Below are 72,089 nucleotides of genomic sequence, written 5' to 3'. Positions count from 1 at the left end.
AAAAGCCTAAAAATGACTGCAGTTGAGATGCACGCCGAAGATTATGGCTGAATTTCATTTGTTGGAGACAAATAGAGATGGCAATATGAGCTGGGCTCCTGCTGGGAGGAAGGGCGGGACATAAATCAAACAATAAAATAAATAAATAATGAACTATGCACAAGGTTAAGAGCGAGTGCTGAGACTGCCTCTGTGAGCGTGCCCCGTTTGTGTGCACGTGTGCGTCCACCCGGGGGAAATAAGCCTGCCTGCTGCAGAAGCAGAACCCAAGCCCTGCCTGGAGAGGCCGCTGGGGGTGGACCTGGGACTTTCTGTCTGCAAAGCAGATGCTTCACCCACTGAGCTGCATCCCATCCCCATTGTGCTTCAGAGTTTCATAAGCAAATAGGCAGGTCCCTGCCCCGCTGGTCAAAGTTCTGCCAGTTGCCATTTCAACCCTCCTCCATCAATTGATGAGAAAAGAAAAGGCGTTTGAAGATGATCAAAGGGGAGAGAACGTTCCTCGCTTCGGATTCTCCACCCTTCAAAGTTAGCTGTCAGACTTTTGTCCTCATACATTTTTCTTCCGTTACACACGGTGTGCATTAACCTTTTTATTCTTTGGTTTTGTTTTTCCCTAGCACGCCCCCTAAAACTAATTTGCACCTTGGCTAATATCAAAACCGCCTCGTTCCTCTTGATCCCTGTTTTCCACTGATGAAGGATGCTTCAGTGGGTGTTGCCCAAGGAGGGAGACAGACCTGGGTAGCACAGCCGGCTTTTGCGTTTCCAGAGACGGAGAATCGGCCGCTGCTGTTTCTTCCTCCAGGGAGCCCTTGGTGCATCCTGATGCCTGTATGCTGTTGAGGATGGCCCATTAAGGGAAGTGGGGCACTGCCCCCACTAACCTGGTCCCAGGCTATGGGCTGAAAGCCCATGAGGCCAGCATTCCTGCTGAAGCCAAGCAGGGTCAGGTCTGGTCAGTGCCTGGATGGGAGACCGCCTGGGAACCACATGTAAGCTGCCTTGGGTTTCTCTCATGAAATGAAAGGCGGGCTATACCTGAAATAATAATAATAATAACAACAACAACAACCTCACTCTGCCCTCTGCCACCCCTCCACCTGCCTGGCTTTGAGTGCCTAGAAGAGCTTCATTTGCATGTCTGCTATCTCCTCTCATGTTTCCTCTTACAAGATGCTTTGCCCCCAGCCAACTTTCTCTCCCCCGCCAACCACTCTGTCCACCATTTAGCCTAGCTTCTGCCAACCTGGCATCCTCCAGATGCTGAGAACTGCTATCAGCACCGCTGTGCTGGCTGGGGCTGATTGGGCCTCGGAGTCCAACAGCTCCGGGAGACCTTCAGCGTAACAAAGGCGGAATGAGGCTGAGGAAGAGTCCTGGAGAACTGAAAAGCTTAGGAACAGAGGAAGGCGTCTTATAGTGAGGCAGACGATTGGTCCATCTAGCTCAGTATTGTCTACACAGACTGGCAGCAGCTCTCCAGGATTTCAGATAGGGTCTCTCCCAGCCCCAGCTGGAGATGCCGGGGGTTGAACCTGGGGCCTTCTGCATGCAAAGCAGATGTTCTAACCACTGAGCAACAGCACATTCTTGTGTGGCCTCTTGATTGGCATATGGATTTTTTTCCCCTTATGGGCCCACCAGACTACCTTTAGTATTATTTTTGATAAGTGTTTTATAATCCACCTTGATGGCCTGCTTGGGACTATAAACCCTCACCCTCTTTCAAATTTCCAGCCAAGGGAGTGCTTTGTGGGGAATGTCATCCACTCCCATCTCTTTGATAAATTTATGAGCCAGGTGTTTATCAGCATGTGATGCCCTTGTTCATGCTTTACGTTTTTAGATGCACACCTGAAGAATGCAACGTGTCTCTGTCTACATTTGTGGGTTGGGGGAATAGATACCAGCCCATCCCAGCAATACTGATCCTTTCCATTCGACAACTGGGGCAAGTGAGATCAATTTCAGTCTGCAGGTCATTTCCTTGCCGTATTTGTTCATTTGAGAGTAAGCACCGGCCACACCAGAAGCAAACCTTTCGGGCAGGTGCAACGCCAGTCCACGTTATCAGTGCTGAGCCCTTGATCTGTCTTGGTTTGTCCCTGGGCTTGTTGAGTAATTGCATCGTGAAATGATTTCTGCCAAGCATTTACAGGACAGCATCGGACACTACCTTTCTCTTTCTGGAGATTGTGAGGGAGTTGCAGAAGCAACAAGCTCTGGCATTGCAAAATATGCCTTGTTATTTGCAAGAAGTGAAGTGTAAACACAGAACGCCTAAAATAAAGAAGAGTTTGACAGTATTTGGCGAGAGCCTGGAGACTCATGCATAACGAAGAATTGTTTTGTTAGATCATACCTAAAGTCTGTCTGGTCAGGCATTCTAGCCAACCAGATTCCCTGGAAGTTTGCAAGCAGGGCACCAAAGTGATGGCCCGTTCCTGCTGCTTGACCCCAACTTTTAGTTCCCCTGGCATACACCATCAGGAACATAGCTGTTTCATTTAGCTAGCATGAATGATTAATAGCTGTTGATTAGGTATGGGGGTCACTGCTTAGTTCTGATCCGCTTGACTTTCTAGAGACCAGCTTTCATTTCCGACTCACCCTTATTTCTCTTCCCGTATGCTTTTGCAAATGCCAATAGTCTGGCTTTCTTACGTAAAGAAATATACGTAATTTTTAACAAAAATGGTTATGAAATTACTTAAGCTGTTCCAACTTCTTTTTTCTATTTATCTATCAATTAGGCAGATAATCGCCTAAAATTGGAGGGAGGTTAATGGAGGTAAGTGGCAATCGTTATCACCTAGACAGCAGTTAAGAATGCATCGGCTTAGAGGAAAGCCAGTTACGACAACAATAACACAAAATTCAGAGCAGATTTTTAAAAAAAGAAACAAACATGCCGATGTCAGCCGTGACCAGTTGCAAGAAATCAATGCTGGTCCAAAAAGACAGCAGATTGTCGGGTTATGTCGGAATCTGGTACAAAGTCTGATTTAGCGGATATTCTCACCTGTTCCTACCGTTGATAGACATGCCCGTGGAATTGTCTAATTTTTCAAAGCCATCTACACTAGTTCTGTGCCAAAAATTCTCCTGCTCCGCCCATTCTCTGCCAATTAATGTGGAAAGAAATTGGGTCTGAAAATTATCGAAGGGCAGAAATCCTCATTTCTTGCTGCATTTGCCTTGCTTTCATCTTGCAAACAGGGGAGGCTGGCCCATTAGGGTAAGCGGGGCACTGCCCCGCCAACCTTGGTCTGCCCACAGTCTGCCTGCCTTCCTACTTGCAACCAGCCCAAGGGATGACCCTTCTTGTCAGCTTCCTCCTCGTCCATCTTGTCATTTCCCTTTGAAACAGAAACAAAGATGAAGCCAAAACTAGAATTATAGGGTTCCGCCTGTCATTGGCTCTGCCTGTCATTGGTTTGGGCTCCACTTACTGCTGGGCTGCCTACCTTTCTGCCCTACCAGTCCAAAAGAGGAACCAGACACCACTGTCTACAAATCATCTTACCAGCGGCCTGCGCTCTGCAGCCTCCCTGGCTATCCACGCTTCACTTCATGCCCAGGAGAAAACATTGTTTGTTAACTCTTCCCATATGGGCCTTTTCCAGATTAAGAAACATGGGCAACTGGGGAGGCTGCAGAGCTGTTTCAGGAAAGTTTGTTGTTGCTGTTGTTATGTGCCTTCAAGTCGACTACAACTTACAGCGACCTCCAAGAGCCTCTGTCATGAACCACCCTGTTTAGATCTTGTAAGTTCAGGTCTGTGGCTTCCTTTATGGAATCAATCCATCTCTTGTTTGACCTTCCGCTTTTTCTACTTCCTTCTGTTTTCCCCAGCATTATTGTCTTTTCTAGTGAATCATGTCTTCTCATGGTGCATCCAAAGTATGATAACCTCGGTTTCGTCATTTACTGGAAAGAAAAAAAAATGCATGTGTCATTTTTGGTTACCTTACATTAATGAGGTCAGCTCAAAACCCCACAATAAATTCTTAAGTGCCTTGAGAATGAGGCTGGAAAATAGAAGCCTCTTTCATAGAGGAAGGAAACGTTCAAGAAACTTTCAGGAGTGTCAGTCCAGGCAGGATGAGTATGGAGATGAAGCAGAGGAAAAAACAAAAGACTCTAGTATGGTTGTTCTTGTTATTTAAATTTATATCCCCACCTTCCTCCCAAAGCAGTCCAGGGAGGCAAACATAACAAAACAAATTAACAGCAACAAAAAGAAAAGCATCCCAAGAACAGTTTGAAAACATGCTAAAACACAGTTACAGTTTAAAAACAGCCTTTCATCAGAGATCTTCGGGTTTCCAGGAACAGTACCCTTCAGCCATCAAACGCTTTTCAACTTCCTCCTGAATGTCAATAGTGATGGAAACAGACACACCTCACTGGGAGGGCATTCCACAAATGGGGAGCCACCACTGGTCAGCACCAACCAGGCAGCCCAAGTTCTGGAACACCCTCTTTCAAGGCATGGAGGGCCACGTGTTCGTTGGAAGTTCCTTGTTCAATGGGAATTTGCTTGATTCAGCACCTTGGACAGCTCCTTGAAAGTTCAGACTAAAACCTGGATTCATTGCCCCACTGATATTGGAGCCACCAGCCTCCACTGATACAGGGGGTAAAAAAGCTGTGGGGGAATGCCTGTGTGGCAGTGTGGCTGGATTGGTCCTCTATCTGTTTTTTTAATTTTCATCCCCTTAGTTCATGTGGAGGAAATCCCTGTCCTGCTGACTCAGGCATTCTTTCATTTGTGTGTGTGTGTATGTGTGTTATTATCATTATTATTTTAAAATTCTAACTTTTGCAGAGGTATTCCATTACACTGCAAAGGAAAATAAAATAAAATATGTCAATGTGAAAAATTAGCATTTTCTTGGTGCTCTGGTGAGCAGTAGGTGATGGGCTAAGAAGCTGCATTATTAATAGAGGTTAGCAACATGCTCTCCTCTCCACTGGTCTAGGAATGAATCTGGTCTCCTCTCCATGGCAGGCATTTGCTGACCCGTAGCTTCCATATCTTTCTTCTTGAATTGTCCAAGGCCGCAATGTCATTTGAAGGCATGGCCTGTCAGCTGGGAACAGGGGGAATCTGAAACAGAAATTGTTTGAGCTCAGGCTGGTAAATGATCTGGAAGTCCAGATCCTGCACAATCATCAGCCAAGGAGTAAAGACTCCTGTGCAGCTGAGGGCAAAGGATTATCCTGGGGTATGCATAGGACACAAGGTTGGCATATTTGTACTTTAAAAACAAACAAAAAACATCCACACATTCTTTTCTGAGTCACTCTGTCCAGCCTGTGATCCGCATTCTGATCTCCTCTATGTAAAACCTTTGTGTTCCCCATTCACTCTTATAGGGAATCTAAAGATGGCTATAACTTTATTTCCTTTCTAGCAGGATTGGATGAAATTTGCAAGCAAAGGAGCCCCTCCAGGATGGATTAAGCCTGCCAAATTGCAAACAGCTATCTCCAGAGGGCTTTTGTTGTGGTGGTGGGGAAGTAAAATGGCTTCACGTCCCTCCACTATAATCCAGGTTAGAACAATGCCTTTCTCAGGCCCAAAATTCACATTAGATCCATATTTCTAAGGAGATGGGGGGTTGTCTTTTGCTTTTCCTTACCTTAAAGATGGCCAAGTGGTGCATGTTCCTGCTTGTGCATTAAAAATAATAGCAGCTCCACACCAGCTGGCTTAGCTTTCCGCTGCTTGTTTGTGTTGGAAGCGGATATCCTCCATCAGGCATTACAAGGTCAGACTGTCTGGAGTTCTGCCTGTGGGGTGCTGCAGAGGATTTCCTCTCCACAAGCAGGACAGTGGTTATTTAAAGAAAAAGAAGTGAAGCTTTTAACCTTTTAAAAAAATCCTAAACTGCTCTGTAATAGCTGTAGTAGCAGCAGCAGCAGCAGCCAGAGAGTTTAGCTGCTCTGTAGGCAGCATTTAGGATAGCCTCACTTCTTGCAAAGCCCATGGACCAAGTGAAACATAGGGATATAAACATAGCAATACAGTGGGCAGAAAAGTAGAGAGTAAAACCAAAACCACAGCAGTATGACATTTTGTGGGGGCCCTGATCTGACTCAGGGCAGCTTATTGACATTGCCCCAGTCTGCATGGGTACTGGAATCGTTTTAAAGTTGTTTTGAAGATGCTTTGTTTTAAAGATGTTTTAAAGATATTTTTATTGTTTCATCACTTGTTTGCCACCCTTCGCTCTGTTTGGAAGGAATAGTGTAAGACACAGACAGACAGACAGACAGACAGACAGACAGACAGACAGATAGATAGATAGATAGATAGATAGATAGATAGATAGATAGATAGATAGATAGATAGATAGATAGATAGATAGATAGATAGATAGATAGATAGGTAGATAGATAGGTAGATAGATAGGTAGATAGATAGATAGATAGATAGATAGATAGATAGATGCTGTTTGACCTGAGGAGGGGTAAAACCACTCCATGTTGCCTCATTATATACCCCCAACATAGAGCAGTTGCACCCCCCTAGTTTCTACACTCCCTCCCTCTCCCCATCTCTCCATCTGTTATGCAGACAAGTAATAAGCATTGCCCCAATTCAAGGGCATATTTGAGCCAGGGACAAGCACTTAAGGAGGGGGTGTAGCAGATTTGGTAGTCTGAAAAAGTGACTCCAGCTCTGTCAGGTGACGCCAACACATCTTGATACCTGCCCGTTCTGGTTGGAAGGGTTTCTGGAAACCTGAGAAAATTTGCTCGTTTTATAAAACTGATGGAGGTGGGGATCAACAAATTGTTCCATTTTGGTTTCTTTCCGTTTCTCATTTCTTGATTCTTAAATTCAGTTCTCATTTCCTCACCTCATTCATGATTTTTTCTTTTAATCTGCAGGAAAGGTTGCATGCATTTTTGTGCCTATACACATGTTGGTATGCAATTTTGCCCAGCTTATGCATTTCTGCAAGCAGTTTCTCCCTTAACAGAATGTATTCTTGTACATTATTTTGACTAATATATCCATATTTGCAAGCAGTTTTCACTTATATACACATTTTATAGGCATTCTTTGGCTGGATATCTACATCACAAAATTTTGATGTACACGTTTGGAAGACGGCAGGTGTTTGGATTTGCGTATTGGTTCTGGAAGTGTGAATTTGGTAGGCCTGTATGAACCCACCTGCAGTTTCGTCTTTTTCCTAGTATTTATGTATTTGCATTTATTTATACTAGTTACTTTTCTGCCTAGAAGCCTTCAAAGTGGCACAGAAAGAAAGAACAACTCAGTATGTCAACAAAATACTGTTTAGTATTAGACAAATTCATGGAGGATAATTCTGTCCGTGGCTACCAGCCATGATGGCTACATTCCACCTCCAGAAAGCATGTCTCTGAATGCCAGTTGCTGGGAATCACAGATAGGGAGAGTGCTCAGGGTGGAAGCCAGATTGCAGCTGGCCAAGGATAGAGTCCCACAAAGAAAAAGCAAGGCCGCCCAGGGGACCTTTGGTTTTTGGAACTAGAGTGCTCTGTGGTTGCACCATCTCGTAATACCAGAACTTAGGGACATCCAGTGAAGAAGCAGGTTGGACAATTCAGGACAGGCAAAAGAAAGGACTCCTTCACACAGCACATAGTTAAACTATGGAATTCTCTCCCACAGGAGGCCACCAACTTGGACGGCTTGAAAAGAGGATTAGGCAAATTCATGGAAGATGATGCTATCAGTGGCTACTAGCCATGATGGCTGTATTCTGCCTCCACTTTTAGGTAGAAGCATGCCTCTCAGTGCCGGTTTCTGGGAACCACAAGTGGGGAGAGCGCTCTTGATTTTGAGGTTGCCATTGGGGCATCTTGTCCACTGTGGGAACAGGATGCTAGCCTAGATGGTCCTTTGGTCTAACTCAGCAGTAGTGTTTTAAGAAGTGCATTCAGTGGAGTGTATCAAGAACTCCAAAGGCTGTGTCCAAAGGTGGTGTCTGTCCTTTTTCAGTAACTGATGGCTGCAGATGTAAAATGTTGTCTTATTTTTAAAAAAAAAATGCTTCGTACCTGTCACGAAAGAGTCCCACCTGGCTCCACAAAGCATCCTTGGACGTGCAGGCTGTTAGTCTCCCTCCCCTCACCCTCCTGGGAGATAAGGACAAAGAGGCAAGGAATATTGAAAACAAAGGAGGGGTTGGAAGCTTTGTTTACTCAGCTTTCGTTAATAAATTTGTTCCCTTCCATGATCCCAAAATGAAATTAAAAAGGCTTTGTTTGCATTGGAGAATCAGGCAGCACTCCTGCAGATAAAACACATCGGGCACAGAACTAACCGAATCAGGGGGAGGGGGTGAAAGGAGATAAATTGGTGAAAATATGTAGCTATATGCGCATCTATATATTTCATTCATTCATTTGATTTATTAGTCGCTCGTCTGGTTGGTACCCAGCCACTCTGAGCGACGTACAAAGCAAAAACATATAAAACATCAAGAACATCAAAAACTCAGCAATAAAACTAAACAATAACATGCATTTCTCTCTCTCTCTCTCTTTCTTCCTCTCTATAAATATATATAAGGTATATTTTTCACTGAAAATGTTTTTCTGAAATGAGCTGGAATTTGGGGCCTTTGTGTTTAAATAAAACATCATCCTTCCAAAGTTTAAAGCAGCTGCCCACGCACACTACTGGAACACTGTGGACTTGGAAGGCCTTTGCATTTCTCATCCAGAGAGCTCACTGGCAGGTTCTGACAGGCTGAATGGAGAGCTGTCACTCCCCTATGAAATACAAACATACACCATCGGGGTCAGGCTGGTTTATACCTCAACCAGCAAGCAGTTCAGAGTGCTTTTGTTGGAAGCTGTTGCCCACATCACATTTCCATTAGGAGTGTTATGAAGAGCCACGCATGTCCAATCTGGAAATGAAAAGCATTCTTTTTGTCTAAAAACAAGTTTGCAATAGTTAATGTTGGAGTGTGCATGGAACGGATAGCTTGTGCATGAAGTGTCATGCAGTAAGCTCAGCTGCACAACAATAGCCCTGTCTATGGAAAACTGTGAGGGGCTTAGGACCCAAATACTTAAAGGAGTGTTTTTCCCAGGATTAACCAACCTAGTACTGTACTTTTTTTAAAAAATCAGATCATTTTCTGAGTCGCTCTGTCCTCTTTGATCTGTGAATTGAGTTGTGATCTGCTATGAGGTTCTGTGTTCCTAATTCTTATTAGGAATCTAAAAACCGCTATAACCTTTTCTCCCTTTTGGCAGGAGTGGGTAAAATTTGCAGGCACAGAAACCCTTCCAGAATGGATTAAGACTGCCAAATTACAGACCAATAGATCCAGGGACTTTTGTGGGGAAAGTAAATTGGTGTCACTTTCTTCCATAACCCAGAATTGGGCAATACATTTCTTAGACCCACTAAAACTCCAAAATTCACACTAGATTAATATTTTTGAGTGGAAGGATGGAATGGAAGGATCTGCCAATTTTGGGTCTTTCGGTTACTATTTTTTCCTATCTTGAATTCAGTTCACCATGTTTCTGCAGTGAGTTGCATTTAAAAAAAAAATCCTCAAGAAAATGCTTCAGTATTTTCGTGCAAATTTTTCCTAATAAACACATTTTTGCAAACAGTTTCTCCCAAAATAATGCATTTTTGTGTGTTATTTTTACTACTATATTTATTTTTATGCACATTTCCGCCTAATATATGCAATGTATAATATAGATACATTGTTTGGTTGGAGAACTGTGTTGCAAAATTGGGAGAAGTGTAAATTTCAAAGGATGGCTGTGCTTTGGTTTGCATAGTGTTTCAGGAAGTGCAAATTTAATTGGTTTAAATGTGAACTGAACTGAATTTCTAGGTACCCTCATTGATTATTATGCTCAAGGAGGCACAACACCTCACAGGATCTTCTCAGTGGTAGCTCCGCATATATGGAACCCCCTTGCAGTGCAGATCTGGCTGTCCCCCATTTTATATCCACTCATGTGACAGATGAAGAACCACCTCTTTCTTCAAACACAGCAGGAGTGGCCCTGTTTGTTTAACTGGGTTTGATACCCTGCTGGTATTGTAACAGCATAGTGCCTACATAGACGGGCAGAACTGGCTACATGATGACATTACAGAGGGCAGATGAAGGCAAGGTAAAGTAAGACTGCCTCAGTTTGTCACATGATTGAACCCAACCTGTCAGGGTTCATGTAATGAACAAAATGACACCACACTGCTATATAACCAATCTGATTCAACCATGGGATGGTTTCATAAGGAGTCCAGGGGTATAGTCATCTAGGGTCCTGGGGGGGTGTCTTAGACCCCTTACTTTTTTGGGACCAAGGTCCCAGCAGGGTAGCTGTGTCTCCAGTATCCTGTGAGCCAATCAGCATGAAAGTAGAGTGTGTTAGCCACTAAGAGTCTTCTAACTTGCTTCCTTGTTATTTCCTGCTGATTGGAGCCAATCAGAGTAAAAGGAGTTCCTGTTAGTTCCTCCTTCAAAAAGCCAAGTTGCAGAGAGTGAGAATTCTGTAACTGCTGAAGAAGAGACAGTGAATCCTGAGGATAGCATCCCCTCTACATCATCAAGCAGTTTGGTGGCAGCAGGATATAAATGAGTAGATGCTGAATTCAGTAATTCAAGCAATATCTCTGACAGTGAGAGAGGACAGTCAAATGGGGACAGTGACAGAGAAGCAGGAAGCCGTATTCAAGCCTGGCCAGATTATTCTATAATTTTAGAAGGGGTGTGGCTGCAACTATTATGAAGGGATGCTGCACTTCTGGATTTGCCACTGCACCACTGGTAGGGTCAAGTGAACTGAGACTGTGAGGCAGTACATTTTATAGGTGAACATTTTCACATAAAATCCAAATAGAAGACACTTTTTTTTAAAGAAAAGGTGAAAATGTTTGCCATCCCCACTCCCATATCCTGTGTATGGTTTCATCTCAGTCCATCTGAAAAGTCTGTTGCCTTTGATTTGGCCATGCAAAAGTTTTACAACTCACTTCTGGGATCAAAAGCTCGAACATTAGCGTGGCAAAAAAGAAGAAAAGCTGTGGTGTGGAGAAAGCAGACAGAGAAACGTTTTTCTCCCTCCCACATAACACTCAAACGAATGGACATCAGCGGAAGCTAAATGCTGGAGGATTCAGCAAACAGACAAAAGAAAGAACTCCTTCCAACAGCCCATAGTTGAACTGTGGAATTTGATCTCACAGGAGGCAGCGATGGCCACCAGGCTTTAAGAGAGGATGCAACAAACTCATGGAGAATAAGGCTATCAGTGGCTACTAGCCATGATGGCTATGCTCTGCGTCCATCGTCAGAGACAGGATGCTTCTGACTGCCAGTTGCTAGAAACTGCAAGAGGGGAGAGTGCTCTTGCGCTCAGGTCCCGCTTGTGGGCTTCTTCCCATTGGGGCATGTGATTGGCCACTGTGAGAACAGGATGCTGGACTAGATCCCCCCCATCTGATCCAGCAGGCTTTTCGTAAGTTCCTTGACAATGCAAAATTGATGCTTTTGTGGAGCCCAATTGATGCTCAACCCCCCTTTGCTTTATATGTACCTATTTACCAAGAAGAGTTCAAATGCAGTAGACTTAGGGGAAGTGTGGTACAAGCTCTAAGCAAGGCTGCCTACAACGAATCAATGATTGATGAGGGATTTCGTCTTTTTAAAGGTGAATGCTAATGTCTGTCTCCAGCAATGAGACAGAAAATAATGGGGGCTTCCTTCACTCTGGCACTCATAATCCAAGAGTGAACATTTCCCCCCCCTTTGAGCTTCCTGAAGGTCACTCTGGGTAAATGCATACCAATGAGGACACAGACAAATGAGCAAACCTAATTATACTCAGAATGCATTGAGCAAACATCTTTTGAAGCTCGCTTGCTAATCTTTTATCTTCATCTTCTGCCAAACAATGGGAACAAGCTGCTGCAACATACCAAAAGGAGAATTGATCTGGTTAGATCCCAAAAACCACGCACACACACATACGCAGAACAAAAAACTGCTCCAGGATCATCAAACAAGGTTTGGAAGCCAAAAAAAAGGCCCATGACACAGACCTTTGATGATACAGAAGCCAAAAGTAAGGCAGATAATGACAAGTAGATCCAGTGGCGGCTGGTGCCCATTTGGACTGTAGGGCAACAGTAGGTTGCACCAGGGCCAACGGCAGACAGAGCCGACCAATTCTGCTTTTATCTTCATCCTGCTCCCCAGTGAGTTCTTAGAGCAGGGATGTGCTAGAATTCAGCCCAATTCATATTTGGTACTGAATTTTCTGTTAATATGCTTATTCTTTTATCATTAAGGACCAGATTTTTACGTAGCAATTTTCTGTAGCTACCTGGCCATCAATGCTATGCAGCCCTCCTTGCTGAAGTGGCCCAGCTGCCCTCACCTCAGACCCACAGGCAGTGGTGCCGGCAGGCTCAAAATGTTCCCACTGTCCCACTGAGGAGTGCACGCTCCTGACCGTGACACTTTTCTCACACAAGTAGGGAGCCAGCCTGTCCTTACTTAAGGCTGGTAAGGGGGCATGTCCAATTGCTGTGACAACATCTTAGTGCAGTGTAGTCATGCCTAGTTATATCTGGTAAAGATGCAAAATCCTGTATCACCTGTAAGCTGATTCATGAAGCTCTCGGAACTGAAATTTTCCATTAAACCTATTAAAGAAAAGCACCTTCGTGTCTGCATCTGACTTCAACTGGTTTGGACAGGACAGATATTTACTTTTATTTATTGACATTTCCTTAAAAAATATCAATATTAATATATTAATTTTTTGCAAGGGAAAAAACTGGATTGGGAAAAGCCACAGCTAGCAGACAAAGGATGAACTTGAATCACTACTGGCCTGTTGGGTTACAGAATGCATTCGAACTGGCACCAGCCAATGGGTCCCATCTCTAGCTTGGAGGAATCAAGACTGAGGTTGATGGGGCAGTGCCCCATTTTTTCTGTAATGGACTAACCTGCAGTGGACAGATCATAGCTATTGTGGGAGTCCTGAGTTTTCAGACAGCAGATCAGTACCAAACTGTACCAACTGTTTCTTAAAGGTAGGGAGTTCAGATAGGACAGGGGTGGTGAACCTCAGGTCCAGGGGCTGAATGTGGCCCTCGAGGCCTCCCTATCTGGCCCTCAGGTCTCTCCAGGTCACACACACCTCACCAGGCAACAATGCCCATCACTGGCCCAACTCCTTGCTGGAATGTGGCAATGCCTCTTGCTTGCATGAATGGAGAAATGGGTGTGGATTTGAGAAACCTTTGACTTTTGTATGTGTGGAATATAGCCTACTGTATAAAGGTAAGGTGTGCATGTGTTGCTCCACCCACTTTGGCCTCTGACTCCACCCATCACTGGCATATGGCCCTGGGAAGGTTGGCCACAAGGAAATGTGGCCCTGGGGCCGGAAATGGGTTCTGCACCCTGGAGATAAAACTCTCAGGAACTGAAAAGCTAGCTTGTGAACTGTTAGGGTTAGGGATAGGGGAAGAATTTGTTCAGCCCACTTTTTGCAATAGACCAACCCAATCTGGCACTCCCAAAGTTGCTAATGGATCAGACCCCACTTCTCTGGATTTCGTGAAGCTGTTTCAGTGCATGAAAACTGCACTCAAAAATATGTATTATATGTAAAAGATGCATGCAGAATGCTTATTTTAAGGATGAATGCATCAAAAAGCATTCAAAAATGCCCATTTTAGAGGGAAAAAGGATGCATTTTGTGTACAAAATGCATACAAACTGTGTACAACTTAAATGCAGACTTTTTGTACCTTGTTTCAAAAAATCAGCACAAAATGGGATGCAATGCACCAACGACTATGTGGCGAGGCTGAACTGGGGTGCTCAGTCCTGAGCTTACAACTGTTGTTGGATGAAGCAAAAAGTTGAGCTGAGATTTAGACAAACTAGACAGCTGGGGAGGGCGGTGGAAAGTCAATATTGCTTATGTTTGAAACTGCTGCTCCTTTAACAATTTACAGCTGGTTTTATTAGTAGTTCTGTTGTTTTGTTCTAAAATTGCGAGAGTACCATTTCTACAGGAGCAGGAGACATAAAACATTGCAACAAAATAATATTTATTTGTTTGTTTGTTTGTTTGTTTGATTTATATCCCGCCCTTCCTCCCAACAGGAGCTCAAGGCGGCAAACAAAAGCACTAAAAACACTTTAAAACATCATAAAAACAGACTTTAAAATACATTAAAACAAAACAACTTTAAAAAGCTTTGAAGACAACTTTTTTAAAAAAGGTTAAAACCCGTATTGCTTTTTTAAAAAAAGGTTTAAAAACATATTAAAAAGCACTTCCAATACAGAAGCAGAATAATAATCATAATCATAATCATAACAATAATCATAATCATAATAATAATTCAGATACATCAGGACACTCATCCCTAGAGAGTAGCATCTATTGGGAGGTGGATACTGAGTTTCCTATCCAATAAACCTGCTTGAGGGCACTGTGTTTGCATGCAAGGCTTCATTTATTTGGGGGGAAAAGAGACCATGGCACTCATCCCCCTGGGCGCCGGGCTCTCTCACATCCACCACACTCATCAAAAGGTGCGATCTCACCTGCCGAGGCAAAGCTTTCCTCTCCAATTTCCATCCTACTAACACGGCAATTTAATCAGATGATGTGAGAAATGGTTTAGTGCTGTTGGGGAGGGCCGTTGGAGGAAAGCCTCTGCGAGGGCCCTTTGCAATGTGAGGGAAACCAGAAGACTCATCTGCTTTGAAGCACTGGCTACTGCTGTTGCTGCTGTATTATTTATAGGGCAGGAAATTAGACTCAGAGGAGCTGAGAATGCTTCAAAAACCAGCTTCCTAATTCTGCCATAAAGAATGTTCAGGCTATTGTGTGTGTGTGTGGGGGGGGAGGCTGGCAGAGGTGAAGCTCTGGGCTCCTCCAGTGGGTGGCAACGATGGGCATTGCCTGAGGCAGGTGGCTGACTGTTTATCCCATAGATCGGGGCAGCCAATTAGCAACTGCATGTCATAGCCTGCCCTCAGAGCAATCTTATTTGGCCCTTGGAGGACCTATCAGTGCTTCATCCGGGGGTTACCCACAGTCTCACTCCAGAAGAAAAGGTGCGGTGGAAGTCTTAAGAAATAGAGTTCTTCCTCGCTTTTAACAGCTGTCCCTCTCTTTGTGTGCTATGTGCATTAAATGTGCAAATATGCATGCCCGTTTGTGATGCTATGCTTGAAAAAACTGCTCTTGAACAAATCGCTCCATTATTGCTAGATACCTGGTGTCAACTTTTTTTTTTATGGAGCCTCATCACTCACCATGGTCAGCAGCAGAGGTTGGCATGGCCAAGAATCTGATGGGCCACACGCTCTGGCAGGTGGACCACTGCCTCCTGCAGTGAGGAAGTAGATGCACTGGGTGAAGAGGGGGATGGAGGGTTCCTTGCCTAAGACCCCCCCCCCCAGAATCTGGAGATGATGCCGCCGCTCACAATGAGATTTTTTTATGGCCTCTCCCACTGCCAATCGCTGGATTGACCATAAGTTTTCGTGATGGCTACTAGCTTAGCTCACTTTAGAAAGAACTTTTAGGAAATTCATGGATAGGTCTATTAATTGGAGATATAGAGAAGTTGAAGAAGTTCTGCCAAGCCAGTCTCAGAAAAGAAATTCCAGTTGCTTGGAATTCTGAAATCTGCTCCCACAAGAGGCAGTGGTGGCCACCAACTGGGATGGCTTTAAAAGAAGATGAGACAAATTCGTGAGGGATCAGACTGTCAGTGGCTAGTAGCCCTGATGGCTGTGCTCTGCCTCCATGGTCAGAGACTGCATGCTTCTGAATACGAGTTGTTGGAAACTGCATGAGGGGAAAGTGCCATTGCACTCAAGTTGGCCACTATTAGAACAGGATGGTGGACTAGATGGACCACTGGACTGATCCAGCCAGGCTCTTCTGATGTTCTTATGCTCATAAAAACCTGCTAAATGAATCTTTCTTTGGTCTGGTCTGGCCAGGTAATTCTTCTTTACATTACCCTGCTTTTGTTAAATATAGAAGTTGGTCGTCCCCTAGTGTGGTGGAGGATGGACCTCATTAAAAAGAAAGTTTCGGGGACATTGAAACTGGTTGGCTCAAATTGGTTCACTGATTATGCAAGCCTCAGCTTTTTATAGATGTGGTTGAGATTTCCAGTGGGCCCAGTATTTTATCATCTCACGACAATGTTGTGAAAGTGTGTGCCTGGTCACATGGTCACATGCGGAGGAGCTTCCTGACTGTGCAGCACAGACCCATCTCCAGAGTAGCACTAGGATGAAATCTGGCCGCCACTCGCTCACATGTTGTCTTCCTCTGTGCAGAAGAGGCTTCCCATGTTCTGCCTCAGACTCGCAGGGCATGAGCATGTCTTTAGGAATTTGGTTGGTGCAGGATTTTAAGCTTCCTCTTAGTGTTAGTGAGGTGGCTGGGGGCTGGAAGTCAGGTGATGACAAACAGCCAATCGGGCAGGAGGGTTGGGCAATTCTCTCAATTTTGGGTTCTTTCTGATTCTCAGTTTGCTATTATTATTAGTATTAGTATTAGTAGTATTAGTATTAGTAGTATTAGTATTGTTATTATTGTTATTAGGTTCTCATGAAAATTCATCAGCATTTTTGTGTGGACTTCTGCTACCATGCATATTTTTATACCCAATTTTGCCCAATGTCTACATTTTCTTTCCTATCAAGTATGTCCTTCCATAATAAAGTAGTTTTCTCATTACGAGCCATAAAGTCTCAGCATGACTAATTCCAAGGAAGGCGTGCTATCTAGCGAGGATTCAAACACACAACGCTCACTCAGATGCCTTTTGCTACTGTGCAATAAATGACAGGCGAGTCCTAAGGCTTGCCTTCCAGGTTGTGGGACCCGATGTGGGGTAAGGATCATTTTGGGAGCTAACCTGGACCACTCAGTCAGGATTCTGGGCCCCAGGCAAATTGGAAAGGCCTCCCTGCTCTTCCCAAAGGGCAGGGGGTTGGATTAAAACTGACCAGTTCCCCATGGCAGAGACTGGCTCATCTGAGTAGCAGCAGTTTAGCTTCCTGCACAGATTGTCACCCTGCAGATCTTTGTAGGTGACGTGTTTAATGCAACTCACCAATGCCATGACCAGGGATGCAGTCACCCAGGGTCTCGGGGGGTCTTAGACCCCTTACTTTTGGGGGGCAGGGTCTCAGCAGGGTCCCTATGTCCCCAGCATCCTATGAACCAATCAGCATGAAAGGGGAGTGTGATAGTCACCGGGAAGAGTCTTTTAGCATGCTTCCTTGTCCTTTCCTGCTGATTGGAGCCAATCAGAGTGAAAGGAGCTGAGTCAGCCACTGAGAAGACTCTTTTCAGTAGCTAACACTCTCCCCTTTCATGCTTGTTGGCTCCTATTGTTGTGAGAGAAGGCCTCAAGGAGGATCTCATTCTCAACTCATCAGCAGAAAAATGGGGGAGAAGGCATGGCTGTGGCTATCATGAAGGGATCCTGCACTTCTGAATTTATTACTGTGGTACTGGCCATGACTGCTTGTTATGTTCACAAGTCTCGGGGAAGAGCCATAGCTCAATGGCAGAGCATCTGCTTTGCATGCAGAAGGTCCCAGGTTTGATACCTGGCATCTCCAGGTAGGGCTGTGAAAGACTCCTTGCCGGAAACCCGGGAGAGCCGCTGCCAGTCAGTGTAGACAGTACTGAACTAGATGGTCAGACTCAGCATAAGGCAGCTTCCTGTGTCTTAAGGGACAGGCTGTAGCTCAGTGGTTAGAGCATCCACTTTGCTTGCAGAAGCATCTCCCGGTGGAGATGGGAGAGATTCCCTGCCTGAAACCTTGAAGAGCCTCTGCCAGTCAGTGTAGACAATACAATACTAGATGGACCAAAGGCAGCTTTGGATGTTCCAAAACTTGAGTGGATTATTATTCCCTGCCACAGTTTCTTCTGATGTTGTTTCCATGGCGGACATCCAGAGATTAGGTGGGAATGTCCATGAATCGGGCCTAAAGGTGAGAACTCTCTCCCCCTCCCCATGCAGTCTGCCACTGCCTGCCATTGTTGGGTTTTGCAATAAAGCGGGATGCATTTCATTGTTGTTAGCAAACGGCTCCCCAAGCCAGGAGACCATTGTTATGAGTTAGGGGTCGTTTACTCCCTAATTAAGGTTGTAATTCTTCACGTGTTCCCAGTGTAGCTCTTGAGCAAATGAGTTGGAAAGTAATTAATTTCAGAAGCACCCTCCTCTGCATTTTTGAATTTCCTGAATAATTGTGATGTGTGTACAAGCACAGAGGGAAAATTATATACTAACAGACCATGAAATTGGGCACTCTCCCCAAGTTAGAAAGAAAGAGTACCCTTGGACCATTAAAGGTGGTGCTCTGCTGGCCCCAACAGCACAATGTTACCCCCAGTGTTTGGGAATCATGGAATCATAGAGTTGGAAGGGGCCCCTAAGGCCATCAGGTCCAACCCCCTGCTCAATGCAGGAATCACAGTGCTATTAAATTAAACATACACGTAACTGGCCAATTGCCAAGAAAATCCAACACGGTCACATTTGACTTCAAAAGAGGAAACTTCACAAAAATGAGGGGATTGGTAAAAAGAAAGCTGAAAAACAAAGTCCAGAGGGTCACATCACTCGAAAATCCTTGGAAGTTGTTTAAAAACACTATATTAGAAGCTCAACTGGAGTGCATACCGCAGATCAGAAAAGGTACCGCCAGGGCCAAGAAGATGCCAGCATGGTTAACGAGCAAAGTCAAGGAAGCTCTTAGAGGCAAAAAGTCTTCCTTCAAAAAATGGAAGTCTTGTCCAAATGAAGAAAATAAAAAAGAACACAAACTCTGGCAAAAGAAATGCAAGAAGACAATAAGGGATGCTAAAAAAGAATTTGAGGAGCACATTGCTAAGAACATAAAAACCAACAACAAAAAATTCTATAAATACATTCAAAGCAGGAGACCATCTAGGGAGACAATTGGACCATTGGATGATAAGGGAGTCAAAGGGGTACTAAAGAACGATAAGGAGATTGCAGAGAAGCTAAATGAATTCTTTGCATCTGTCTTCACAGTGGAAGATATAGGGCAGATCCCTGAACCTGAACTAACATTTGCAGGAAGGGATTCTGAGGAACTGAGACAAATAGTGGTAACGAGAGAGGAAGTTCTAAGCTTAATGGACAATATAAAAACTGACAAATCACCGGGCCCGGATGGCATCCACCCGAGAGTTCTCAAAGAACTCAAAGGTGAAATTGCTGATCTGCTAACTAAAATATGTAACTTGTCCCTCGGGTCCTCCTCCGTGCCTGAGGACTGGAAAGTGGCAAATGTAACGCCAATCTTCAAAAAGGGATCCAGAGGGGATCCCGGAAATTACAGGCCAGTTAGCTTAACTTCTGTCCCTGGAAAACTGGTAGAAAGTATTATTAAAGCTAGATTAACTAAGCACATAGAAGAACAAGCCTTGCTGAAGCAGAGCCAGCATGGCTTCTGCAAGGGAAAGTCCTGTCTCAGTAACCTATTAGAATTCTTTGAGAGTGTCAACAAGCATATAGATAGAGGTGATCCAGTGGACATAGTGTACTTAGACTTTCAAAAAGCGTTTGACAAGGTACCTCATCAAAGACTTCTGAGGAAGCTTAGCAGTCATGGAATAAGAGAAGAGGTCCTCTTGTGGATAAGGAATTGGTTAAGAAGCAGAAAGCAGAGAGTAGGAATAAACGGACAGTTCTCCCAATGGAGGGCTGTAGAAAATGGAGTCCCTCAAGGATCGGTATTGGGACCTGTACTTTTCAACTTGTTCATTAATGACCTAGAATTAGGAGTGAGCAGTGAAGTGGCCAAGTTTGCTGATGACACTAAATTGTTCAGGGTTGTTAAAACAAAAAGGGATTGCGAAGAGCTCCAAAAAGACTTCTCCAAACTGAGTGAATGGGCGGAAAAATGGCAAATGCAATTCAATATAAACAAGTGTAAAATTATGCATATTGGAGCAAAAAATCTTAATTTCACACATACGCTCATGGGGTCTGAACTGGCGGTGACAGACCAGGAGAGAGACCTTGGGGTTGTAGTGGACAGCACGATGAAAATGTCGACCCAGTGTGCGGCAGCTGTGAAAAAGGCAAATTCCATGCTAGCGATAATTAGGAAAGGTATTGAAAATAAAACAGCCGATATCATAATGCCGTTGTATAAATCTATGGTGCGGCCGCATTTGGAATACTGTGTACAGTTCTGGTCGCCTCATCTCAAAAAGGATATTATAGAGTTGGAAAAGGTTCAGAAGAGGGCAACCAGAATGATCAAGGGGATGGAGCGACTCCCTTACGAGGAAAGGTTGCAGCATTTGGGGCTTTTTAGTTTAGAGAAAAGGTGGGTCAGAGGAGACATGATAGAAGTGTATAAAATTATGCATGGCATTGAGAAAGTGGATAGAGAAAAGTTCTTCTCCCTCTCTCATAATACTAGAACTCGTGGACATTCAAAGAAGCTGAATGTTGGAAGATTCAGGACAGACAAAAGGAAGTACTTCTTTACTCAGCGCATAGTTAAACTATGGAATTTGCTCCCACAAGATGCAGTAATGGCCACCAGCTTGGACAGCTTTAAAAGAAGATTAGACAAATTCATGGAGGACAGGGCTATCAATGGCTACTAGCCGTGATGGCTGTGCTCTGCCACCCTAGTCAGAGGCAGCATGCTTCTGAAAACCAGTTGCCGGAAGCCTCAGGAGGGGAGAGTGTTCTTGCACTCGGGTCCTGCTTGCGGGCTTCCCCCAGGCACCTGGTTGGCCACTGTGAGAACAGGATGCTGGACTAGATGGGCCACTGGCCTGATCCAGCAGGCTCTTCTTATGTTCTTATGTTCTTAATCCAACTTAAAGCATCCCGGACAGGTAGCTGCCCAGCTGCTTCATGAATGCCCACCACCTCCCTAGGTCATTGGTTCCATTGTCATACCACTCTTAACATTTAGGAAGTTTTTCCTGATGTTCAGCCAAAATCTGGCTTCCTGTAACTTGAGTCCATTATTCCATGTCCTGCACTCTGGGATGATTGAGAAGAGATCCTGGCCCGAAAGACAGTGGGTACTGAAACATAGATCCCCTTCCTGACAAGAATCACCAATATTTTTTAAAAAAAATCTCATTAGTTCTTCAATATTTGTTTTTTGAACAAAAACTCGCCTCCCCATAGTGCACTTTCTGTCTTTCAAGATTAGTATTAAATTAGTAAATACAGCTGAAATCAGCCTTCCCCAACCTGGTGCTCTCCAGATATTGTTGGACTACAACTCCCGCCATGCCAGGCTGACCGGTGCTTTTGGGAATTGGAGTCCAACAGGATGTAGAGGTCACCCGGTTGGGAAAGTCAGCTTACATTCCCTGTGCATGCACAGATATGTCCCTGGGTGCTTGAATGTGTGGAGGAGAACTCCCAGGTGGTTGCAGGTGTGCCTTCTCCCATCGTCAATCTTACACTCCTACCTACCCCTGCAAAATTTCTCATCCCCAAATCCATGGAACTGGGAAGGGAGAAACTCTTACACATCTGAATCCCATCGCTGGTCTCTGTATGTTTTGTGACCCAAATTCTGACAACTGGAATGGCCAGGAAGGAGAGGGGAGCATTTTTAACCAATGTTTTAAATCCTTGGACCACATGTGCACCTGTTTCAAATGCCAGCTTTCCAGCTGTTGTTGGAAGGACTGTGTGCCTTAATAACCCGGCAAGTGAATCCGTGAGCTCCTAGTGTATTCCCCCTCCCATGCATTAGAGACCAAGCGTTCCCCTGCATGGCTGCATTACTTTGGGGAAGGGCTGTAGTCATAGAGTGCATCCTTCTGCAAGCAAAAGGAAAGACTGCACACAACACATAGTCAACCTGTGGGACTTGCTCTCACGGGATGTTCTCAGGGCCACCAACTTGGATAGCTGTAACAGGCGATTAGACGAAAGCTATCAATAACTACTAGTCAGGATGGTTGTGTCCTACCTCCTTTATCAGAGGCAGTATGCTGTTGGATACCCTTGGCAGGGAATCATGAATATGTGTGTGTGTGTGTGTGCTATTATCCTCATGCCCTGCTTATGGGCTCCTTGTGGGGAACAGAGGGTGTTGCCTTATCCTGAGTCAAACAATTGGAGTCCATCTAGCACAGTATAGATCTACCGCCTGTCAGTGGCTCTCCAGGGTTTCAGGCAGAAGTCTTTGGAGTCCTTGTTTATTGGATGAGTTTCAGTCTGTACAGCTTGAGGATGTTGACAAGATCCTTGGACTGGTGCGGGCGACCACATCTGTGCTGGACCCTTGCCCCTCTTGGCTGGTGAAAGCTGGCAGGACCGCAACCGCTGGGCCAAGGAGATAATAAACGCCTCTCTGAGAGAGGGAGTGGTCCCTGACTGCCTAAAAGAGGCTGTTGTGAGACCGCTCCTGAAGAAACCCCCTTTGGACCCAGATAACCTGAACAACTATAGACCTGTGGCGAATGTTCCGTTCCTGGGCAAGGTGCTGGAGTGGGTGGTTGCCGGCCAGCTCCAGGGGCTCTTGGATGACACTGATTATCTTGATCCATTTCAATCCAGTTTCAGGCCCAGTTTTGGCACCGAAACAGCCTTGGTCGCCCTGTATGATGACCTTTGTCGGGAGAGGGACAGGGGGAGTGTGACTCTGTTGATTCTCCTTGATCTCTCAGCTGCTTTTGATACCATCGACCATGGTATCCTTCTGGGAAGACTCACGGAGTTGGGAGTTGGGGGTACTGCCTGGCAGTGGCTCCGCTCCTACTTGGTGGGTCGCCACCAGAAGGTAGTGCTTGGGGAACATTGCTCGATGCCCTGGACTCTCCATTGTGGAGTCCCGCGGGGATCGATACTGTCCCCCATGCTTTTCAACATCTACATGAAGCCGCTGGGTGTGGTCATCAGGAGTTTTGGGGTGCGTTGCCATCAGTACGCTGATGACACACAGCTCTATTTCTCCTTTTCATCCTCTTCAGGTGAGGCTGTTAACGTGCTAAACCGCTGCCTGGCCGCGATAATGGACTGGATGGGAGCTAACAGACTGAAGCTCAATCCAGACAAGACCGAGACGCTGTTGGTGAGTGCCTTCTCTGCCCAGATGGAGGATGTTCATCCTGTTCTTGATGGGGTTACACTCCCCTTGAAGGAACAGGTGCGTAGCTTGGGGGTTCTTTTTGATCCTTCCTTGTCACTTGAGGCCCAGGTGGCCTCGGTGGCACGGAATGCTTTTTACCATCTTCGCCTGGTAGCCCAGCTACGTCCCTATCTGGACAGTGACGACCTCGCCTCAGTTGTTCATGCTCTGGTAACTTCTAGACTGGACTACTGCAATGCGCTCCACGTTGGGCTGCCCTTGAAGACTGTTCGGAAACTACAACTAGTCCAGAATGCAGCGGCCAGATTGCTGACGCGGACCAGAAGGTCCGCTCATATAACACCTGTTCTGGCCCGTCTGCACTGGCTTCCTGTTTGTTTCCGGGCTAGATTCAAAGTGCTGGTTTTGACCTATAAAGCCCTACACGGCATGGGACCGCAATACCTGGTGGACCGCCTCTCCCAATATGAACCTACCTGGACACTACACTCAACATCTAAGGCCCTCCTCCGAGTGCCATCCCATCGAGAAGCTCGGAGGGTGGTGACTAGAACCAGGGCCTTTTCCGTGGTGGCCCCCGAACTGTGGAACAGCCTCCCCGATGAGGTGCGCCTAGCGCCGACGCTACTATCTTTTCGGCGCCAGGTGAAAACCTTTTTATACTCCCAGGCATTTTAAAGTGTGTTTTAATAGCATTTTCATCATTATTTGTATTTTGGATGTTGTTTGGTTCTTTTATTGTTTGTTTGTTTTGTTTTCTTGATTTATTGTATTTATTGCATTTATACATTGCTTGTTTTTTATCTTTTTGTACACCGCCCAGAGAGCCTTCGGGCTTAGGGCGGTATATAAATTAAATTAAATTAAATAAATAAAATAAAATAAAATCTACACGGTGGTTTAGTGTGTGCTTGGTGCTACTCACATCCCCTTTTAATTTGCATGGTTCCCATGACGTTATTGGCAAACAGAAGCTATCATGCAGTTTCCCCCTGTAAATCTGTACTAACCCAATCCTCTGATAATATGAAAAGGGAAGGAAAAACATCTTCACTCCATATCTCGAGTGCTTGCAGATGCTTTGCTCCAATGCTTTTAGGTGGGTGTGTCAATTGTTCCCTTCTCCACACCCGCTTTCTCCTTCTCCCTTCTGTCATTTTGTTTCCTCTAGGCTGACAAGCAACTTCCAGCTGCTCTCCCCCATTCTGCAAGCCTTTTTTTTATCTTGCTGCAAAGGGTGCCTTATTTTTCTTTCCCCCCTAACTTGTGTGCAAAAGCAAAACACTGCTCAAGCAGAGATTTGTATTTCAGCTGTATTGAACCAGTGAAAATACAAATAACTGCACTTCTAGGTTTTTTTAATGGAACCGACTGCAGCTGGCAGAACAAACTGAGCATGCTCAGTTGCCAAGCAACCAGAGGGAATGGAAATGCTAAATTAGAGGATGTGGTCATTAGGAAACTGCATGATTTATCCTTCCCCTTAGTGTGAATAGAAAACAGCATGTTTGCAGCTGGCATTGAGCTCTTATTGTGGATGGTGCAAATAGAAAACAGATGTAAACACATAGTCTTTAATATGAAGTAATTCTCCCATGTGGATAAGCCCTTTCTCCCAGCCCTATCTGGAGAGGCTGGGGATTGATCACACAAGGCAGATGCTCTACCACTGAATGGCAGCCCTTCCTCCTTAATAAAGCAGGACTAGGTGGGCCATTTGTGTGATCCAACAGAGCTCTACTTAGTGTGTCTACAATCTTGTGTAATTCCTGGTATCTCAAGAAACATCAGGGAAAGACTCCTGCCTGAGATCCTGGAGAAAGAGATACTGCCAGTCAGTGTAGACATTACTGAGATAGATGGTCTAGTGGTTTGACTCAGAACAAGACAGTTTCCTATGTTCTTATGTGCTTAGTCTTTTTTTAAAGAAGTAGTCTGGTCAATGGAGATTTGATAGTCAAAACGACTGGAACAACAGCTGCTTTAAGTAAGTCCCATGGGAGAAAAATGCCGTGCTTTTCTGCACATCTCAACTCCCACTCTTGAGTTCTTCAGCAGAAAACATACATGAACCTACCCATACACTTCGTTCGACATCTAAGGCCCTCCTCCGAGTACCGTCTCACCGAGAGGCTCGGAGGGTAATGACAAGATCTAGGGCCTTTTCGGTGGTGGCCCCCGAATTGTGGAACAGTCTCCCCGAGGAGGTACGCCTGGCACCTACGCTGCTATCCTTTCGGCGCCAGGCTAAAACCTTCCTATTCTCCCAGGCATTTTAATATATTTCTATGTATTTTACTGTTTTAATGTTTTAGCTATGCTAATATCATTTAGTGTTATTATGAATTTGTATTTTTATCTGTGATTTTGTTCATTTATTGTATTATTGTATGTTGTACACCGCCCAGGGAACCATTGGCTATGGGCGGTTTATAAATGAAATTAAATAAAAATAAATTAATTAATTAAATAAAAAATAATAAATGACCCCTGTTCTTCTCTGCAGTCCCTTCATCATTTTGTCCCCTTTCCTGTTCTACCTTTATACTCCATTCCAACTGAAGCAAGGGGGAAACAGGAGTCCAAAACTTTCAGGGACTGGCGTAAAGTTCTGTAACAGGCAGCAGAGTAGTCTTTACCCTGTTCATTGTAATAGGCCTGATGTTCTGGTTTCTGCAAGGACCCTCTTCACATTTATCATCAGCACCAGGGCATGGAGCCAGAGGGATGGGGAGAAACCTGTTCAGAGGGCATTTTGCTGCGAACCTGACTAATTCACACTTCTCGAACCAAACCATGAACCAAAATGCAACTATCCTTTGAAATTCACTCGCCTCTGAATTTTTGCAGTGTGGTCTTACAACAACAACAGTGGATACAAAACATAAAGAAGAAGAAGAAAAGATATTCTCCATGCCCTTTGTGAATGCCTGAAGACATGCCAGATACCCACCAAGCACTTTGAGATTTGATTTCAATGTTTGACAGTGTTTTGTATTTGACATATAATGGTGTTTTATTATTTGACAGTCTTTGAGAGCCGATTATGCAATGGCATTTAGTCTTTGGCAGTCGACGAGAGTTCATAATTGATGCCTGCCAAAAGGAAGAACATGCCCAGTCTAAAAGCATTCAGATGTTGAGGTCTAACCTCACATCTGAATTGAAATCAAGGATTCTGGATTGGTAGTTATGCATTCTGATTTGAGAGGCAGATTTGAAGGAAAAAAATAGGGAAGGCCATGGCTCATTTGTAGAGCATCTGCTTGGTGTGCAGAAGGTCCCCCAGCTTCAGTCTCTGGTTATCTCCAGATAGGGCTGGGAATGTCCCCTGTCTGAATTCCCAGGGAGACATTGCCAGTCAGTGCAGACCAGGGGTTGAGAATCCTTTCCAGCCCAAGGACCACATTCCCTCTTGGGCCACCTTCCAGGGGCCACTTGCTGGGTGGGTGTGACTGGAGGGGAAAGTGGGCAAGGCAATGGATGTGACTCTCATCTTCGTACAGTGCACCTTCCATCCCATGCAAGCGTTCCTTATATTCTTATGAACGGGACAGGTAGGGATGAGGTTAGGTGTGCAGCCTTAGGTACCTTTGATAGTGAGGGCCATTTCCAGAGACAAGTCACTCGGGGCTGTTGGACCTCTGAGCTGTAGACAGGGTGCTTTTGGAGCTAATCTGCCTCACTCAGCTGGAGTGGTTGGGCCTTTGGAGGGGCTGGCTTAGTGAGGCAATGAAGAGGTTGCCTCTGCCACCCCCAATCCCTGGACAGAGGTTGGCTTGCCCAAGACTGCTCAGCTGGCTTGATTAATTTCCTCCACTGCTTTTCCCTCTCTGCAGACATCCTGGTATTAATACAGTGTGGTCCCAGTTCAATCCACACTTTTTGTCTGATCTCTTTTGCTGTATGGATGCGATGGAAGGGGGACACACTTGCCCCCTGAAAACCCTATTGTCTGCAGGACACTGTATGGGTGGGTGTCTTCCACCCTCTGGATTTGGGGACGGACACACACACACACACACACACACACACACACACACACACACACACACACACACACACACACACACACACACACACACACACACACACACACACACACTTCTCATTGCTATACAAGCCAGCATGCTCCATTCATTTAATGGAGAACAATTCAGATGTGCCTAGAGGTGAGAGCTGCTGGTTCCTTGGAGAACTGCAGATATTTGTGAGCCAAATTCAGGAAGCAGATGTCTGCAGAACTAATGGGGCACGTTCCTCACATCCTGATACACCACACACACACACACACATGGGCTGATTCCATCCTCTTGATGACGCTGTGCTGTTAATGATTTTATTAGCAGCCAGAAAGGCCGGTTTGCTTTTGATGGGCTCTGCAATGAGAAGCCTCTGATTAGGTCTCGTTAAAAACAGATCTCCCACAATGCAGCAGGAGAACATCCTGTCGGGGGAGTGAGCAGGGAAGGTATTCATCCCGACACTCCCCAGTCTGGCCATGCTTGGAATTTCAAGTTGAGTAATTAGCTCCTCAGTGGGGTCTTCGAGTCTCATCAGCAATGACTTGCCTAAGTAAGATTGCTTGGTGATCCAGCGCCTGTTGGTAGGACAGCACATTAAAAAAAAAAAGGAATTAACATTCCTTGGTGACACATCAGGCACCTCAATCACTGCGCATCATTATATAAGAGGTGCAACCAAGGAGCCATTTGGGGCACTTTTTTCTTCTTCAGCTGATTGACCCAGTTTGTTAATCCTGCACTTGGCATGCAGCTGTCAGTCAGATTCACACTTTTCTGAATTTGGCAGTGCAGTTTGGGTCCCAAAATTGTGCACCAAAAATCCATATTTTATGTTCAAATGCATTCAAAATTGTGTATTGAATAGTTGGAATAGGGGTGGTGGTGAAAGCACCCATAATTCTTCTAGCTGGGCTTGCCTTTTTTCTTACTTTCTTTTTAAAAGAATTTATCATTGTTCAAGTTTCTAGGCCCTAAGTGGGAAGCTTTTCTCTCACCCTTCTATGCCTGTGATTTCTCTGTCTTGCTAATTGATTTGTGGCATTTTATTGTACTCTATGATACATATTGTTCTTTTGACATGTTGTTTACTGTTTTGGGCTGAAAAGTGGTATATAAATAGATACTGCTACTACTGCTGTTAATAATATAATTGTAAAGCATACAAAATGCACATTTTAGGGGATGGACATGTAGAAAATGGGTTGTATCCATTGTAGTCCTAAGGGTTAGAGCTGTGCTCTGTATTTGGCTGAAGACTGAGCCACGTTGGACCTCTTCAGAGGCATTTAGGCCTTGGACAAGTTGGGGTTGAGATAGCCCCGGATCTCTACGGGTTGGGTACGGCGGCCCAGAGTGATCCAGGGCTATCAGGGGTGGGGTATAGGGCAGAAAGAAGAGGCAGGTGTGTGTGGGAAGGAAAAGAGCTAATGGGAAAAGGAGGCACCTCTTTGTGGGACAAGATAAGTGGCGCCTTGCCTCCTCGACCTCGCCTCCTTCCCGCCAGGCCACCCCAAGCCCTGCACGCCAAATCCCCTTTGTGAGTGGCTTCCTTGCATTTAGGGGAGCTCCTCACAAAACAGCAGCATGGAATCCTCTTGCTTATCAGGCAATAAGGGGGGGAAGGTTCATCCTCTGAGGTGCTGGTATCTAATGGTCATCCATCTGTAACTAGATGGACACGCTAATTCCAGGGTTTGTGTTGTGCCACTCCATGACAGACACTGTGCAACTGTTCCACAATCTTGGCCATGGGAGGCTTTGCAGAGGTCACCTTTCATCAAGGGAAACACATGCATTGTTCTGAACTCGTCTGATTCCAAGCTGGAATAGTTTAAAAGCATTTCCAAGTTCTCTCGTCACTCAGCTGGTAATGTTGACATTGGAGCGCTGAGAGGGGGAAGGTATGAGAAAATAGGTTTTTTTCTACCTTGGGGGAAAAAAGTCTTCCCCCCCCCCTATGAAAACAGAGGGCTGCAGAAAGGTATAAATGTTAGGAGGTTATTCCTGGGGCACTTCAGTCGGTGACACTGTGATGTCACCAAACTGTGGCTCGGAACATGAAATATGGTGACTTGCCATGGTCACCTTCAACAGAAAGCAAACATCTTCTCGCTTCTGATGGCTGTGGCCAGCGCAGGGAACGACAGACGTCTCCCCTCTGGGGTCTGAATCACTGCTGTAACATGTTGTGGGTACTGGCAGCCAAGGATAGCTGTCTCACACTGACTCAGGCCTTTGGCCCACCTAACTCAGTGTTGCCTACACTGGCTGGCAGCAGCTGTCTAGGATTTCAGGCAGGCTGTCTTTCCCCAGCCCTACATGGAGATGCCAGGCGTTGAATCTGAGCCTTCTGCATGCAGAGCAGATGCTCTGCTCCTGAGCTACGGCCCTGCCCCATTCAATTCAAGTTCGAAGGGAAAGAAAAACACTTATTTTTTTTAGTTGACATTTCCCCCTTTTGCTCATAATTTTTAGTCCCCATCTGACAGCAGCAGAGGCTTCAGTAGAGCCTTTTGACAGATTATGTGCCACATCTCTATGCAGGGAATTACTCAGAGGCACAAGGATCTCTGACTGAGCCTCTATTGTTGGTTGAATGGTGTGTGTGCGAGCGAGCGTGCCTGTCTCTCTGTCAGTGAGTTTGTGTTTTAAATAACTCCCTTTCTAGGTTTAAGGGCGAGTGGCTGATAAGGTGAGCTGCAGTTGTCCGCACTGGTGCAGATCAAGAAGGAGTTAAAAGAGCCCTTTGCTCATGTCAGGGAGCAGATACAATGTGGCTTTAAATTATTGCTTCATTCCAAATGAGGTCCCTGTTAGCAAGCGGAGAGTTACAGGCTGGAGGTGGCTGTGCATAATTTAATCTTTGAATATGCACAAACAGACATACACTCATTTGCACTAAGGTGCCAGTTCATCACTGTCAACCCTCCATCTCTAATAATTCAACATCTCTAATGAATTCAAATCAAGAACAGTGTAATTCATCTAAATCAAATTGAACAAAATCAGATTTCATGCAAACCCTGGGATTTGATTAAGTCAGTCTCAGAGGTTTATTAATGACAAAAGGATCTTCAGCTCTGCATGATCCCCCCCAACCTTTACCCCTGCCCCACAAGTACACATTCATTTCATGCTTAATATAGTATAGGACACTCTGCAGGGAAGACTTAGAACCTTGGACTTACCCTGGAGTTACACTCTCCAGTTGGCCAGAACAGCAAGATTTAGAATTTGTGCTCCCAACCAGCTTTTGAACATTTTTCATTTCAGGTTAACAACTTGGAAAATATTTGCTCAAACTTCAGCGTAGATCCATTAAGTTGGTTTCTATTGTTCTACTCACTGAACGTTTGAGGATGATGAATCTGGGTTATTAACAAAGCCCATAATCCCATTTGGGTAGTTTGTTAAAGATTTAAACAATCAGACTAAGTAAACTCTTCTTTCAGCCTCTTTAAAGCAATCATCCAGTCAAATAATTTTCTGCTGTGCTACAACAGCCAGGATTGACTTGCAGTGTGTATATGTCTGTGTGCGGCTTGCATGTTGCACATTGGCAAGGCAAAGAGAGTCAAAAAAGATGCTCCTGCCACTGAGGTTTATTATTATTATTATTATTATTATTATTATTATTATTATCTGCACTTCTCCCAACAATTTTAAAACTCATAATTAAAAACAGGTAAAAACAACCTAAACAACATCACAGAAAATAGAGTACATCTATTATACAAAATATACATCTCAGTACAAAAATATACATCTCAGGTGTGGAAGGCCAGGGTAAAGAGGTGCGTCTTCAGCAATCACCGAAAATTGTATCGTGATGGTGCCAGGTGCACCTTGGTGGGGAGGGAGTTCCACAGCTTAGGGGTCGCCACAGAGAAGGCCCTCTCCTGGGCTACCACCTCCTGAACTTCCGAGGGTGGCGGAACTATCAAGAGGGCCCAACACCCGAGAGCGTCTGCAAGGAAGGAGGCGGCCTCTCAGATATTTGGGACCTAAGTCATTTAGGGCTTTAAACACTAACATGAGCACCTGGAACTAGGCCCAGAAACGAACTGGTAAGTGCATATGCACAGTGCAATAGACACAACAGGCTTGATGGCTTTGGGCTCCTCCAGATGACCGGTTTACCCAGCATGCATCCTGATTTGCTTGCGGGGTGCCTACACATTGTTTCTCCCACACTTTTCAATGCATTTCCCTAAAAAGAAAAAAAAGTCCTTTTTTTAAAACAACAACAACAGTGGCTTTGTTGCACAAGGGTTACAAAGTGTTTTCATCCACTTTGAATGTGAACACTTACAATTCTGGCATGTGCTTGAATCCCTCCTGTAGAGGCACACTTAGACATGAAAGAGACAACAGAGGAAGGGCTGGGGAAATAGAGGCAGGGATTAATGGGGGGGTATGTGATAATTGCAACTAGAGACAGAGGAGGAATCTATTTAAAATGGATTTGTACAAGTAAAGCAAATGAATCAACCCTGGAAGTTGTGCAGTCAGTGGTGGCTGATGCTTGTTGGAACTGGTGGGGCGGGAGGCATGGAGCCCTGCAGTAGGTGGAGCCAGAGCCAATGACAGCCAGAGCTAGATCCAATGAAGGGTGGAGCCAACCAATTCAAGTTTTGCCCCACCCTCTTCCCTGTTCAGTTCTTCATAGGCACCAGTGAACCTAAGGAAGAGGAAGCGGATAGTCAGTGCCACCCCCTGAACTGGATGTAAGAAAGAATGCAGGCAGGTGGGGCTGGTTAAAAGCAGACTCAGGTTGGTGGGGCAGCACCCCAATTGCTCTAATGGACCAGCTTCCACTGCATATATAGTCTGACCCTGCTTAACCTTGGTTTCTGGTGCAGAATGTGTGTATATGTGTCAGGGCCAGTGTATCGTCTACACAGACTGGCTGCACATTTCTGGGATTTCTGGCAGGGGTCATTCCCAGCTCTACACCTTGAGATGCTGCGGATTGAACCTGGGACCTTCTGCATGCAAAGCAAATGCTCTACCGCTGAGTTTTGGCCCTTCTTGTAAAGGTAAAGTCAGAGCCCAGGCCTCATGGTTCTAAATAAAGGACGTGACTTCATTATGAACACAGGAAGAAGCTTTGTATTGAATCAGACCCTTGATCTATCTAGCCTGGTATTGTCTACAGTGATTGGCTTCTCTAGAGATTCAGGCAGGGGACATTCAAAACCATACCTGGAGATGCCAGGTTTGAACCTGGGACTTTCTGCATGCAAATCAGATGCTCTAGCATAGAGCGAAGGCCCTATCGCCATAGGTTTGATGGCCAGATTCCTTCTGTTATGTCTCCCCTTGATGTTACGTGTCCGGCCTGACAAGGTCTCAGCAGCTCCTGTGGCATCAGTATGCAAGCGAGTAATTAACCTGGTATTTTCCTTCCCCTCCTCCTCATTAGTGAAGATGTCCAGCAAGTCCGGTTGAGTTTGCCTTCCCTCTTGCATCACGCCATTGCAGTCTTGCCAGCTGCTTCAGTCAGGACTGTGTGGGCAAGCTTTTTTGTTTTAATATCTACAGCTGTGCTTCCAGGCAACCTGTTGCAACACTAAATCACCAGTGAGCCCTGAATTGACATGCTTAATTAAAGTCCACATAATTAAGCTATGGTACAACTGTTATTACTGTTGATCATTTTGAAGGTATATTTAACCGGCAGGATGTTCTACAGCCTTTTGTCTTGAGGGGGTTGGGATATGAATTTGCATCTACCCACCAGGAAAGCAAGTATTATAACATCATCTTCATCATCTAATTTATATACCGCTTAATGCCAAAATAGGTTTCTAACCGTCTGACAAGTATCAAAACCAATTACACAAACATTACAAGATAAACCTCCACAATTAAAACAGTCCTATCCAGGCATATGATATTTTTCTTAGGCTGTTGTCCCACTGTAATCATGTGATGACAGCCTTGTAAGTGCTGCAGGCAGGCTGGCAAACAGAAGAGGGAGGGACGCCGGCAGGGTGGTGGGTGGGCATGGCGGTGGGGGCAAGGCTGCAGGGGGACTGGGCTAGGTGAGGTGGCAGGAGGGGCCTGGTTGAGTGGCCTAGGCGAGCTGTGGAGGAACATGCAAGGTGAGTGCTCGAGAAGTGCACATGGGCTGACGGTGGCTGCTGAGCGCCAACACCTGGAGGCATTGAGGGGTTAGTGAGGGAGGTGGGGGGTGCCTGAGGTTCCTGTTCCTGGGTTTAGATGCTAGGGTTGGTGTGCAAATTGCACAGGACAGGAAGCCCCTAGTTTAAACATTAAAATATAAACATCCATAAACAAAACATGCAATACAACAATCCCACTAAAAGCAGAGCAATTAAAGCAAGAGGCTTAGGTTGAGAGATCAAGGCATCAAGGGATGCCTGTGTAAACAGGTTCTTCTTCAAAAGCCAGTGGAATGCCAGTACAGATGGGGCTGATACGAATGGCTGCAGAAGGCTGCCCTCCTGAATGCCAAGAGTGGAGGGGTACCTTCCGGTCCAGATGGGTGGGTTTTGTCAACAGCCAATAGGAACAAAGAGGGAGCCAACCGTTCAAGTTTGGAGGTGTCTAGTACTAGTATCTAGTATGTGAGAGCCAGTGTGGCGTAGTGGTTAAGGTGTTGGACTACGACCTGGGAGACCTGGGTTCGAATCCCCACATAGCCATGAAGCTCACCGGGTGACCTTGGGCCAGTCACTGCCTCTCAGCCTCATGAAAACACTATTCATAGGGTCGCCATAAGTCAGAATCAGCTTGAAAGCAGTACAATACAATATAGTATTGAAGGAAAGGTGTCAGGACCATGGACAGAGCAGGTCAGAGGGGGATGAGTGTGGCAAGGAGTGCAGAGGAGGTTTCTCTCAGTGTGTGTGTGTGTGTAGCTTGTAGGGCTGTGCACCAAATCTGGCTGTAGCCCTGATCCTGAATTGAATCAAGCTAACTGAAGTGGATCCAGGATTTGGGTGGATTGGATAGAGACAGCCCCAGATCACAGGAGGTCAGGTCAGCCCATCCAGAGTGATCCGCAGGTGTCAAAAGATGGGATGGTCTATTCCCCCCCCAAAAAAGTAGATGTATATTAAATTTGCACTTGTCTGAATTTTTCCAATGCAATTCTCAAACCAAAATAAGGGTGCAAAGATGTGTGTATTATGGGAAAGTGTGCATCAAAATGCATGTATTAGCAGAAATAATATATAAAAATACATTCTGTTAGGAGAAATTGCTTGCAAACTATGTCAGGCAACATAAATGCCAAAAAGATGTGTATATTAGGAGAATGCACATGGAAATGTTGGTGCATTTTCATGAGGCCTTTTTTTAAAAAAATTGCAAACTGATGAAGAATATGGTGACCTGAAGACTGAAAAAATGAGAAACTAATATGGATAGATTTGTCCATTCCTTCTACTATGACAACTGTTAGAAGCCACAAAGAGAGCAAGAGAACAGCCCCATAGCCCCACAAGTTCCACTCCTGAAAAAGTATACAGGCCCCTTCAGTTATATTAATATGTTCTGAAAAGTCTAAATGTGATGAGACAATCTGGTTAACCTGCCATTGACCCTTGAGGGAAAAATGTCAGCTGGGATGTGGGAGTTAATCAATAAGGAATTAAATAAGGGACTATTGCTGATTACCAGTCTGCGTAGATCTATGTAAAGCAGGGCTGTCAGCTACACTTACAAATTTAGTTTAGAGGCGCTGAGTTTAACGGGCAAAGCTATCAGTGTCAACGACAACATTACATCCTTTTAAAAGGCCTATTTCAGGAAGGCGCTGCATTGGCATAAAGCAAAATCTTTACATGCAGCCTTCCAAATATTCAATGGCTCTTGCAAAAACATCACCAGAACTTCCCTCTCTTTGTTCATTTTGGCCTATTGTGAAATTGCTTTGGGATATTTTATTGGACGTGATTGATACATGGAACTAACTAAATAAAAATGGATAAGGGAGTTTGGACTCCGTTGTAAACCACTGTCCTGTAGGACTGTTTAAAAACTTGGACAAAGCATGACTTTAAGCTAAAGTGGCTCACTTCAGAGATGTTTAGGTTGCTCCCAAATCTAAAGCAAATTGCATCCAAAGCAAGTGGGACCTAAAGCTTTGGAACATCTTTGGAGACCCAGAGGGATGTTTTTTCCCTTCCTTTCCCCCCTCTGGCCAATCTGATACTTAAAAAAAAAAAACCCTCCCCCAAGCTGTCCATAACCAATGGGGCAGTGGAATCCACTCTGGGGTCCTCCTTGAAACATAAGAACCTAAGAAGAGGCTTCTGGATCAGGCCAGTGGCCCATCCAGCATCACAGTGGCCAAGCAGTTGCCCATGGGAAACCCACAAGCAGGACCTGAGAACCCTCCTCTCCTGGGGTTTCCAGCAACTGGTATTCAGAAGCATACTGCCTCTGACTATGGAGGCAGAGCATAGCCAACATTTGTTTGGACTAAAACCTGGAGTGGATTCCACTGCCCCATTGGCATGGAGCCACCAGCCATCAGTGTTTCTGGAAACCACCAGGCCGAGAAGGGATCATTCAAACTTACACTTCCCTACTTGGGGCCTGAAGTGGTACAGCCCAAAGAATATGCATCATTTGGTCCAGCAAAATGGTTAAGCTGGACTCCAGCCAGGGAGTGCCAAGATTCCTATAGAGTCCTTTGCAGAAGGGGGGGGGATACATAAGTAGCCAGTTTTAGAACATACCTGTCTGAAACAGTCATGCCTGTGAATGACAACTGAAGATCAGACTTATCAAAAGGCTTTCCTGAATCTGTCTCTGCCTTCCCCTTCCACCCCATACCTCTGTCTCACAGCCCCCTCCTTCCTCCAGCAACAGCTAAACCTAGACAGCATCCAAGGGAAAGGCCGTCTGTGGCTGCATTTCATTACTGCTGTCAATACCCGACAGGATGCATGGATGCATTTCACAGCTGCCAGTGTGTGTGCGTCATTGCCTTCCGCCCAGTGGGAAAAGAGAAGGTCCCTTGCACCATCATCTACAGGCCGCCTTCTGTGACTCATGTTTTCAAACCATTTAAAGAGAGGGCTTGTTTCTGTACTCAGCCCAATGAAATGGCCATGGTTTTCACAGACTGTATCTCTTCAGGTTGCAGATGGGGATGGCTTTTTTTTAAAAAAAATAACTTCCTATACTATGATGCTGATGATGATTTTATTACCTGCCCTTCACCCTGAGGTCCGGGGGGAGGGTTTACAGCAACTTAAAGTACATCCTTAAGAACCATTTGCAACAACTTAAAATCGCAAACATCCAAAAGCACAGGGTGGAAAATGTTCATCTCAGGTGTCAAAGGCTAGAGTAAAGAGGTGTGTCTTTCAACATTTGCCAAAAACTATATAGGGAAGTTGCCAGGCACATCTCAGTTCCACAGTTTAGGGGCTGCTGCAGAGAATGCTCTCTCCTGGGCCATCACCACCCCAGGCTTCTGAGGGTGGTGGAACTATCAAGAGGGCCTCCTCTGCTGTTCCCAGCCTATGAGAGTCTGGAGGGAAGGAGGCACTCTTTCAAATGATGAGGGGAGACACTAGGCTGTGTCTTCTCACTTTGCCCCTCAACCCCAGGAAAAAAAATGTCTGAAATGACACCCCCTGCAAAAGGGGCTGTAAAATCTGGGAAAGGAGTCACTGTGCCCATGTAGACACAAATTCTAATCAACACACCATTGCAGTCCCTTTCAGCATCCAACGCCCCCCATCTTCACACTGGTGAAACTTGATGCTCATTTTCCTCGCGGCCAGAGAGGTAAAGAGCAGAACAGCAGGCCACAATCATTTCAAAGCAGAACGGATTGCCTTTTATCCCTCCCCACAGAGACAAAGGCAAGAAAAAGCTGTTTGACTCAGCAAAAGGCTTTGAGCTGTGCCGGAGCCCCTTTATGTCCAGGCAGGAGAGAATTCTAATGATTATTGATCCTGCTCTGAAGGGAGGCTGCATTATCATATCTCCAAATCAATAGGATCAAGAGGAGGGGGGAGGAAGGGGAGAAGGCCAGGCCTTGGCAAGCGGAAGAAAACTGCATTTTGCTTGGGCCTCTAAAAAAAAAAAGAAGCAGAGCATCTATTACTGTTCCCCAGAGTCTTTTCCTTCTAATTGCCATGTCTGACAATGCAATTGCGCTGGGACCAGCGGAAAGGCAGATAATGGACCCACTCTAATTGCTTCCCAGTTCTCTGAGTCATCTAACACTTTGGAGATGGAAAAAGGGTAGCAAAGCTGGTTTGCTTGGAGGAGGGAGCTGGCTTTTAAGAAAGCTCAGGAGGAACTGACACAAAATTCAAGCCGAGCTCTGGAAAGGACCAGACGGCTCTGAGATGCGAAGCATTCATTTTTATTTATTTCTTTTGAAGAGGTGCTTTTGACCGGAGAGAAGTTTTGAATTGTGGGGTGGGGGGGAAGCAGCCTTCAAGTGTGAAAAAAGGGCTTTTTTTTACAGAAAAGGAAGTGTGAGGAAGGATACATGGGGAACCCTTGATAGAGGGCACCTGGCTGAGAATCTTGAGCTATGTCAGGCCAGAGGTTTGCAGTGTTGGGTAAATGGGGATGGATCCTATCTGTAAATGGCATGGGAATTAATGGCATTGCATTGTCTTCAAAGTTAGTCATGCTCAGATTACAAGTTGTTGTTGTTGTTGTTATTATTATTATTATTATTATTATTATTATTTTACATTTGTTAGTTGCTTTTTTCACCAAAGTGACCCAGAGTGGCTTACATTAAAACCAGGTAAGGACAAACACAGTTGATAAAACCTGAAGCATATCTATACATTAAAAACCAATGAACAAACAAAAACAATCAATCTATAAAAACCTAAACAACACACCAGATGGAAATGGAAGTCAGAAGGACAGGTCTACTGGCCCTGCCCCAGTAAAAGAGATCAGGAATAGCCAGGACCTGAAGCCTGGGTAAAGAGGAAGGTCTTTGCCTGTCGCCTAGAGACAGATCAAGATGGCCCCAAGCGTGCCTCTCTCAATTTCAATAGGTCTGCTCTGAATTGAACTGGCTCAACCACAACCCATATTCATCAACATCATGCAGCTGAAAAAGGCAACACATTTTTTAAAAATAAAAATATTTGTATACAACTATTCATAAAAAGGTGGCCTGCAACAATTATACATAGATACAGTGAAATCCAAGTGACACTTTTAATTGGAGATCATCTGCTAACTGCTGCGGAAAGTCATTATTTTAATTGCCTGCATAAGCTTGGTGGCAGGGAAGAGTTTGCAGCAGGCATTGAAAAGTGAAAACAGAAGGCGCCTGCTGAATCTCTGTTAGCGTGTACCTGGGGTTGGAGGAAGAAATCTGTTCCGAAGGGATTTATACGCAGTTCTGGTGGTTCCAGCGTGATGGACCTTGGTCATCATCAGACCGTCTCTTTCATCAAACAGCCGCTTATGATCGAGCTATTCATGCATTATCCTTTTTTTAAAAAACCCACCTAATTTATATATGCAAAATTATACACAAAATATGTCTATATTATACATACAATATATATAAAAGACTCAGAGATCATGCAGTGCTATATTTCTGCAGCCTAATTTTATAAGTATTAATATATAGGAACATTGCAAGCTGCCTTATCCTGAGTCAGGCCATCGGTCCCTCTAGCTAAGGGTTGTCGCACTGGCCGGCAGTGGCTGTCCAGGCTTTCAGATGGGGGACCCACCTGGAGATGCCAAGGGTTGAACCTGGGGCCTTCTGTATGCAAGGCAGTCCTTCCCTTAGGATATACCGCAGGGAGGTAGCAAGCTGCCTTGTACCTAGTCAGGCCACCAGTCCATCTAATTCAGTATATTGTCTGCACTGATTGGCAGCATCTCTCCAGTGTTTCAGATAGGGTCTTTCTCCCAGCCCTGCCTGGAGATGCTGGGGATTGAACCATGCAAAACAGGTGCTCTACTACTGAGCTATGGCCCTGCTGAAGCTGCCTTGGGCTGAGTCCATCTTGCTCAGTATTCTCTACACTGAGTGGCAGCAGCTTTCTAGGGGTTCAGGCAGGGCATCTTTGCCTGCCCCACCTGGAGGTTGAACCCGGGACATTTTGCATGCAAGGCAGATGCTCTACCACTATAACAAAACCTCTATTGATTCTAGGCATTGTCCCTGCAACAATGCAGAGGTTGAGTCCATTCTGCATGTTCTCATTCACTGCAGTTACTATCAAGGAGCCAGGAATGACTTAATATACCCTCTTGCCCAGTCTTTTCCTGGTCATTCTAGCGGATCTCTTATGTTTATATTACTTCAGGGTACGAACAATTTAATTACCGAGGAAGTGGCCGAATTCCTGGACGTGGCTATTCATATTAGACCATTAATGATAGTCTCCAAATCAATTGTGTGATCTTTGGTCCTTTGCAACTTTTAAAAATTAACATTATTTTATCTATTTATCTACACTCCATTACATTTCCTAAAATGAGGTTGTAGTAATATTCTGTGGTTTTATCTGATGATTCAGTGGTCTGTCGGCTGTAATAAAATTTTATTTGATTGATTTGATTACCACTGAACCAGGGCCCTTTCAGATTGCGTTGAAGCCAGTCTGTATTATGGGTAGGGCTATTGATATAATTGACTGAGTGTAAGCCCCACAGGTGGGCAACATCATGTGCAGTTGGGCACCCTCCTTCCCCAGCTGTGTGGCAGGTCACCCATTCCATGCCACCCCTCACACCCTTGACCCAGCACCACCCACTTCCGGAAGCCTTTCCCCCCTGTCTGAATTTGCACCTCTTCCTGCATTTGGTTTTCAACATCCCTTTTTGCTGCACCTCCCACCTGGAAAGAAACTGGGCTGGGCAGAGTGTGGCTCCTGCAATGCTTTAATTTCCCCAGGGACACCTTCCAGCATGATAACATTGCCAGCGGGGAACTTGATGCGCCTCGTGTTATTTTATTCCATACAATGGGCGCTGATGTGTCAACACATGGTGAGCCAGCCGGCGGACGTCACCAGGAGGATACACCCCCAAGATCGCCTTGCTGGGGCTCTGTGGAAGCTAATAATCTCAGGGATGGATTAGCCTCGCATACTAGGCAGGTGTCGGCTCTCCCCCGAGATCTGATATGGAGCCAGAGAGGGAGCTCACGGATGCGCCTCAGACTCTCGCAGCATTATTAACTGCGCCGAGTGAGTTACAACGACAAGATCGCAGCTCTGGCTTAGGTTTCCAACTTTCGATTACACAAAAGAGAGAATCTTCCTCTGTCGTTATAACTCCCTTGGCACCGTTCTCATTTCCCCAATAAAACATTCAAGCCGTATCTATATCATTGACAGAGCAAATAATAATAATGTATTGGCTGAGATTTATAGCCCGGCTTCTCCCCTCCTTTTTGTGGTAGGCAAGAATATTTCTCCATCCACCCTTGCCATGCAGCAGCTGGGTGTTCGGGATCGAGACCCAGTGTGGTGGAGCAGGGCTAGTGCGCTGGGAGCAGATTAGGAAAATATGGGTTCAAATCCTTGCTGAGCCATACAGTGCAGGCTGGAGACCCTGGGCCAGCCCGCCCGCTGTCATGCTCTCACTTATCTCTCAGGATTGTTGTGTGGATAAAATAGGATAAAGCCATGGATCGAGCCCCTTCCCCCTGCTGCAAAGGATGTAGGAGAGGTTCACAGGTGTAGAGCCAGCCCTATTGTGAGGCAGAGCGAGGTGTCATACAATGGCAAGGGGCAGTGCCAGTGGAGTCTGGTGGCTCTGATGTCAGTGGGACAGTGAATCCACTCCAACGTCAGAGGCAGCATGCTGCTGAAAACCAGTTGCCGGAAGCCTCAGGAGGGGAGAGTGTTCTTGCACTCGGGTCCTGCTTGTGGGCTTCCCCCAGGCACCTGGTTGGCCACTGTGAGAACAGGATGCTGGACTAGATGGGCCACTGGCCTGATCCAGCAGGCTCTTCTTATGTTCTTATGTTCTTAGGTTTAGTCTGAGCTATCCAAGGTTTCAGTACCTTGGACAGATCCTTGAAAGTTCAGGCTACAACCTGGAGTGGATTCCCTGGCAGTGAAATGTGTTTGAAAGGCAGAGCTGTGTGGACTCTGTACCCTCCCCTGTGGCCCTTAAACTAGCTACCTGCTCTTACGTCAGGCGGAGAACTCTGCTACATTGACCATGTTGATGTATGATTCAGCTGCCAGCCCAGTCATGGAACGGGGAGTGTGTGTGGGGGTTAAAAAAACCCTCTGTCAACATCTGTGTCTAAATTTACATATTTAACCATGTATTTTATCTCCATAGACACATTTCTAAACATATTTTACCCTAACATATGTATTTTAATGCATTTTGGTACATTACATGATCAAAGAACTGTATTGCAAATATGGAGATGTGCAAGATCCAAAGGATAATTACATCCCGATTCATACATTAGTCCTGGAGCTGCAAATTATGTTAGTTGGCTTGAAACCCTGGGGAACTTCAGCCTGTCAAAGTAGACCCTACTGACCTAGATGGACCAATGGTCAGACTCAGTACAAGGCATCTTATTTATTTATTTATATCCCACCCTTCCTCCCAGTGGGAGCCCAGGGCAGCAGTAACATCCTCCTATGTTCCTATGAAGTCAGTTGCTTTTGACTATGTAAACTGTTTTCCTTTGTAATAGTTCCCCTCCCCATTGTTATTTATGACCCAAATCAGGCTTGTACTAGGGACAGGTGGAAAGGAACCAAAACAAACTCTGAAAATGTTTATGCTTCCCAGCCCATGCGCTGATTTCCACATTGGTGGAATGCATTGTCTCTTTGTGTTTTGAGCTCTTTTGCTCGGTGTTTGTTAAGGCTGTGCAGTTAATGCATTTTCCTGAAGATACATGTCAAGCGAATACAGTAGGTGCTAGAAAAGAAGATGCTAATGATCTAATTTACATCTTGTTCTCTCCCTCTCTCTTTCTCCCCTCCCCCTTTCCTTTTCGGCTGTCCTTCAGGAAGCAAACTGCTGATTTTGGTCCTTTGTTTGAACTTCCCGTCGGAAGTGGAGTCTTGCCCTGGGGCGTGCGTATGTTACAGCGAACCCAAAATTACCATCAGCTGCCAACAGCAGGGACTTGGAGCCATCCCCACTGAGATCCCCATACAGACCCAGCGTATCTTCCTGCACAGCAACAAGATCACCTTGATCAGGTCTACCAGCTTCACGTCTTGCCACAACATGTCCATTCTGTGGATCCATTCCAACAACATCAGCCTGGTTGAACCCGGGGCGTTCTTCGGGCTCAACAAGTTAGAGGAGCTCGATCTCAGTGACAACATGAACCTGAGGTCCATCAACCCTTCCACCTTCCAAGGCCTTGTCCACCTCCATACGTTGCACCTCCACCGTTGTGGGCTCCTGGAGCTCTCCACAGGGCTTTTCCGGGGGCTTTTCTCTTTGCAGTATCTCTACCTGCAGGATAACAACCTGCAGAACCTCCTGGATGACACCTTTTTGGATCTTGCTAACCTCACCTATCTGTTTCTGCATGGCAACAAAATAAAGAGTTTGTCGGAAAATGTGTTTCGGGGGTTGATTAACCTGGATAGGCTCCTCTTGCATCAGAACCGGGTTAGCGTGGTCCACCGTAGGGCTTTTCATGACCTTGGCAAAGTGATGACCTTGTACCTTTTCAATAATAACCTGACGGTGCTCACAGGGGAGATGATGGCTCCTCTGGTGGCCCTGCAGTACCTCCGCTTGAATGGCAACCAGTGGGTATGTGATTGCCAAGCTCGGTCACTCTGGGAGTGGTTTAAACAATTTAAAGGATCTTCCTCAGAGCTGGAGTGCCACTTGCCGGCTCACTTGGCAGGAAGGGACCTCAAACGGCTGCAGAGTGCTGACCTGGAAGGGTGCGTTGATGCTTTCAACCAGATTAGAACGAGCGTGTTTAGCACTAAGACCAGATCGGGCAAATTGCCGACGGCCGACCCGCCTCTACATCCCCATGACAGCGGACGGAAATGCTGCCAGCCAGAGATGGATAAATCTTTTATTTATGAAGCCAAAGCCAAGGCAGGTCCGTCTTCACACAGCAGCCGGGCCTCCCCAAACAATCCTCTCAAGGATAAGGAAAACATGGCCAAAACCAAGTACCAAGTGGAGGCGGACCCTTCCAAAAACGGCAGCTACAAGCAGATCAACGATTCTCCGTTCGGGACCTTTCCCAGTGTGGTGGACCCTCCATTGACCAATTTGAAACCTGAGTTCCTGGGTCCAATTGAACCCTCCGCAGTCCCGACTAAAAAGAGGCAGGGTTGTTCAAAAAAGAACAAATCCAGGTCACAGTGTCGGGTGGCCCAGCCAGCCCAGAGTGCCACATCACAGCTAATCCCACGTCTACTGATCCCCCCATTGATGTGGAGTCTATTTTGGTCCTGTTAGAAACACGTCTTCTTTTCTTCCTTCTTCCTAGAGGAGTGATACTTTAATCCCAGACTTTTGCTTAAAAAAAGAAGACAATTAAAAAAAAATCACTTCCACAAACTGTTGCAAATGAGAAGAAAGTAAGCTGTGCCCAGGGTGGGGGGAACTTTGTTACACTAAAAGTTAATGGGATGCCTTTATAAAACACATAAACACAAACGTTGTACATAATTTATTTGTTCCTCCTGAAATCTATGTGTTTGATTTTTTAACATTTATTTTTTTTCTTATTTCATTTGTCCTCAGAACTGCACTTCCCCCCATGAGAGTCTATATAGCCACCGCAAAGGGTTACAAAGAAAGAGAGAGATTTACTTATGAAAAATGAAATAAAATAGAAAAAAATAAAAAGATGCAAAAACACCCATTTCAAAATGTTTTCAAAAGTGTTACTTGTAATTTGAAACCATCTTTGAATGATGCTGCAAGTGCCCCCCCCATCGTCTGCGGAGGTGGCACGTCGCTGTCATGTGGACACCCTGCATTTCCGAATATTGCAGCTTTCACCTCCATCTACGCCAGGGGTTCTTAACCTATGGTTCATGGATGAGCTTCAGGGCGCCTGTGAACCGGACTCAAAAAAGCTTTGGCAAACTCTTACTTTGAAAAAAAAAAAAAGTGAAAAAAACGGTGGGATGTGGCTCAGTGCTGGAGCATCTGCCTTTCATGTGGTAGGTCCCAAAGTTCAGTCGCCAGCACCATCTCCAGGTAGGGCTGGGAGAGATTTCTGCCTGGTAACCTGGAGAGCTGCTGCCAGCCAGTGTAGACATTACTGAGGTAGATGGACCAATGGTCTGATTTCCTATTTTTCTGTGTTCCTGTGATGGGGAACACAGATCTAATTTTGTCAGATTCTCAAAGAGGTTTATGAACCACTGATTTATGCCATGTTTATGGAGGGGGGCATTTGTTAAAGAATGCTTCCTTTTTTATTCACTCAAGACTGCGGTATATATATAAATATACATATATATATATAAGATATGCATTTTATTTTACTTGTGTACAAGTATGACGCCAACAAAAATGAAATAAAGATTTTTTTTCTTTTTTTGCCCCCCCCTTATGGTGTCATCACCTACACACATACAGAGAGAGAGAGAGAGAAATGTCTGGGGTCTTCCTTTTTGGAGTTCACATCTCGCAGCGACCACCTGAGGCCCACTGTTAGCTGGAAGGAAGGTAATGAATAAGGCATGCAGTGCGCCATTATGCAGTCTCTAATTGGCACCAGCAAAGGATTCCCTCGCACAAAACCCATTGCGCTACTGGTATATGGCGTCCCTGCCCTCCTTCCTTGCAGCATCTCCTAGATTCATACATATTTCAGATTACCCAGGATAGTGACAGAATATTTAAGTTAGGCCCCAAGCCAAGTGAAGAGAGCAGAAGTAAGAACAAAATCCTGAGCGTTCTCAAGAGTTGTTGGAAAGGAGACAGAAAGATGGGAAGAAGGGAGGGGTTTTTTCAATGAGTCATCTACTGAATACGAGCGGACGCACACACACATTATATCACTGAGTTAATTTACTTTGGCAGGTTTGCAGGGGGAGGGTACTTGTGTCAAAATATGCCTGGTTGATGTGGTGTCATTTGCAGCTTCCCTGGAACATCTAAGCACGTTTTGTGAAAATGGAAAGTGTTCTTTTCCTGGAGATTTTAACCCTTAAGTCAGCCTTCCCCAAGCTGGTAGCCTCCAAATGTTTTGGACTACAACTCCCACCAGCCCTAGCCTAGCCAACAGAGCGGTGGAGAGGAGGATCCAAGTTCACCGGACACAGAAATGTTGCAGAATTACTTCTGCGCACACCCACACGCCTCTCTGAGAGAATGAAGAGTGGAAAGAGGCAAAACTAGAGGAGACAGAGAGTTCCATGCACACAGCAGCCAGCCTCTTCCTCTTAGCTCATTGCCTTTCCTTCCAGGTATATGCATGGCCAGAGATAACAGCAATAGCCTATAGAAAAACTGGGGAGGCAGGGAGGGATGAATCTGTAAATTTGCCATTTTCCCAGTCCTCTGTTCTCCACATTTCTGCATCAGTTTGGGATTTATCTTCATTTTTAAATTAATTAATCAGCATTTTGGGAGGGGGGTGTTTCTCCCAATATACACATTTTGTGGATTCAGTTTTTCCCTAACATAATGCATTTATTTTTGCATGGTATTTTCACCAATATACACTTATTGTTATTCTTTAAAAAAAATTGTATACCACTTTTCATTTAAAAAATCAAAGTGGTTTACAACAGTCATATATATATATATACACATATAAACACATACACGCAATAAAAACCATGTACAAATTTAAAATCAGAAACCACTGACTATTAGAGAAAGAGATGTTCTTAATTGCTTGCATATGGTCTGAAGGCACCTTAGGCCACCACCCTGCTGAAGCTAAGCAGGTCTGGGTTTGGCCAGTGCCTGGATGGGAGACCACCTGGGAACCTCTTGGGTGCCACCTTGGCACCCTTATGAAAGAAAGGTGGGGTAGGAATGTAATACATAAATAACTAAGCTTGGCAGGACAGAAAAGTTTTCAGCAGGTATTTAAAAGTCAGAAAAGAAGGCGCCCGCTGAATCTCTGTTGGCAGAGTGTTCCGGAGAACTGGGCCAATGACACTGAAGGCTTGAATTCCTGTCAATGTTAAATGATCCTCACCAACTCAGGGGATGACCAATGACGCTCCTGCAGATCGTCTCTTGTAGATGATTTTTATGAATACTTTCCCCAAATACATGCATTTTTGTAAACTTTTTGTGGTTTGGTTTGTAACCCTTTGGTTGGAGAACTGCATCGTGAAATTCAAAGAACTGTGAATTTCAAAGGGCAGCTGTGTTCTGGTGTGCAGATAGTTTCTAGAAATACAAAATGGGTAAACTGAAGGCTGTGCAAGGCACCCCCAATTTAGCGGGGGCTTGATCCAGTGATCATGATCAGGCTTTGATCTGGCCTGGGCTGATCCAGGCCCACCCTAAGCCAAGCCAAATGGGAGCCTTGCACAGTTTGAAGGTTTAACTGGAGTTTTAAATCCTAATTAAACATGCAGCCAGCAAAGGAAGAGAACATGCAAGCAGAGACTCACCTGCATTGTCTCCTTCTACCCCCTCACTGCCTGTTGACACCCCACCTTTTGACAGCCACAGATTGTTCCATGGGGACCCCACCGGAGTGATCAAGGGCTGTTGCCTCAAGCCAGTCTGGACAAATCCTGGATCAGCTCAAGACATCCCAATTCAGGATCTGGGATTTGTCTGGCCTGGATGCATAGCCCTAGTAAACTTGCCTTTAAATGCCAATGGAACTAAACTCCACCCACCCCCACCCCATGAAATCTCTTGGTCTTGCCCTTTGCAGGGTTGTTTCTGCTTCCTAGAAGCATCTAGTCAAGAGAAACTGCTGACCATTGTGATGTGGGAGAATGTCAGGTGGAACAGGTTCAGAGGAGGGCAACGAGGATGATCAGGGGACTGGAAATAAAGCCCTATGAGGAGAGACTGAAAAAACTGGGCATGTTTAGCCTTGAAAAGAGAAGACTGAGGGGAGATAGGACAGCACTCATCAAGTACTTGAAAGGTTGCTACACAGAGGAGGGCCAGGATCACTTCTCGATCACCCCAGTGTGCAGGACACGGAATAATGAGCACAAGTTACAGGAAGCCAGATTTCAGCTGAACATCAGGAAAAACATCGTAACTGTTAGAGCAGTACGACTATGGAACCCATGACCTAGGGAGGTGGTGGGCTCTCCGACACTGGAGACATTCAAGAGGCAGCTGGATAGCCACCTGTCAGGGATGCTTTGCGCAGGGGGTTGGACTCGATGGCCTTATAGGCCCCTTCCAACTCTATTATTCTATGATTCTACTAGACGCCCATGGTCCATATCAAGTGGGATTCAAACCACAATATTGGGTCTGACAGGTATACAAATGGCCTGGGAGGTCCATCTTGGTCCATCCCAGTGCAAGGTTTTTATGAGAAGAATCTGGCCAGTCTTTGTGATATGCTGTGCAATAAGCAGAAGAACCTCAGCTCAGGAAAGAGTGATTCATAAGCAATGCTTCCCCTGGCCACCTACTGCTCTGCTAATGAGGAAGTGAAGCTGGGAACCCTTAACAGCCTTCATTTGGTTCAGAAGTTGCTGAATCTTAAATGTTGATTCTGATTCAGCAAACCTGCGATGTGCCTGGAAAAGCTATTTAAAGCTGGATCTACACAGAAGGCAGAATGAAGGAAGTGGTAATAAGGTCTCAAGGTGGTAGAATGGATTGTACCATTTTTAGACTTTAGCGATGGGGTGGGTCACATTTTTTAGTACTTCTCACACTAAATGAAATTTTAAAAAAACTTTCCTAAATCAGTGGTGGATAACAGAGATGAGGTGGGGGAGAAATTCGATTCAGTTTGCACCTCAAGCTGAATGTATCAAAACAACACTTTGTGAAATAACATGAGAAGCAAAACACAGGGATGCTTTGAAACTCACATTTACCCACATTTTGCAGTTTTCCAAACAAGCAATGTTTACAAAAAGGTGAAAGTAACTTATGAAGATGCATATTAGGAGAAACAGCTTGCAAAAATGTGTATACAAGCCAAAACTGCCTACAAAAATGCTGAAGAATTTTCATGATGATTTTTTTTAAAAAAATTGCAAATTACTGCAGAAATATGGAGAAACTAATGTAAGATTGTAAAAATGAGAATAAGAGAGCACTGAAACTGATGGATCTCTCCATCCCTAGTGGTTATCTTTTCTTCACTCTTGGCCCACTCTCCAGGGGCTGAATGCCAGGGGGTTGTGCGTTCACACAAGGCACAGGCAGATGACCTTCTATGAAAGAGCAGGAAACAAACCCCATAGTGAGTCAAAAGGCACCATTTTGGTGCAGCTTTCACCAGCATCGCTCCAGGCCCAAACCATTTCCACAAATCGCAAGCCAACATTTTTCCAGTAGAGCTTTTGGGTCAGCTTTTTCGGCAGTCTTGCACAACTCAAGATTTTACAGTATAAATTTAAAAATGCATGCCTGGATGCGATTAAGAAAGTAAAAGTGTACATAAGGGGAAAAGTCTCCTGAAAATAAGTATCTTTGTGAAAATCACATGCAAAATTGCACTATGCTGGGGGGAATTGCTTGCAAAAATGCATACATTAAGCAAAACTGTGTACAAAAATGTATATATGAGGGAAAATAGAGATGAAAATGCTCTATGTCCCCCCCTTGAGTACTTTTGCCTAGCTGGCATGGTTGGAGAAAGGAGGGGGCACCTCTGACTTTTGCATGCCTGGAGTATAGCCTACTGCACAAAGGGAGGAGTCACATCCATTGCTCCACCCACTTTTGCCTCTGGCCACACCCGCCATTGGCATATGACCCCTGGCAGTTTGCCCATGAGGTAAGTCGGCCTTGGGGCTCAAAAAGGTTCTGCACCCCTGCTTTCCGTTACTTATTGATAAAACACTGCTTAAAAGCTTCTTGACAGTGGTGGCTGGTGGCTCTATGCTGGTGGTCTGAACTTCCAATGAGCTGTCCAAGGTGCTGACTAAAACCCAGAGCAGATTCCATTGCCCCACTGACATGGAGCCACCCACCACCACTGCATCTTGATCTGACGTTACCTTTGAGTGCAGCAACATTCTTCTCCAGGCTGTTTTCCTGATGCACACACGTATATATTATTTGGCACTGGGTTAAAAAAAAACAATATTTTTTGCTTGTTTGAATTGCTTTACCAATGTGATCTGATAATGGGATGGATGGGAAGAGAGGGAGGGACAGAGTCGACCGAGGGAAGGGTCCCAGCTCAGTGATAAGGCATCTACTTTGCATGCACAATGTCCCAGGTTCAATCCCTGGCATCCCCAGGTTAGGGTTAGGCTGGGAATGACCCCTGCCTGAAACCCTGGAGAGCTGCTGCCAGTCAGTGTAGATATTACCAGGCTAGATGTATCAATGGTTTGATTTAAGAACATAGGAAGCTGCTGTCTACTGAATCAGACCATTGGCCCATCTAGCTCAGTATTGTCTACACTGACTGGCAGGGTTGCAAGCAGGCACCTCTCCCAGCCCTACCTGGAGATGCCATTGGGGACTGGATCTGGGACCTTCTGCATGCAAACCAGATGCTCTACCCACTGAGCTACAGCCCTTCCCCTACCTTTGGTATAAGGCAGCTCACTATGAGAGGACCCCGAACTGTGGCAAATTAAGCATCCACAGCACTGTGTTCAAATTCAGAAATAATTTTTTTAAAAAAAAAATGAAGCTAGGAGGCCTCCGAGTGCTTCAGTTTCTCTTTGGGGCCAGGTAATTCAGGACATTTGGATGAGAAAAGCCTTCAGTCCTCAGTGTCTTTGATATCTCCTTTACGAGCCTGCCTTCACCCCACTGAAACCCTCCTATGAAATCTTGATCTGTAACCTGCCAGAGAGCTCCACAGCCCCTCGGAACTGCTAAACCAGAAATGGCACAGCTGCCAAAGTATGCCTGCTGCCACATCCCAGATTGCTTTCCTGTCCATTTGATATACATTCCCATGAGCTTTAATGCCCTCCAAGCAAAACGTGGTTTGTGTCCGTCATAAATCAACACGGCCAAAAGGTGAACAACCTCGTCATATGTTCACTGCACAGGTGACACGAAAGCCCTGCTGTTGGGCCATCTGGACAAGCCATCTGGACCAGACATCTGGTTGTCTGGCGGCAGGGAGCGAGCCTGGACTAGACAAGAACGGGCAAGAGGCGTGGCACTCAAATGCTAGAAGGAAAAGGGGAAAGCACTTCACCCTCCTACCGTGAATTTTGACCTCATTTGGAGTCCCTTGACATTCTGATCCTTAAATCTCTCTAATCAAATTTGCCCACATCATAAACAGGACGGGACACAGGTCAGCGGCAGAACATCAGCTTTGCAGGCAGACGGTCAAAGGCTCAGTCCCTGGCACCTCCAGGTAGCACTGGGAGTGTCCCCTGCCTAAAACTCCAGAGAGGCACTGCTTCTGAGCATTGCTATGTAGGCAACATTGAGCTAGATGGCCTGACTCAGTCTCAGGCAGCTTCCTATGTTCCTATATAAATCAGCTCTTTATTCAGTCCCAAAAGGACTAGAATCTTACTTTATTTTTAGGGGAAAATCCACAGCTCAGTGGTAGAACATCTGCCTTGCATGAAGAGTCCCAGGTTCAATCCCCAATGGCATCTCCAGGTAAGAAAAAGACTGGGAAAGGCTCCCTGCCTGGAACCCTGGAGAACTGCTGCTGCCAGTCAGTGTCAAGAGAACTAAGTTGGATGGACCAAGACAGCTTCCCATGGTCACCGACTGACAGGAGAGCTGGTGCTGGTGACACCCACATTACATTACAGACTAAACACTGTATGCACTGATGCTTTCCATGGTTCCCACCCAGTTAAGAATGCATGGAAACTCACTGCAAAATTGTACTGGACATGTTATCAGTACTCTCCTTGCTTTTCCCTTGAAATTCACCTGAGTTTTGCAGGACCTTCCAAATCCATCCTTTTGCTTCAGGCAGCCTTCAGTGGCAGTTTGCAAAAGACACATAATTCTTTATAGCAGTGGATGTGGAATGCTTACCATGGGTGATTTTACCTAGATCAGAACTGAAAATTCATGGGTGTATGTGTGTGTGTTAAGCGAAATATTTGCATGAAGGGTGCAACTATCCTTCCAGTTCCTGTTTGTAGGTGCTTTTTTTTCCCCTGGAAAAGCCATGCAAATTTGCTCAATCCCAAGGAAATGTTTTGTCACAATCCCAGTGGAAGGTCCCTGGATATTGTCTGGAAGCATGTGAGGCCACTGCCTTGCTGAAGCTAAGCGGGTCTAAACATGGTGTGTGCCTAGATAGGTGACCACCAAGGAACCACAATGCCTATGGTGGAGGAAAGTGGGATAGACAGACAGACAGCCTTTCTGCTTCATCCTCCAGGAAAGGCCAGCATGGAGGGGTTGTGATGCTGACCTGACCTCCCAGCATGGGCATCACTGCAGTTTACCAGAAGGAGGAGGCAGATGCATCATAGCGGATGACATGGTGCAGACACCCTTGTGGAGCCAGTCAGTTCCTCCTGCCAGTGTGTTTGGCACCAGAACAACTTCCCTGCTGCTTCACCCCTTCTTCTTTCCCTCCTGGTGAACCACAGTGACACCCCTACCAGGAGGCCAAGGAAGTGCTGCCACCCCTCTGCGGTGGCAGCTCCTGTTCTCCTCCTCCTCATCTCTAAAACAATGGATGAAAGGATTGCTCAGAAGATGCATGTTAAGTGCATCGAGCAATTAAGGTTGGTGCTCTATAAATGGTAGAGCTGAAATGAATTTGCTCCTATTCTCCACTCTGCTGCAAATGTTAATTTTGAATGCGTTTCAGGTATTGTCTGGGCTCTCAAACATTTATCAAATATAAGATAGATTATTTATTTATTAAATTTGTATCCTGCCCTTCCTCCCAGAAGGATGCAATTGATCTTGCACTGGATGATCTTGCACTGGATATTCCATGAGGTTTGATGTAAATGTTTGAAAGCTGGCTGTTGATATTGGACAATATTTGATAGCTGACCTGCAATTGTATTTAATCTTTGTCTGCATCTAATAAATGGCATGCAGTTGCATTGTCCTGTTCTGGTCCTGGCAGGGTAGGTAGGTTGCTTCAGCACCATGGAGAGCTCTTAATGAATAAGTTGTTGCAGCAAGGGTTGGGAGAGAATTGAGTCCTTTTGAGCCGCTGCCTCCAGTCTGCCTCTCCGAGGTGCTACTCCCTTTTGGAGAACTAAAGTCACTTAGAGAGCCAACCCTGTGGCCTGATGATGAGCACTAGTACATTCCATGGTTTTCCACCTGGTGCACTCCTTGTGGCATTGGACTGGCAAGATACTGTGGGAGAAACTTGGTTCCTCAGGTCGAAGGGAAGACATCCATGAGGGTCCTGGCTCTGGTTCTACAAAAACTCTTGCTCTGGGGGATAGATTAGTGGGCTGTAGGTAGCCAGCCTTGGATTCAGTGGTCCTTTGATCACCAGCATCAGGCTCCAAGACCATATCTATAGCCTCTGACGTGGTGCTCTGGTCAGTGCTGGACTCTGGGCTCATGGCAGGTATTTAGGTTTTTCAGTTGACAGCTGATGAGATTTTTATATTTATTTTATGCATGCCAAAAAGAAGGGTAGCAAGAAATCCAAACCACCCACATGTTGAGTTTTGAGGTCAAATTTCACATTGCAATTTTAGATGCCAGATTCAAAATTTTCATTGAATCTGTCAGGATATTTGCTGAACTTTCAAATATTTGTTTCCACCCTGGTGCTAAGTTAGACTAGCGTGGTCCCTTCATTACATGCTTTGGGGATTCAAAGCCTTATGGTATGCACTGCCACACTAGAGTTCAAAGCACTCCAAGATGTTCGGGGTTCAAAACATTGCTGTGTGGGGATAGAATTCCCCCAGTTTAATTTGTACCTACAATCAGGTTTCTCTAAGCTTCGTTCCCATGTCTCTGAGAGAACAGTAGCTCCCTTGGGGAAGGGCCATAGTTCAGTGGCAGAGCATCTACTTTGCATGCAGAAGGTCTCAGGTGCAATCCTTGCCATCTCCAGGTAGGACTGGAAAAGACTCCCTGCCTGAAATCCTGGATTGCTGCTGCTGGTCAGTGTAGACAATACTGAGCTTCGTACTTGGCAGCTCCCTGTTTTCCTACCGTTGTGTCCATAATCCTGGGTTGTTGTTTTTTTGCCATGATAATAAGGATGTTTTTTTATCAAAAGCCTTGGTTGGAGGTGTGCTGGATGTAAGCAACCGAAAGTGTTGTCTGAGCTGTTTTGGCGGAGGGAGCCCCCTGCCACCATATCCAGGGGAAGGCTAATGTGGTCCGGGCAATTGCCAACTGGCTAAAGGTAACCGTGTGGGTTGGCGGCTCCGATTTGCAGAGGAGCAAGCACCAGATGTGGCATAAACAATGGCCGTGTCACCTGGCATGGAACCAGGAGGTGATGCTGCAGCTGTGCCCTGCGATGGATCTCAGCCCTGTCGTGCTAGAAACCAAGGTGCCAGGGAATTCATCACAGTTTGGCACCAGCAGGCAGGGCGCAAAAGCACACACCTTTGCTTAGCAATCAGAGCATAACAGATTCCCTGGCACTGATGAGGGTGATCAGTTGATGAAAGAACATAGGAAGCGGCTTTATACTAAGTCAGGCCGTTGGTCCACCTAGCTCAGTATTGCCTGCACTGGCTGGCAGCGGCTGCCCAGGGTTCAGGCAGGAGCCTCTGCCAGCCCTACCTGGAGATGCCAAGGATTGGACCTGAGACTGTCTGCATGCAAATCTCTGCCGCTGGACTGTGGCCCTTCCTCATGGGTGTAGAGAGTTGAGAGATTCTCCCTTCCTGGTAACAGAAGAGTGCAGAAGCTCCCCAATGAATTGGCAAAAAAATCAGGAAAGGCAAAAAAAAGAGAGGAAAGCCTTGTTCACATACCAGTCACTGGCAAATTTCATTGCCACACAGTGGAGGCTGGTGGTTCCGGTGTCAGTAGGGCAGTGAATCTGCTCCTGTTTTTAGTCTGAACTTTCAAGGAGCTGTATAGGCTTCAGCACCCTGGACATCACCTTGAAAGTTTGGGCCGCAACCCAGATCGGATCCCACTAGCATGGAGTCCTCAGCAGCCACGGCTGGCCATGTCCATCCAAACAGGCCTACCTGCAGCTTGCTTCGCCCATGGAATATTTATAAGTTGTTTGCAGAAATGTCAGACAGCCAGTGGTGATATTGACACCCTTAGAAGCAGTGGCAACCCAGAGAAGCTATCTGATGTGATTTTTAGTCAAAGTGCTTTTATGTAATGGTTACAATTGCTTACAAATCCCTGTGACATTTTTGTTGTTTCTTGACAAACAGCCGCTCCGCTGCCTGACAAGGAAACCCACATCAATCATTTTTACTAGTTCATTAGAGCCTCTCTCTCTCTCTCTCTCTGTTTCGCTCTCTGTTCTGTACGCCGCCATCATGGCACAGAATTAACACCAGATTATCTGGAAGGCATGCATTCTCGATGCATAGCAATGAGGGGAGGCTTCTGAAGAAAGATTGGCGGGAGGAGAGACAGAAGCCATCGTAATGAACGGAAGGTCACAAATATTTTCCCCAGTCCATTTGCTCAAACGTTTACATGAGTTTTTAAGATGCCGCAACGAAATATTACAGCAGGCTGGGTAGGAAAAATTACTGTGAACCATGGTCCATATTTGGCATTGCAAAACTTCTCTCTACCAAGCAGATCACAGCTATTTATTTATTTATTAATTATTTGATTTATATCCCGCCCTTCCTTCCAGCAGGAGCCCAGGGAGGCATATATAGGTCTCTACGCCTGGGATCGTTAATTCTCCAGTTCTGCTAGTCTCAACTGGCCCCCAAACTGCTGCTTTCTTAAAGGGCTCTCTTCTGCTCTCCTGCCCCCTCAGGCTTCTGTCTTCCCAAACATTAAATGGGCTGGCAGAGAGTTCAAGAAATGGAATTGTATCCAGTGTTAGAGTAGACCCAAATGGATGTGACTAACTTAGGTCCATTCATTGAAATGCAGTACTGTAAGGGCAAATTCAGAAGTGCAGGGTCCTTTCATGAAAGTCACGCCCCTCTTCCCCCCCCTTTTTTTTTTGCTGCTGGGTTGAGAATGAAATCCTTGTTAATGCCTTCTCCCACTACAACAGACATCCCTTGGAGCCAATAAGCATGAAATGGGTTAACTACTGAGAAGAGTCTTCTCAGTGACTGACTCACCGTCTTTCACTCCTATTGGTTCCAATCAGTGGCTAACATACTCCACTTTCACGCTGACTGGCTCGTAGGATGCTAGAGACATAGGGACCCTGCTGGGACCCGGCTCCCAAACAGGTAAGGGGTCTAAGACCCTCCCAAGACCCTGGATGACTACACCCTTCTTTAAATGGGTCTACTCTGTGTAGAAATTAGTTGGATGCAACCCAACACACAGATCTAATTGGCAGGCTGGTTCTTGAGAAAGTACTGTAGTTCAGGGGTCAAGAAGCTGGTTTGCCTGCAGAAGGTCCCCGGTTCAGTCCCCAAGGGCATCTCCAGAGAGGGTGTGGAACGCTCCCTGTCTATAACCCTGAAGAGCTGCTGCCAGTCAGTGCAGACAATGCTGAACTAGATAGAACAATGGTCTGCCTCAGTATAAGGCAGCCTCTTATGATGGGCAAGGACCGTAGATCAGTTGGGGAGTATCTGCTTGGCATGCGGAAGCGTCCAGGCTAGATGGACTGATGGTCTGACTCAGGAGAAAGCTGTGCTTTGGGGGACAAAAGGAGCCTTCAAATGCACGCACGGGGGCAGCCGAGCAGACTACATGAGGGCCTTAAAGTTCTACCCAGCAGACCAGAATTTTACAGGCACAGTGATGAGATAAATGATTTCTGCCTGGCATGGAAGCAGTTAATGGCATGCCAGGGTCGTCAGTCCAAGGAACAAAGTTGCCCCTGGGTTGTAAACACATTCCTACGTCAACGTCAAGTGGAAAGACCGAAGGCTCTTCACCTCAGATTCCCTTCTGCTCTCGGTCTGACTGGACTTCGTTCCCTCTTCTGCTGGCCTTCGATTGTGTGTGCCTCATTCAAAATATATCCAAAGAGTTCCCAAGCTGGAAAGGATGCAAATGAGGTCACTCCAGCCCAGCCCCCCTCCCTGCCATGGGGAGAGGATCCTGATCCGTAGAACTGTGAGAGAAAGGATCCAGGATCCTCTGTTCACTGGCTGCTTTTCATTTTCAAAACTTCCCACTACAATAGAACAATCACAGATTGTGATTGGGGGGGGGGACCCTTGAGGAAGAAGGTGTCAGTCAGCCCTCTTAGTTTTGTTTTGCCCATAGAGGTGATGGGCAAATCTGGCCATTTCTGTTTCTCTCACTTCCTCATTTCCCCAGTTTTAAGTGCAATTCTCCAGTTTTCCACAACAGTTTGCATGGTGTTTTTTTTAAAGAAAAGCAAGTCCTTGTGAAAATTCAATAGCAGTTTAGTGAAAATTTCTCCTAATATACAAATCTTTTGCCTAACATACACATTTCTGCAAAGAAAGTTCCCCTAATGCAATGCATTTTTGTATGCTGTTCTCTCTCTCTCTCTCTCTCTCTCTCTCTCTCTCTCTCACACACACACACACACACACACACACACACAATCACTTTACCCTAGCTGTGTGCATTTTCGTGCACGTTACTTGCCTGCAGGACTGTGTTGCAAAATTCAGAGGTGTGTGAATTCCAGAGGATGCCTGTGTGTCAGCTTGCACATTTAGTTTCACAAAGTGCAAATGAGGTAGGTTTGCCTGGTGTGTACACACACATGCACACAGCTTCGGGACAGGCTATACTGTGTGGTTTGGAGAAGGGACTGTTAATTTTTCATTTAGTCTATTTTAACCAGATTATCACTTAATAATGAGTATTCTTTGGGGAGGGCAGCTATGAGAGAACTAGAAAAGGTCCTCAAATGCAAAGATGTTTCACTGAACACTAAAGTCAGGATCGTTCAGATAATGGCTTTCCCAATCTCTACATATGGATGTGAATGTTGGACAGTGACAACAGTGGATAAGAGAAAAATCAACTCATTTGAAACATGGTGTTGGAGGAGAGTTTGCAGATACCATGGATGGCGAAAAAGACAAATTACTGGGTGTTAGAACAAATTAAACCATAACTGTCACTAGAAGCTAAAATGATGAAACTGAGGTTAACATACTTTGGACACATCATGAGAAGACATGATTCACTAGAAAAGACAATAATGCTGGGGAAAACAGCAGGGAGTAGAAAAAGAGGAAGGCCAAACAAGAGATGGATTGATTCCATAAAGGAAGCCACAGACCTGAACTTACAAGATCTGAACAGGGCAGTTTATAACAGATGCTATTGGAGGTTGATGATTCATAGGGTTGCCATAAGTCGTGATCGACTTGATGGCACATAACAACAACAATTCTTTGGGGCACGCATGTGTCTTGTAGTGTGATTAAAAAAATTAGGGGACCCATTCATTTCAATCATTGCAAGTAGGATCAAATGAGTTCTGAACAGGCATCTCTGGATTAGTGCCTTTCATTTCCAATTTGCTTTAGCAGGAGCCAGGTCACCTTGAGGTTATAGGGAGGGCGGAGAGATAAACAAAGCAATTTTTAGTTAGATTTATTTTTAGTCCAAGTCCCGGACATTCATTTTATTTATTGACAACTTTCCTGTGCTGCCGTTCATTGGTGATGCTGGGGCGGTTCAAAAAAAAAATACTACATTTCTCATAAAGACAACAAATTGAAATGCAGGAAGATTAAAAAAAAGAGCAGTAAAATTGGCCAATTCTGCTAGAAACTATTAATAACCAGCAAATGCCCAAGGTGAATAAAAAGGTCTTCAGTACAGGTCAAAGCAAAGTCTGTGCTTGACTTATTTTGGGGAGGAGATGAAACTGGGGGCCATGATGAAAGCCCTCTGTTGCCCATTTTGGTTACCACATGGGCCTCGGCAGGCTGCAGCTAGGGGATGCCCTTACCAGCAAGCCCATCTCTAAGGTTCAGGCTGCTGCAACAATCCTAAGCACACTTAACTGGGAAGTATGGCCCCCCACTGAAATCAGTTGGACTTGCTTTGGACTAAACATTTGAGGTTGTAACTAATGTAGGACTCAGTTCATCACTGGGTGGTGTACTTGTTGGGCTGGTGGAACATTGTTGTGCAAGGGAAAACACAAGGGTATTACCAAAGATTGTTGCACAATGAGATTGCACAAGAACAATCAGCTGCTGGGCAAGGGAACACACAAGTATAATGGTTGTGCAATGGATTGTGCAACAAGAATCAGATGCTGCACAATAAGCTTCCACAAGTACAATGGAGGTGTTTGGGGTTTAATCTGAATTGGAGATACATAATCAGTTTCTTAATTTTGTATGGAGAGACTGGAATTGCTCGATGTTGAGGGAAAACACTCTGTGTCGGTCAAGAGGCAGTCTTCATTATTATTACTTACAGTAACTGTTTTCTTTAAGAATTCTGTGTCATGGATTCTTGGTGTGATCCTGAGCTAGTGGTTTATTTCTGTGCCTTGGAGATCCACATCAATAAAATGGGACCAATATCCTCTAAAAAGGATGGGGAAGCTGCAGACCTCCAGATACTATTCGATGGCAACTTCTGTCATCCCTGACCATCGGCTGTGGTGGTTGGGGCCAATGGGAGGTGCAGTCCAACAACATCTAGGTATGTTGGAATTGACACCGTCAGACAACCCCTATGGACATTAAAGGAGGTGTCCAGCATCTTGAGGGCTGCCTAGTCTGAACCAGCCCTAGGTTGCCTAAAAATAGGTTGGTATTAGAAGACTGTGCAGGGAGCCAGTGTTGTGTAGTGGTTAAGGTGTTGGACTATGACCTGGGAGACCAGATTTCGAATCCCCACACAGCCATGAAGCTCCCTGGGTGACCTTGGGCCAGTCACTGCTTCTCAGCCTCAGAGGGAGGCAATGGTAAACCACCTCTGAATACCGCTTCCATAGGGTCGCCATGAGTTGGAATCGACTTGAAGGCAGTCCAGTTCCATTTTCCATTTTAGAAGACTGTACACACAGAGTACCACAGGAAAGCAGGAAGCTGCCTTATACCGAGTCACAACAACGGATCACCTAGCTCAGGACTGTCCGCACTGACTGGCAGCAGCTCTCCAGAGTTTTAGGCAGGGCTCTTTTCCAGCCCTACCTAGAGATGCTGAGGATTGAACCTATGACCTTCCGCATGCAAGGCAGATGCCCTGCCACTGAGCTGTCTCCTGTCTCCAGATACCAGATTACCAAAGGCCAATGATGCTAGTTTGAGAAGGTACAGGGGGGATTTGAGAAGGTATTGGGGGGATTTTAAAAGGCCAAAGCTACTTTATCTACTGAGCCCCTCTCAACCACCACACATGTGAACCTGCAATATGTTCTCTGCTTCTTTACTTGCTACCTTAAAAATCTCTGTTTCACCCAGAAGGTGTTTTCATTTTCAAATATTTACAGTAGTGGAAAATACTTTATTTTGTTCTTGCTGCTGTTGTCACTGACCACTTATCCAAATCCTTGTTAAACACCATCCAATTGGTGTTTACCTTCTGCTGCCTGAGTTTCTCCTGGCTGCCCCCCCCCCAGGCAATGTCTTTGATTGATTTCGCCTCTGGGAAATTAGCCTTTTAAAAGCACTGAGTATATATGTTACTTGTTCGGACCGTCCTGCGTTTGCACAAAATGAATGTGTTTGAGTAAAGATTACTGGCAATCTAGCATTTGCTAATGATTCACTGATCAATTCATCTTTGTCTGTCAGGACTAAAATAGAATTGCTCTTTCGCAGGAAAGAAATGCAGTGGGTAAAGAAGACACACACATTGCCTTACACCTCCTAGAAACTCCGAAGTTACTGCCATATTTTTCCAGACGTGAAATCGGAGGGTCCTGCTTGGCCAGGATATCTGAGGAACTCAGGAAGCTGCGTTGCACCAAGTTGGACCTTGGATTCATCTAAGTATTGTCAACTCTGACTGGCAGCGACTGTCTGGAGTTTCAAGCAGTACATCTTTCCTAACCCTACCTGGAGATGCCAGGGATTGGACTTGGAATCTTTTGCATGCAAAGGCAGGTGTTCTATAGGTGTAGCCCTTCCACCAAATTTTAAAAGAAGCAAAGGTAAGTTTCAGTAAGAGGAGCAAAAGTGTCTAGCAGAGGGAACCCCCATATCCCCACAAGGAACCCATGATATATGTCAGTGCAGGCTTTCACTCATGCTATGGTGTGGATTAGTATGAAGTCAAATGGTAAGGCACATTGGCCAAACATATTCACTCCATCTGAGATATATTTCATCATTTTCTCTCTTTTTGGGGCGGTGCGGTAGTTGCACTTTCCCAAAACAAGATAGGATGAGATACAGGCAACCCTACAGGGGGAATATTCAGCACCACCTCTGATACTCTGACCCTTCTGCCTTCCTCAAGCTCCAAGGATGAGTCCACAGTAGCTTCTCCATCTCATAAAAGCCAGTGGTGATGGAACCTGACAAAGGCCCTGTAAGGTATACACCCATCTCTCCTAGGGAGGCAGGTCCAGCTGCAGAATAGACCAAGCCTTCTGTGCTGAGGCAACATCCCTCCACTGACAGAGAAAAGGAGAGCTGCAGCTAGTTATCTCCTTGGGAGCTTTCCACGATCCTGATAAGGCCTGCTTGAAGTACGTATTTTGCTTGCCTAGACCTGACTTTAGCTGACATGATCCAACTTACTGTGATTTTACCAGAAAGCCTTTACCTGATGGAATCTTACCTAAGCGAGTCAGCTTTAATGCTATCTGAGAGCCACAAGCCCCAGCGGAGCAGGGTAGCCATGAAGCTCTGTCATGACACCCTTGGGTTTGGTGGGGAAATGATGGCCCTACATTGCCCTGGTTCTCTTCCTACCTCCCAAGACACACTGAGAAAGCAACAGTGATATTTTCCTCTTTGATTCCTCTGCTCTCACAGCTGGGCACAGAAGCCTGCCTGCCTCTTTCCTAATGCAAGAGCACAGCGTTTAATAAGGGCAGGCTTGGTCATGCCCAACAGCCCACAAGAGGTGGGGCCGCTGCTTCCTTGCTGCTGTCATGCCCTGCAGTGCAGCAAGGCAAGGTGGGACATGGTTCAGGCAGGATACCAGGCAAGACTCAAGCTGCACTCTGAGGAGCACAAAGCTCTGAAGCTACTATAGTGAAGAACAAGCTGAAACTGAGTCCTTATATAGAAGCAGCAACAGGTGCTGCTTAATAGTTAGTGCCACCTGTGCTGCAAGATGCTGCTCAACTTAAAGGGCCTAGCCTTCTCTAGCAACCTACAGGTTCATAGGAGAGCATTTTTGGGTCTGGCCTTGCATGCCCTTCCCTCCTGCTTCAGAGTTCTCCCCCTTGTCCCCTGGAAGATGAGGATCTGACCCCAGGGTCATGACATCTTCCAGGATATATTTGGTGCATCCCCTCTTCCATTTCCATACCTCTTAATTCTTGCATCTCATTCAAGCAACATTTGATTCCTTCAATACAGTGACTGTCACAATGGAACTTACATGGAGCACTGAGCTCTGATTCTCTGTAACATCTGAATCGGGAGAGGCCATGCAAGCCTTAGACCTGTGCCTGGATTCAGTGGTGGGCTGGATGATGGCCACTAAACTGAGTCTGAATCGTAGCAAGATGGAGGCGCTGTGGGTTGGTGGTTCCCGAGTTTGGATAATTGGTCAGTTACCTCTGAAAGAGCAGGTCCGTAGTCGGGGGGGCTATAGGCCCAGTTGACCTCAGTGGCTAGGAGTGCCTTTTACCAGCCTCAGCTGGTAAGACAGCTTTGGCTGTTTCTGGATGGGAATAGCCTGATCACTATTGCCCATGCACTGATAACCTCCAGGCTGGACTACTATAATGTACTCTATGTAGGGCTGCCCTGGGGAACATTTTGGGACAAGCCGGGCCTGTACAAAAGGGACGGGCTCCACTTGAACCAGAATGGAACCAGACTGCTGGCACTTAAAATTGAAAAGGTGGCAGAGCAGCTTTTAAACTGACTGAGGGGGGAAACCCGACAGGAGCTGAGAAAGGTCCGGTTCGGAATAAACCTCCCCCCTGGGATAAAAACCAAAGAAATGATGAAATTTTAAAAGGGGTAGGCCTAGAAGTAGGCATTGTGAGAGCAGGGGCACAGGATATAAATTCAGAAGAGCAAAATTACCACAGGTCTAACCACAAGTGCCAAAGACACTTGAAGAGAGACACTGCTTACAAGTGCCTGTACGCTAATGCTAGGAGCCTGCGAACCAAGATGGGAGAACTGGAGTGCTTGGTCTTAGAGGAGAGCATTGATATAGTGAGCATAACGGAGACCTGGTGGAATGGAGAAAACCAGTGGGATACGGTTATCCCTGGATATAAACTATATCGGAAGGACAGGGAAGGACGTATTGGTGGCGGAGTCGCTCTATACGTGAAAGAAGGCATTGAATCCAGCAAGCTCAAAACCCCAAAAGAGGCAGACTCCTCCACAGAATCATTGTGGGTGGTGATACCATGCCCCAGGAGGGACTTAATACTGGGAACGATCTATCGTCCCCCTGATCAAAATGCTCAGGGAGACCTTGAGATGAGAGATGAAATTGAGGAAGCATCCAAACTAGGAAATGTGGTAGTAATGGGTGACTTCAACTACCCGGACATAGACTGGCTGCATATGTGTTCCAGTCATGACAAAGAAGCAAAGTTTCTAGATATTCTAAATGACTATTCCCTAGACCAGTTGGTCATGGAACCGACCAGAGGGACGGCAACCCTGGACTTAATCCTCAGTGGGGACCGGGACCTGGTGCGAGATGTAAGTGTTGTTGAACCAATTGGGAGCAGTGACCACAGTACTATTAAATTAAACATACATGTAACTGGCCAATTGCCAAGAAAATCCAACACGGTCACATTTGACTTCAAAAGAGGAAACTTCACAAAAATGAGGGGATTGGTAAAAAGAAAGCTGAAAAACAAAGTCCAGAGGGTCACATCACTCGAAAATCCTTGGAAGTTGTTTAAAAACACTATATTAGAAGCTCAACTGGAGTGCATACCGCAGATCAGAAAAGGTACCACCAGGGCCAAGAAGATGCCAGCATGGTTAACGAGCAAAGTCAAGGAAGCTCTTAGAGGCAAAAAGTCTTCCTTCAAAAAATGGAAGTCTTGTCCAAATGAAGAAAATAAAAAAGAACACAAACTCTGGCAAAAGAAATGCAAGAAGACAATAAGGGATGCTAAAAAAGAATTTGAGGAGCACATTGCTAAGAACATAAAAACCACCAACAAAAAATTCTATAAATACATTCAAAGCAGAAGACCATCTAGGGAGATAATTGGACCCTTGGATGATAAGGGAGTCAAAGGGGTACTAAAGAACGATAAGGAGATTGCAGAGAAGCTAAATGAATTGTTTGCATCTGTCTTCACAGTGGAAGATATAGGGCAAATCCCTGAACCTGAACTAACATTTGCAGGAAGGGATTCTGAGGAACTGAGACAAATAGTGGTAATGAGAGAGGAAGTTCTAGGCTTAATGGACAATATAAAAACTGACAAATCACCGGGCCCGGATGGCATCCACCCGAGAGTTCTCAAAGAACTCAAAGGTGAAATTGCTGATCTGCTAACTAAAATATGTAACTTGTCCCTTGGGTCCTCCTCCGTGCCTGAGGACTGGAAAGTGGCAAATGTAACGCCAATCTTCAAAAAGGGATCCAGAGGGGATCCCAGAAATTACAGGCCAGTTAGCTTAACTTCTGTCCCTGGAAAACTGGTAGAAAGTATAATTAAAGCCAGATTAACTAAGCACATAGAAGAACAAGCCTTGCTGAAGCAGAGCCAGCATGGCTTCTGCAAGGGAAAGTCCTGTCTCAGTAACCTATTAGAATTCTTTGAGAGTGTCAACAAGCATATAGATAGAGGTGATCCAGTGGACATAGTGTACTTAGACTTTCAAAAAGCGTTTGACAAGGTACCTCACCAAAGACTTCTGAGGAAGCTTAGCAGTCATGGAATAAGAGGAGAGGTCCTCTTGTGGATAAGAAATTGGTTAAGAAGCAGAAAGCAGAGAGTAGGAATAAACGGACAGTTCTCCCAATGGAGGGCTGTAGAAAGTGGAGTCCCTCAAGGATCGGTATTGGGACCTGTACTTTTCAACTTGTTCATTAATGACCTAGAATTAGGAGTGAGCAGTGAAGTGGCCAAGTTTGCTGATGACACTAAATTGTTCAGGGTTGTTAAAACAAAAAGGGATTGCGAAGAGCTCCAAAAAGACCTCTCCAAACTGAGTGAATGGGCAGAAAAATGGCAAATGCAATTCAATATAAACAAGTGTAAAATTATGCATATTGGAGCAAAAAATCTTAATTTCACATATACGCTCATGGGGTCTGAACTGGCGGTGACCGACCAGGAGAGAGACCTTGGGGTTGTAGTGGACAGCACGATGAAAATGTCGACCCAGTGTGCGGCAGCTGTGAAAAAGGCAAATTCCATGCTAGCGATAATTAGGAAAGGTATTGAAAATAAAACAGCCAATATCATAATGCCGTTGTATAAATCTATGGTGCGGCCGCATTTGGAATACTGTGTACAGTTCTGGTCGCCTCATCTCAAAAAGGATATTATAGAGTTGGAAAAGGTTCAGAAGAGGGCAACCAGAATGATCAAGGGGATGGAGCGACTCCCTTACGAGGAAAGGTTACAGCATTTGGGGCTTTTTAGTTTAGAGAAAAGGCGGGTCAGAGGAGACATGATAGAAGTGTATAAAATTATGCATGGCATTGAGAAAGTGGATCGAGAAAAGTTCTTCTCCCTCTCTCATAATACGAGAACTCGTGGACATTCAAAGAAGCTGAATGTTGGAAGATTCAGGACAGACAAAAGGAAGTACTTCTTTACTCAGCGCATAGTTAAACTATGGAATTTGCTCCCACAAGATGCAGTAATGGCCACCAGCTTGGATGGCTTTAAAAGAAGATTAGAGAAATTCATGGAGGACAGGGCTATCAATGGCTACTAGCCAGGATGGCTGTGCTCTGCCACCCTAGTCAGAGGCAGCATGCTTCTGAAAACCAGTTGCCGGAAGCCTCAGGAGGGGAGAGTGTTCTTGCACTCGGGTCCTGCTTGCGGGCTTCCCCCAGGCACCTGGTTGGCCACTGTGAGAACAGGATGCTGGACTAGATGGGCCACTGGCCTGATCCAGCAGGCTCTTCTTATGTTCTTATGGTGCAAAATGAGGCAGCATGACTGCTCACTGGGGCAGGTTATCACCAACATGTCACCCCACTACTGAAAGAATTGCACTGGCTGCCCACTAGCTACCAGGCCAAGTTCAAGGTTCTGGTTTTGGTATACAAAGCTCTATACAGTTTGGGACCAGGATACCTGAAAGATTGTCTTACCCCTTACATACCCAGTCAACTACTGCTCTCTGCAGATCCCATCTTATCAGAAGGCCCATTCTGCACAACATAAGAAGTGGACCTTTAGTGTTGTGGCACTGACCCTTTAGAATTCCTTCCCCTTAAATATTAGACAGGCACCATCTCTGTAATCTTTTCAGCACCTACTGAAGATCTTCCTGTTTCAACAAGCCTTTTAAGTAGAGACCTTATCTCAGTCTGTGTCTGTGCTGGAATTGTTTTTTAAGATTTTTTAAAGCCTTTTTAAAAAAGATGTTTTTAAAGATACTTTGTTTTAATATATTTTAAAGTCTGTTTATATGGTATTTTAGAGTGTTTTAGTGTTTTTGTTTGCTGCTCTGGTCTCCTACTGGGAGGAAGGGTGGGATAAAAATTTAATAAATACTAATAATAATTTTTCAAATGAGAGCTTGTGGTAGCATAGACAGGAGAAGGTCTGTACTGAGGCTTTTCAGTTTCTTTCTAAAAGTCATCCAGTGTTTCCTGAGGAAAAAGAAACACTTCCAACAGAGATGGTCTGCCAATGAGCAGTGATTAATCTAATACCTACTGAAATAGCTTCCTTGCTAATGCTGGGATGCACCTGATGAATTGCACACGGCACAGAAATCTATCACAGCCCAGATAAAACAGTGCAGATGGCCAAGAGTGTTATGGATGGATATTATTCCTCTCCTTGCTTGATTGCAGTGGGTTTATCTGCACACCAAAATGAATCCTAGCAGTTAATGTGGTCCTTGGGAGCAGTATTTATTTGCTTTATTGGTATCAAGGACTTATTATGACGCATCCATTTTATTCTACGAATTAGAGATTTGGGTATTTTGAGGGCAGAGGTGGGGCAACAGTCAGCTTAAATTACACCAACGTCTTTTCTGTCAAACATTGCAGAGATGAGAATGCTGTTCCAGAGTCATGATGGGCATTGTGTACAATATTTTGAGATTTTTCAAGTTTACAAATTTTTCCCCGGGGGAGGGGCAGAGGCATGGGGCCTTTGCTCAGCCCACCTCGTTACATGACAACGCAACCTGAGGAGCACTGAAATCCATGGTTCAGTGGTAGGACACCTGCTTTGCATGCAGAAGGCCCTGGGTTCAATTGCCAGCGTATCTTGGTAGGGCTGGGAAAAATTCTGTGTCTAAAACTTTGGGATGGTATTCAACACTTTCTGGGCCAGGATAGCCTGACTACTGTTGTCCATGCACTGATAACCTCCAGGCTGGATTACTGTAATGCGCTGTATGTGGGGCTACCCTTGAGGTTCGTCAGGAAGCTGCAGCTGGTGCAAAAAGCGGTGGTGAGACTGCTCACTGGGGCACAGTATCGCCAACATGTCACCCTGCTGCTGAAAGAATTGCACTGGCTGCCCATTTGCTACCAGGCCAAGTTCAAGGTTCTAGTTTTGGTGTACAAAGCCCTATACAGCTCGGGACCAGGATACCTGAAAGATTGTCTTACCCCTTATATATGTGGAAGACTAACATGCAGACTAACCCCTCTGAAAACTGCAAGATCCTTCTTGGCAGACAGGTGTCCCAAACTTGCAACACCAACCTTCTATGAGGGAAGAATATCTGGAAAAATAATTGGTACAGTTTTGCATGCCCCCTGCCTCTAATGTAGCTGCCATGAGGTACGGAGTCCTCTGTTTCCATACCTAGTTATGTTCTATGGGCAGAGCCGGCTGTGCCTTGAGGCAGAGTGAGGCAGTGGCTTGGGCAGCAAATGCAGAAGGCTCAGGAGCGGACAGGATTCGGTGTGCTCCATCTGCTCCCCACCCTGGGCTCAATATAAGCATAAGAACGTAAGAAGAGCTGGATAAGGCCAACAATCCATCATAGTCCATCATCTTCTTCTCACAGTGACCAGCCAGATGCCCCAAAGGACCTGAGAACTGCAGCAACGCTCCTCACTTGTGATTCCTAGAGGCAAGGGCCATTGCTCAGTGGCAGAGCATCTGCCTTGCATGCAGAAGGTCCCAGGTTCAATCCCCAATGGCATCTCTAGGTGAGGATGGGACAGACTCCTGTCTGAAACTCTGGAGAGCCACTGCCAGTCAGTGCAGGCAATACTGAGCTAGATGACTCAATATAACTGGCTCCATATATGACAGCATCTCATGTTCCTATGTATTGCCTCCTATAGCAGAGGTAGAATATAGCCGTCATGGCTAGTAGCCACTGAGAGCCTCGTGTTCCAGTGCCAGATGATCAGTCATGGGTAACCTCCGAGACCAATACTTGCTGACTTGAGGCTCTCCGAAACCTTGTCCACAGCTTGTGCACCTCGGAGAGCCATTATCTTGGCTGTGCTGAGCTTGCATTGCAAGTGCTTTTACCCTTTGTTGACGGCTTTAATTACGGTGTGCTAATTTAGTGGCGATAGGAGCAGAGAGCAAATGTGTAGTCGCCCCCCCCCCGGTGCCTGTGTTCAGAAATAATTAAGTTACACTTGCCCAGAGGTCTCCGGGAAATCATAAACATCAAATGATCAACAGCTTCTGGTCAGGTTCAGATCTGATTAGATCATCCGTACAACAAGCCTAATTGAGAATTGGCCCCAATAAATAACAGGGTTTTTTCCCCCCACTGCTAGCTCTTTGTCACAGTGCTTCTGGTTTATGCTAGCAAGATGAAAATCAGCTTCTGGATATTAGAAGTGGCTGTCCCCACTCTGCCCCCATTTCTCATTGAGTTCTTCTGCAGTGAGCATAACCTTATGTGCATCTTCCAATACAACAGTTTCCACGCAAGCATGACCAGCTCTCTGCTCCTAAATCCCACTTCTTAGGTCACGGAGAACTAGAAAAGGTCATCAAATGCAAAGATGTATCACTGAACACCAAAGTCAGGATCATTCAGACCTTGGTATTCCCGATCTCTATGTATGGATGTGAAAGTTGGACAGTGAAAAAAGTGGATAAGAGAAAAATAAACTCATTCGAAATGTGGTGTTGAAGGAGAGCTTTGAGCATACCATGGACTGCGAAAAAGACAAATAATTGGGTGTTAGAACAAATTAAACCAGAACTATCACTAGAAGCTAAAATGATGAAACTGAGGGTATCATACTTTGGACACATAAGGAGAAGACATGATTCACTAGAAAAGACAATAATGCTGGGGAAAACAGAAGGGAGTAGAAAAAGAGGAAGGCCAAACAAGAGATGGATGTGATTCCATAAAGGAAGCCACAGACCTGAACTTGCAAGATCTGAACAGGGTGGTTTGTGACAGATGCTCTTGGAGGTTGCTGATTCATAGGGTCGCCATAAGTTGTAATCGACTTGAAGGTGCATAACAACAACAACAGGTCATGGAGGTAGGTGAGGTTGCCGTCCCACTATGCCTCCATCACAGGAAGCTGCCTTTTGCCAACGCAGACCATGGGTCCATCTAGCTCAGCATTGTCTACACTGACTGGCAGCAGCTCTCCAGCATTGGAAGTGCGGCAAGCGCAATGCCTGTTGGGCTCTCTTGGCACTTCTAAAAGGGAGAGAGAGAGAGGGACTTCCAGCTGGCTAGGCAGCCTAATCGTGCCCGTGTTCCTCTGTTTCCCTTCCATGGTAAACTGATTCACTTAGGGAGCTGACCTCACTTCCACCCTTTCTCTTGGACCAGCCCAGGGAGAGTAGACATCTTCCCTTTGTTTCTCCCCTGAAGCATGAGACGGTGATCAAGCGTGGTCATTGCACCTCCAAATTAGTTAGCTAGAGCTGGAGCCTTTCCTATCAAGTGTGTATTCCTTTTAATAAAGTCGTCTTTTCTCCTTTTACTGAGTCTAAAGTCTGAGTGATTCAAAGCAAGGTAAAAGCTTGCTTTCTCTCAGGCAAACTGCACACACTCACGCGGCACAGAAGACTGAACAAGCAGAACTCGCTAACCAGCACTCCAACATCCAGGATTAGAGATCAGGTTGTCTTCCTGGTGATGCCGGGAATTGAAGCTGGGGCCTTCTACATGCAAGGCAGATGCTCCACTACTGAGTTATGGACCTTCCCCAAAATAACAAATTAAGAATGACACAGGGAGAAACTAAGAATGACATGATGGGGGACATGATGGCAGGCAGGGAAGGCAGGGTATATACCAGCAGGTGTAATCTTAATTTATTTTATTAAAATATTTATAGACTGCACTTCTCATAAGGCCATACAACACACAAAATTACAGCAACATTGATAAAACATCGGTAAAAGCATCAAGCAAATGCACCAGGTGAAAGATGTTGAGGGAAAAGAACTTCGTATTTCAAAGGCCTGTCTGAATAACACAGCTTTTCACAGATGTCTGAAGGGTGCTGGCGATGACTCTTGCCAAACTTTTGCAGAGGAGAGAGAGAGAAAAAGTGAACTATGCACAATTCCAACATTGCTCTTCTCTCCCCTGCGGATTCCAGGGAATAATTTTCATTGCTAGCTGAACTGTTAAATGTAGCCTTAAATTTATAGTGCATGTGTAATGGGGGGTGAAGTGAATACTGCCCGAGAACCTTTGCTTTGGCAGGCCTTTGGCTGCTGAGTATTCCTCCGGTCCATCACTCCAGGAGGGACAAGTATTTCTGGTGCTCCTTTTCATTGAAAATGCTGCTCGTGCTAAGATGCATTCAGGTTCTGTTTGGGCGAGGAGGGTTTTTGCAGACAGCAGAAATCTCCTCCCTAGGCCATCACACCATGCAGGGTGTTTTTTTTTTCTGGATGGAGAGGCAGGGATGGATCAGTCCATCAAGTTTCCTCATGTCCCCAATCTCTTACATTCAGTTCATCCCATTTTCCCAGTCTTAAATGCAAGTGTTTCCTTTTTCTAATGTCCTCATACAAGTGCATATAAGTGTTTTGTGCACATTGGATGGTGTTCAGTGCTAGTTCTGCTCAGAGAAGACTCGCTGTTCTAACAATGAGATCCTTTCCTGTCCTGCCTGGGATCCCCTGCCGTAGTTTCCTCCTTGGTCATCTCTATGAGAAGCAAGTGGTGAGGTGGCAGAGACAGAGAAGATTTTGAACCATCCTTCCACTGTGGCTTGTCTCTTTCAGCGGAGGAGGGGAGACAGACAGCTTTCCCTTGGCTATAACAGAGGAGGCTGCTCAGGAGGATTCTACAGGAAAACGCCGTATGGAAATATATCATTGAAGTTACATGCGTTTTAATCTGTTTTTAACTTAGTGTTGGTCTTGATTAGTTTTTGAATGTTTTTAAATACCTATTTTAACTGTCTTTTATTGATAATTGTAATGATTTTTTTAAACTGCTTTAAAGTTTTCTTACAATCAAGTGGTATATACATTTTGTAAAATAAACAAATAATTGGGTGGTATTTAATGCTAGTTCTACCCAGAGTAGACCTAGTGAAGTTAATAAACATGGCTAATTTAGGTTTATTAATTTCAGCGGGTCTAATATGAGTAGAATTCAACCTGTTTCTCCTAATTTACTACATTTTTTGGTCTGCGGTATTATTGTTGTTGTTTATTTGTTTATATAGCACCATCAGATGCGCATGGTGCTGTACATAAAATAAAACAATGAAAAGAAGTCCCTGCCCCAAAAGGTGTGCAATCTAACTAAAATAAAATTTTGCCTTGCATGTAGTAGTAGTAGTAGTAATAATAATAATAATAATAATAATAATAATAATATCCCACCCTATCTCCCTATCTCCAGGGCTCCTTGCATTTTTGCAAGCAATTGTCCTCCAATGGGATGCGTATTTGCTCATTATTTTCACAAATATGTCCATTTTTGTTCAGATTCTTTGGTCTGAGAGCTGCATCACAACATCAGGAGAAGTGTGGATTTCAAAGGAAAGCTGTGTTTTGGTGTGTGCATTGGTTCGGGAAGTGTGGAATTGGCAGATTGGCATTAAACCAGACCGATTTTTTCCCCCATCCCTAGGTGAGGGATAAAGGAACGAAGGAAATGGAAGATGAAATGAGAAAAGAACACTGCTACCTTAACAGATGGAATGGCCGTGACATCATGCATGAGCTCACTGTGTAGTAGCTCTTTATAATTACAGTTATTTCATATCCTGTAAAACAATTTTGCTACATTCTGCAAGGTGTTCACCAGTCTGGGCCTCTCTCTCCTCATAGCACAAGGCAGACTCCCCTTACCCAGTCCTTGAGGAGTATTTAACAATCCTGGAAAATGACAGTCCTTTTTGCTGCTGCAGATGGAAAATTCAAGTTTACACACTGCTCTGCATCAGTCATCCAGCATGAAAGCAGACATGTTCCTCTGGCAGCAGATGATGGACAGATTGAAAATAAAATAAATATAGTGAGCTTGTATGTAGGACAATGACTATTCCCCATTCAGATCTCACCCCCGTCACAAGCTCACTTGGTGCACACATTGTCATCCCAACCCATCTG

At 45.3% G+C, this 72,089-nt stretch overlaps 1 protein-coding gene across 1 annotated transcript; it reads left to right on the top strand.

Moving 5' to 3' along the window:
• The first annotated feature begins 40,319 nt into the window (after positions 1 to 40,319).
• On the top strand, positions 40,320 to 43,658 carry LOC133373483 (reticulon-4 receptor-like). The gene is made up of 2 exons (XM_061603274.1): positions 40,320 to 40,383; positions 42,183 to 43,658. The coding sequence occupies exons 1-2, from the start codon at positions 40,320 to 40,322 to the stop codon at positions 43,613 to 43,615; spliced, it is 1,497 nt and encodes a 498-aa protein (XP_061459258.1). The 3' UTR covers positions 43,616 to 43,658.
• Positions 43,659 to 72,089: the final 28,431 nt, after the last annotated feature.

Source organism: Rhineura floridana, chromosome 19, assembly GCF_030035675.1.
Source record: "Rhineura floridana isolate rRhiFlo1 chromosome 19, rRhiFlo1.hap2, whole genome shotgun sequence".
NCBI classification, from domain to species: domain Eukaryota; kingdom Metazoa; phylum Chordata; class Lepidosauria; order Squamata; family Rhineuridae; genus Rhineura; species Rhineura floridana.
Note: the sequence above shows the minus strand (reverse complement) of the source record. Positions and strands in the feature narration are given on the sequence as shown.

Excerpts from the sequence above, each read along its gene's own strand:
- LOC133373483 (XM_061603274.1), top strand. The coding sequence starts at position 40,320 with ATGGAGCCAGAGAGGGAGCTCACGGATGCGCCTCAGACTCTCGCAGCA. Across the intron at positions 40,384-42,182 it reads AGCATTATTAACTGCGCCGA|GAAGCAAACTGCTGATTTTG; the intron begins GTGAGTTACAAC and ends GCTGTCCTTCAG.